The 70,481-nt window shown below is 51.8% G+C and overlaps 2 protein-coding genes across 2 annotated transcripts; both read right to left on the bottom strand.

The window, feature by feature from the left end:
* Positions 1-5,912: 5,912 nt before the first annotated feature.
* Positions 5,913-9,739, bottom strand: KLHDC7A (kelch domain containing 7A). The gene has a single exon (XM_030019222.1). The coding sequence runs from the start codon at positions 9,040-9,042 to the stop codon at positions 6,616-6,618; it is 2,427 nt and encodes an 808-aa protein (XP_029875082.1). The 5' UTR covers positions 9,043-9,739; the 3' UTR covers positions 5,913-6,615.
* A 4,524-nt stretch (positions 9,740-14,263) lies between these two features.
* On the bottom strand, positions 14,264-54,413 carry IGSF21 (immunoglobin superfamily member 21). The gene is made up of 10 exons (XM_030018799.1): positions 54,125-54,413; positions 32,417-32,529; positions 24,372-24,493; positions 20,098-20,216; positions 19,619-19,734; positions 18,896-19,343; positions 15,429-15,514; positions 15,007-15,199; positions 14,874-14,912; positions 14,264-14,536 (listed from the first exon to the last, which is right to left on the bottom strand). The coding sequence occupies exons 1-10, from the start codon at positions 54,213-54,215 to the stop codon at positions 14,463-14,465; spliced, it is 1,401 nt and encodes a 466-aa protein (XP_029874659.1). The 5' UTR covers positions 54,216-54,413; the 3' UTR covers positions 14,264-14,462.
* Positions 54,414-70,481: the final 16,068 nt, after the last annotated feature.

Below are 70,481 nucleotides of genomic sequence, written 5' to 3' on the forward strand. Positions count from 1 at the left end.
GTCACCTTCAAAATCCCTCACTGCAACTAAGCTGGGCTAAACCTGGCACTCGTGGCAACAGCAGCCTCGTCAGGGATCTGCTCAGGGTGGCTCCTGTGCGCTGTCTGGGGGGGTTGGTGGCTCTACAAAGGTGGAGGATGCAGCTCACTCTAGGCGTGTGAGGCTCTGAGACCGATCCGGTCTTGTGTCCAGGCTGCTTTTTCCTGGACCTGGTGCTGGGCATGGCCCTGGGCAGCTCCAATGACCTTTGCAAGCAAAGGGAGGTGGGGAAGGGACCTCAGCATCCCTGCAGCATTAAGGAGGGACCACAGTATCCCTGCAACATTAACTAGGGACTGCAGCATCCCCACAGAATTAACCAGGGACCACAGCATCCCCACAGCATTAACTAGGGACCGCAGCATCCCCGCAACATTAACTAGGGACTGCAGCATCCCCACAGAATTAACCAGGGACCACAGCATCCCCACAGCATTAACTAGGGACCGCAGCATCCCCGCAACATTAACTAGGGACTGCAGCATCTCCGCAGTGTTAACTAGGGACTGCAGCATCCCCACAGGATTAACCAAGCTGCCTTTTCTGAGCTGTTTTGGAGGGAGGCAGCCCCTTGCTTGGGCTTCTCTCGGCCACCCTGTCCCTGCATGGCTGATAGGCTTTGCTGCTCCCATCTGTCCTGGACCGCTCACAGGATGGATGTTCCTCACTCTTGGCTCTGATGGGTGAGAGCGGAACAAGGTTGGATGGGCTCACCGGCCGCCCACTCACGTGGCACGGTCTGCTCCGTATCCTCTTAGCCTGGCGAGGATGCTTCCAGCGTGATGCTGTCCTTTGGTTAGAGGCACCATAAATTAAGCAGAGGTTTAATGAAACAACAACAAGATGGGACAACAACTCTGAGATCCTGGACTAGAACGATGTAAGGGATAGGCTTCACCTCCGCTTGAGATGGGGCATTTTGTTGGGTGATCCCTTGGCCATGGAGAAATCAAGCATCCCATACTGCTGTGGTGCCCGCTGTCTCTTTGCTATCAGATCCAGGATGACCTGTGTGCTCCTTTCCACGATCTTCTGTGGGGCTTGGTGGGGTGCCTTGTTCCCCCCGTGATGGGTTAAGGAGCTCTCAGGGGGTGAGGGATGCTCTACTGGGCAGGGTTTGGGTGATGCACGTGCAGTGATCCATGGGAGGTGTGTTGCTGCTCGCCCCCTGAGCAGGTGCTGCAAGCTGGGACTGAACTAAATACTAAATTTAAATGTCACTATTTCTGGGGAAGGCAGGCAGACCTGGAACTGGCACAAACCCTGCACTGCCTTGCCAGCCTGCTCATTTTGGGGCAAAAAGGCAATTTCTGCCAAAAGCTGAGCCTGGCATTCAGGAGGTGTGAACTGAACAAATGATGTTGATTTGAAGCAACTTGAGCATTGCCTAAAATCCTCCCTTTCAGAAAACTGTGATGAACTAAAAGGTTATTTGCCCTGAGGGGAATTGAGGTTTTTTTGGGGTAGTGACCTGGCACGGAGTCTGTTGTCCCCAAACCACACGCTCACCCCCTCTCCATGCCCAGGGCGTGTTGTAGGAGAGCGATGAACCAAAATAGCTGATATAATAATAAATCTGGTTTTATTTAGCTAGATGGTAGCTTCTTGAGAGATAGCATCTCCCCAGGTTGCCTCGGGGTGAGGGGTTTCACCCCAGGGTTGGCACCTCTAAGGGACCTGGCAATAGTTTCAATAAGGTCCATGAAAGGCAGCTGAGAAGAGCCCAACTGCTGCCTTTTGCCTTGAAATCACTGCCCAGTGCCTTGTGGTTTTTGTTGAAAACCAGCTGAAAACCATAAACTCCCCTATCCCCCTTCCGCAGCTTGAGGAGTTTTCCCTTCTCCCCCTCTTTGGCTCTTCTGTAAATAAAAATGAGCTTTATTGATTTTATTTCAGTAACAGAGAAATAATTTGCCTTTGGCCAGAGCTTGCATGATGCTAAACTCCAGCCAGGAGTGTGGTTTGGGTTTTTTTTTCTCCTTTTATAGCGTTTCTGATCTGTGTTTATGATGCCAGCGCTGACACATCCTAAACTACAGCGTGGCTATAACCTCCGGAAAAAACTCCCGGCGGGATTGAAATAGTGGCTGGCAAATGTTCCCTCCTCGCTGGAGCTTGTGAATCAAAAACCATCAACGGTTTAAGCAAAGGCTTGTGCTGGGGAGGGAGAACTTATGCCGGAGTCGATGCATATTTTATCACCGCGCTTATTCACTCGCAGCCCTTCTCCCTTCGAATGCCGCACGGGTTTTAATTAAATAGTCATTGGCGAGGCTGTTATTCCAGCTTGGAAGGCCTCCAAATGGCCGTGTTTTTTCCCCAAAACGATCACAAGGGGATGTGCTCCCATCCCCCCCCGTCCTCGCCAGGGTTTGTTTTCTGCAAATACAGCTAATTACGTTTGTCTGGCCGGACGCCGGCTCTGCGATAGCATCTTTCATTAGCACTGACCTCTCCGTGCTCGCAAGGAGCTGGCTGACGTTAGCCGTGCCTTGCGGATGCCACCAAGAAACGTCACTTTGGCAGCGGGCAAGCAGGTCTGGGTCTTGCAAGCGATGGGGTGGTGTTGAGCCCTGGTTCGTTAGCGTCTGCTTTTAAATGAGGTTCTGCAGCTTGGGTGCAGCTCCCTGTCTACACAACTGGGTTGTTCCTGGTTGCAAACCAGAGCGGAGAAAGGCTGAGGTTGGTGCCTGCAGGATCTGCTCTGCCAAGGGCTTGCTGGTGGCCATGCATGGGTGGTCAGCTTGGATTAGGTGCAGGAGGGGTGAAGAAAGGAGTGGGAGAGGACAGGACATCTCTCCTTGGCTTTAAACATCTCATGGAGGCTCTCCTGATGGCAACACGACCCGTAGTAGCGTAGATGTTGCTGCAGGCAACTCTCCAGAGGGTCTAGGAGGAACCACAGCCAGGGGCTGAGAGGTGCCACCTCCCTCACCAGCACCTAGAGATGCTGTGGTGGATCTTTACCTTCCCCTGGCTTTAAATTCCCACTCGGCTCCTCAACCACCGACATAAGTTTGCTCCCGCTTGTCAGGAATGAGATACTTAATTTGTCAGTTCGCTACGCTTAATATTTCTTTCATGTATCGCATCGGTTTTAAATGCAAAACATGTCTGGATAAGCTCACTTTTTTGCTTTTTGGGTTTTTTTTTTCCACCCTGCTGTAGCTGACACATTGAAGGTAGCCGTGTTTAACTAATAAAAAAAGATTTTAAAATGCTGGTTTTGCATTTCTTTAATTGACTTCCCATTTCCATTCGCATGCAGCCTGGCACATTGCAAAGGAAAAAAGAGCGCCGAGCAAATAAGAAATGCGTCACTCCCTGTTTTTTTTACCATAATCAAAAATGTAAAAATTAAGAATCTGAATCAATGTACATTAAACTATGTAATTGCCTAAATAAACATGGCTGGGGTAGATAATGGGCCTTCCTGATTAGAAGAAAATACCGAATTTAGTGCAAAGGTTGTATTTGGTTGCAAAGCAGCACGGTTTAGCAGTTGCACCGTTCTTTTGGGAGAGAAACCAGGCAGGGGGGCTCAGAGGGCAGCGATGGGTCCAGGCGCTGGTGATGAAGGAGGTTGCTGCTGGAGAACATCCTTGGTGGCACCCTTGAGGGAATGACAGGGGTGGAAGGATTGCTAGTGGATGGTGGAAATTGGTTTTCCCAGCTCTCACGAGCCCGGTGGTGGATGTGTTTTCTCTTCCAGCACCCGGTCCTGGTGGTCCCTGACCCAGAGAGGGTCCTGGTTTGCAGTGATCGGCCTTGCAGCAAGGGAAGCAAAGGAAGGTCCCAAAAGCAGGACCCTCCAGGTAAACCCCCAGCCCGGCTGAGTTTATTGCGACCTCTAAGTATTTATCATTACTTGAACTTGCTTGGGGTGGTTTGTAGCTCCATGGGGCATGCTGTGGGAGTTTTATTAGGATGTACTGTGTGCCTCCCAACCCTTTTCCCTGTAAATTGTGGCAGCTTTGCCAACCCAATCAGTGAAAATAAATAATATCCTGATGTTGCAAGCTGCACTGAAACAGCTCGATGGTCTTACGGTTATCCTGAGAGCTGCAAGCCCACGGTTTGAAGCCGCAGCCCATCAGCAGAAACACAGAGGTGGGTGTCCGGCACAGTTGGAGATCAACGGCCGGCATCCCGTGGTGGTGGCAGGAGCTGGCTGGTGACACCGCCATTGCCACCACGCCTGCCAGCCCTCCAAAGGCTCCTCCCCTGTGCTGGTATCTGGGAGCAAAAAAAAAAATCATCCAGGTCTGAGTATCAGTTTGCATTTGTCCTTTCCCCTTTGCATTTCCTTAATCGCAGCCAAAAGTCATTTTGCCATCAACCACAGGATCGCTGCGTGCTTTTTGCTCCAAACCTGGTTGTCCTTCCCTGCAGAACAAGCAGTGCTCCGGCACGGGATGTCCCCAGTGTTTTTAATCTCCAAAATGCCTCCCCAGGCGAATCATGTTAATATTGGAGAGTGCAGGAGCGGGGGGAGAGCTGCCCACCCTCGGTCGTTGTTATTCATCGCTCACCGTCACACTGGGGAATTAGGAAAAACTGCTGGGTTTTGAGATTGCAGCCTGGCAGCAAGGAGTTAAGGGAAAGGTGAAATATTAAGCGGAAGCAAAGAGGCACTGTGAGAAGGGCAGGATCCCAGGAAAGCTTTTCTGGGCATGAAAAAAAAAGGCTGTCACCTGGAAGGGCTCCAGCTGCCCAGCTCCCACCCAGCCAGAGCGTCCTCTGCTCCCCAGCGCCCGGCCTGCCATGGCAGGGATGCCAAAGGGCATGAAGCCGGGATGCTGATGGGGACAAAAGGCTTTTGCAGGTTGCAAAGGGGCTGGGTTTTTCTGGTGGAGCAGCCGGTACCTGGGTTTTGCCAAGGGGGAAGTAAAGACGTGTTGCAGCATGTGTGAACCCATCTTATTGAGCCTGCTGCTCTGAGCGCCGGCTATTGAGGTAGCTAAATAACAAGGAGTTAAATAATAATGATAATAATGAGGTTTTTTGAGTCATAAGGTTTACCAGCCCAAGCATTCCAGCATAGAGAGGTGCTGCGATGCAGGAGGTTGCAGTCCTGGCACGTCGTCGGTGTGGTGCTCCTCCTGGGGTGGGAAGAGGTGGCCCCTGGATGGGTGAAAGAGGCTGGACCATGGCAGATTTTAGCACAGGGAGAGGGTGCATCACCCATCCTCCATCAGCAGAAGCAACGTGCTATGGCTAACAAGCAAACCTCAGAGATAGGGTTAATTAATGCAGCCTCCCAAGGTCTCCTAACATGGGTGAATGCCACTGACCTTTGTAGGAAGCCCTTGAAGACAGAAACACGAGGCCTCTAGGCAGTGACCGAGAGAAGTAATAAATACTTTTGGGAGCACTTTAAGAGAACATTAACCTGAGCTCTCCTAAACCACCATGAGCAGCAAGGCGTAAATGGTGATACTGTGGGCTGCTCCAGCATCATCTCTTATCGCCAAACACTTCAAGCGCATCCGTGACTTCATGCTCAGGACCTGCTGCCACCGAGGAGGCAGGTACGGGAGGGGTTTGTCCGTCTGGAAGCTGGTTTTGTCCGTCTGGGGCTGACAGATGATGGATGACAAGCCATTTGAGGGGAAGAAAATACAATTACCCAAAGTAGGCTTTTGGCAGGACACGGAGACAGCAGAGTGAGGTCGGTGAAACCTGCGGAAAGGGGATGAAAGCCTGGCTGCTCACATCCAAGGCCCTGGTTTGCTTTTGGTTGCCTCCTCAGAGACGTTGTTTGTGTAGTAATTAGCGATGTAAAACATGCATCGGCCTCTTTGTTCCCATTAGGCTTGGCTACGGCTTGAAATGATGCGCAACAGTAGCCTGTGGTTAATTTTACCAAATGTTCACTTTAATTTCATTTAAGACCAGCTGTCTATAAATCTATAGTGCCTATTTACATCGTATGCATATAAATTATATATATATAGATACAAAATTCTGTGCTGAGGAGAATGTAACAGATAACAAGGCACTGGTAGGAGCAATGCCCTCTGGCCCCCACCCTCCAACTCTGGGGTGATGTGTGCGGTCAAGCCTGAAGGCTCAATGTTGGCTTGATGCTGATGGGGCTGACCTTTGGGTGATACCTCCTTAGGGATCAAACCTCCCTGCTGTGTTCCTCCACCCTAAAATCCCCCACGTGTTGCATGTCCAGGTCAATATTAAACACCCGGTGTGTAAAGCAGCTACTTATCGGGCAGTGCACAGCTGGGAGCCTGCAGCGAGCCGTGGTTTATTTGCATCCAAGCAAGCACGCCTATGTTTAAATACCTCTAAGCAAACGAGTCCACCCAACTCTTGCTTTGCTCTTCCTTGTGTCCTCAAGGCTGGGTTTACAGGTAGTATTCAAGGACAGTTTGTCTCCTTCCTTACTTACAGGGACTGGGAGGATGCCTGCTTGATGGTGGGTGTGGATCACATTACCCTGGTAGTGTTGGTCCCATGCTATGTGGTTCAATGAGTGCTGGTGGCTTCTTCTACTGGCTTTCACCATTGTGTCACATCTGAGCCACCACCACTGCTGCGTAAGACCCCAGCACGGATCCCTCAAACCTGTGTTTGCGCCGTCCCTCCCTCTGGCAGCACCAGGACGGCTGGGAGGATGCTGCCGCGGGGTGATGGGAAGGGCTGAAGCTCCTTGGTCCCGAAGCGTGGTGAGATGTGGTCGGCCAAGAAGCGTATGTGGAAGCGCCGGCCAACACAGTGGACGAGGCTGCCCATCACGGCGCACTGGAAGCCGGATGGGTTGGGCATGGCGTAGGTGGCACACTCATACCATAGCTTGGCCTTGGCGCTGCAGCGGTAGACGCCGATGCCCATGCTGCGATGGAGGTCAAAGCGGTAGATGAAGCCGTTAGCGCTCACCATCTCAGCTGTCCTGTCCTTGCCACCGCCGGCCAGGGTGACCCTCCAGCTGTCCGAGCGGGCGGTGTAACGCAGCAGCATGTAGCGCAAGGTGCCCCCCGTCACATAGATCTCCCCATCACACACCGTGGCCGTGTGGGCCACAGCAAAGGTGTCATGGGGCAGGGGTGCGGTGAAGGTCCAGCGGTCCTGCCGGGGGTTGTAGCGCTCCACCGTGTAGAGGCACTCGCCACCAATGGCGTAAAGGTGGCCATCCAAGGCCACAAGCTTGCAGTGCGGCCGTGCTTGGTTCAGGGGGCAGATCTCCCTCCAGATGCTGGTCAGGGGATCGTAGCAGAAGACACGGTTGGAGGGTCTCTGCATCTGGCCTGTGCCCTCACAGCCGGCCACCACGAAGAGGTAGTTGAACATGCTGCACATGGCGCACCCCCGGGAGACCACCTCCGGTGGCACGCGGCAGAGGTGATGCCAGCAGTCCCCTCCGTCATCGTAGTAGCACAGGCGGCTGGTCTGGAGGCCAGGCTCCTGCACGTTGATGTCTGCCACAGCCATGTACATCTTCCCCTTCATCCTCTGCCGCAGGATGAGCTCCCGCTCACGGGCGTTGAGACGGCCGTAGATGGAGGGTGTCCTCAGTACTTGCAGGTAGTTGTCACTCATCACCTTGTAGGCGGCTTCCTGGAGGTGGCTGAGCTTCTGCGCCTTGGCTGTGCAGAGGACCTCATAGCAGTTCCCCAGGTCCAGGTGGGTGGGTGGTGGCATTTGGAAGAGGCCAGCACTGGCCACCAGCCCTGGCTGGGGATTTGCAGGTGGTGTGCCGGCTGGCACCGTGACCCCAAAACCCTCCATGGGCAGCTGGAGGCGGGGGCTGTCGGCAATCTGGAGGATGCTGTCCTTGCGGCCAGGCGATGGTGACTCAGGGGAGATCTCCAAGCTCTCCGTAGGTGGTGGAACTATGGAGGAGGTGGTGGGATCCTGTATTGCTGAGACTGGGTCTGGCTCCTGGGTTGCAAAGCTCTGCAGTTTTTCCTTGACCTGCTCTAAGCCGCAGTGCTGGGATGTTCCCAGAGGGATGTAGGGGAGGCACCTCTTCTTCGACACGGACTGGGAGATGGACTGGACGTAGTAGTCGTAGACTTTGCCTTTGAGGCCAGAGACCGGCTGCCTGGCCCCGTCCTTTGCCCGCTGCTCAGGGATGTAGTTCTCCTCCACCTGGATTTTTGCGACCGAGGAGAAAGAGTAGGAGGTGTCTGACCCTGCGCTGCTTGCTGTCATTTTTAGACCCAGGTCTGAGGTGACGCTGAGGGTCTGAACCATCCCCCAGCACCCCTTGGCCTCCCGGCTCACACCTCCAACAGCCAAATCCTGTTCCATGCTTTGGGCGCATCCATCACCTGCCATCTGGGCACTAGCGATCCCTGGGGAAAGCCCAGTGCTTGGTGCAAGCGTGCCCTCCTCCCTGTGGCTGCTCAGTGGTTCGGCTGCGTCTTCAGGGTCATAAGAGCTCGGCTCGCTTCCTGGCTCGCTTGCCAGATTACTTCCCGGCTCGGTTCCTGGCTCGCTTGCCAGCTCGCTTCCCGGCTCATTTCCTGGCTTGCTTCCCGGATCACTTTCCAGCTCAATTCCTGGCTCGTTTCCTGACTTACTTCCCATCTCACTTCCCAGCTCGCTTCCCAGCTCACTTCCCCTCCTGGCCGTCCCTGCTCTGCTGTGAGTCAGCCCTGGTGTAGAAGAAACCATCTCCTCTCCTTCCTCCTCCTCCTCCTCCTCACCCCTTGGCAGACTTCGATCCCCCTGAGGAGGCATGCGCCGTGTCCCACGGCCGCTTGCTTGTCCGCTCGCTTGTCCATCCCCGCCATCCCTCCTCACCTCCCCACTAAACACCCTCCTCCGTCGCAGACCTGTCGCACCGTCGCCATCCCCATCCCGGGCAGCGTTTTCCCTCTGCTCTCCTCCCGTGTCGGCCGGCGGGATTTTGCCCCCGGCAAGCGAGCGAGACTTATAAAACCTGTATGCCAAAGTCAGGAGGAGCAGAGCGGCGGCGGAGAGGACCAGCTTGCCGGCCAGCTGCATGTCGGACTGCCAGGGCAGGGTTACTCGCTGGGGCATTTTTCCATGCCGGGAATGCGGAGAAGCCGATTAATGATTGCCGAGCGAGCCCTAAGCGTGGAGCTGAAGGTTTGGGGCAAGGTGACTTTGAACGGGCAAAGCTGGCAGAAGGTTTCCGGACAAGCTTTGCATGTTTGGGATGGGCTGGGCTTCAGGGAAAAGGTGCAGCCCAGAGCTGGCAGCACAGAGCCGGCTTTATTAGCTTGGTAAACAGAGAGGCTCAGAGAAAGGCAAAAGGAAGCACAAAGGGAGGAAAAGTATCTCCTCCAAGCAGCCCGTTGGCATTACCTCCTTGTTTCTTTTGCTATTTAAAAGGGATCATGCAACGGAAGGGCAAAATAAGGTTTTTTTGTCCAGGAAAGGTCCTTCATCCCTGGGTGCAGGCACGGGGAAGGGAGGGAGAAGCAGCCCGGTGCCAGGCAGACCTTTGGTCTGACACCGAGCAGCTGCTCCGCGGCAGAGGCGGGTGACTAATTTGGTAGCCTTCGTTTGCGGCACGCTAGCTAATGAAGGGTGACGGGAAATAGTCCGAAAGCTTTTGGGGTCTCTTTGAGGCCAGCTTGGAAGTGGCAGGGGAATTAAAGAGCTGATGAAAAAGGAGCTGAGGGCATTGGGAGGGGGAAGAATCCAGTACCAAAGAGCAAATAAAGGCAGGAGTAAAACTGCAGCTGGTGGCCGCTGCATTCAGAGACCTGCATCTGTGCGCACGGGGAGAGGGGTGAACTAAGGAAAGTAAACAAAAGCATTGAGACCAGGAAAATATTTGGGATGGGAAGGGATGGGAGAGATGTGAGTTGTCATTTCGAAGTGATGCACTGCTGCGTGTGGGATGTCCGTGGGAATTGGAGTCACTGTGGGGAAACCGAGGCACGCAGGATGCCAGACAGTGTCACGCTTGCGTCTTTCTCCCTCTGGAAAGATGTCGGCGATGTGTCTGGTTCTGATCTGAATTTCAAAGATTTAGGGGGATTGTTGTCCCTGTTGTCCCCAAGGCAGCCAGGTCCCCACGCCTGGACCACAGGGAGGGGGGAAAAGGAGGGGGCCTGGGGAATGGCATCCCTCCACAACCGCCGCTAAGCGAGCTGAATTCAAAGGGATAAAATTAATTTCCTTTTCCCCGAGGGGAACGTCTCGCATGCTGAGAGATGCATAAAGAAATGAGGTCCTACGAGGCGGCAAAGAAACAGCCTAAACGTGGGTGGGGGTGGGTGGCTGCTCCTGTTTGTATGCAGGTCCTGATCTGGTGGGATTTGCCAGAGAAATGAACCCAGGTGATGCTAAAACAACTCCTTGAATGAGGTGTGGGTGTGATGGGTCCCAACTGCATGGGTCCTGGGTACGTGTGGTAGGAGGAGGTCTTGCCGTGGGCCTTTAATGGGTGGTGGGTGCTTGCGAGCTCACACCCAGTGTCCGCAGCCTCCCGAACCACCTCCTGTGCAGCGGCTGATCTTCACCAGCTGTTGCATGAGCTCAGGCACTGCCTTTTGTGATGGGGAGGAGCATCTGAACCTCCTTGGGGCACGTACCTCATCAACTGCAAGTGCCGAGATGTCCCCCTGCCAATGCTGAGGCACTGAATTTCACCTGATGGCTTCACATGGGGACTGTGGTGGTGCCGAAGGGGAGGGGGGTGGTTGTATATCTGTCACTAGACTTGCCAGGGACGCTGGTTAGGTGGAGGACAATGTGCTAAATAGCGTAATATTTATATATATATATAAATATATATATATATAAAAATGCTGGTCCCCATGCTGGCTTGGCAGTTGGGGACCCCTGTGCACAACCTTGCTGTGAACAGGGAGAGCCCACCAGTGTTTTTTAGGGGGATGTTCAGCAAGTTGTCACCTTGTATGGGTGCAGCGTGGGGAAATGCAGCAATGAAGAGGTTGGGGGAATGAGGATATTTAGATTAAGAGCTGGACTTTGGAGGAGGGCAAACACTGGTGTGATGCATCCCTTGGATGCATCTTGAGCTTGTGCCAGGGGCCAAAGCAGCACCAGTCAAAACCCACCCAGCCGCTCCCCTCCATCCTATTTGGCATGGGGACCCAAAATCTATTACTGGAGGGCTTGGTCTGGCCAAAACCTCGGCGAAAGGGGTATCCCTCCAGCCTGCAAACTCAGAGGGTCCTGAAGCCAAGGCTGGAGCTGGTGTACGCAGGGATGCGCATCAAGGCTGGGCACGTGTTTCGGGGCTCAGCTAATTGGCAAAGGGTCTGGCCACCCACGCACGGCTGTGACCCCCAGGTTTCTTCATTTCTCCCTGCCACAGTTTTTAATCTGCAAGTAGATCTGCAAAGATCCTTGCGTTTGTGAGCTGGGAAGTATGAATTATGTATGTGCTTGGTGGCCCTGTGAACCTGGCCACGGCAGTAACTGTGCCTGGTAATGAGGTGGGGGAGGAAGGGCAAGCACCTAGCAAAGTCCACCATCGGTCCCGCCGGCATTCCCAGCCCCGTCGAGCCGCAGCATCCCTGGCTTCGTGTCCCCCACCCTAATATCCCAAAGGGCTGGGGGCTTGGATGCGCCACATCCTTGAGAGATGCAGAGCTGGGCTGCCAAAACCCAGACTCTGGGTGCGTGCCAGGATGAGCGCGGTTCTCCTTGTCATCAGTGGGTTTTTACGGACCTTGGGAGGGCGAAACATGGAGCGCAGGGGGAGGCGAGGGCATTTTTGGCAGGCAGCATGCTCTACTTGCTGTTGCCTTCACAAATGGTAGGATGGAGGGACCAGAGCCTGACTGCCGAGCTTGAGCTGCGGGCGATGTTGTCGGGAAGGAGGATCCCTGTGGCAAAAATGCAGGTCTGACGTATAAATGTATATATTTATCTCTGCCTTACGGTAAGGAGGACGAGGGGCAGCGTAGGGGAGCAGGGGATGCGGCCGTGGCAGCTCCGAGCAGCAGCGACGTCTCGGCACTTGTGACTCTAATTGAATGTAATTGCCTCTTCCAAATTTTGCTAAAACCTTTTCAAAGTCCCCTGAAATTAGGGAACATCGATAACGCCGTTCCTTGGGGTTTTCAGCTGGCGTCATCCCTAAGAAGCACGATTAATTTTTTACAAGCTAATCATATCTCTTAGGCAGGTTGTCAGCCGCGGATCTGTCATCTCTCATCAATAATGAAACAACCTGAGCAGCTCTTCCCCCTCCAGCCTCCTGCATTATTCACTGCCAGGTCCTCAAACAACAGGGTGTGTGGTAGGGGGGACCCAGGGATTTAATTGATGTCTTTTGTAATTACCTGTAAGAAGGGGGATGGGGATGGGGAAACAGGGCTGGTAGGTGGTGGGTGAAGGATGAAAGGGGGCAGGAGGTAAAGGCAGGGTCCAGCGCGGCAGGGATGGTTTTCTTTGGATCACTGCTTTGGTGGGATGGCATCTCTTTGTGTCCCGGGGCTTGCGGGGACTTTGGGAAAGCTTGCAGGATCTCTGCCCAAAATGAGGAGAGACCCCCTGTGTCCCCTCACTCATCGCTTTGGCTGTGCTAGTGGTGAGAAAGTCCCAGCCTATCCCCTGATCCATCACCATGCCAGCATCCCTGGGGAAAGAGCTAAGCATCCTGAATGCACATGCTGGGGTGGATTTGGGATACAGGACCCACCGGTCCTCTCCCAGCCATTGGATGGAGAGGTCACATTGCTCCCAAGATGGCACCAAACAGAGCCGGATGATGGTGGCACTGCTGCTGTAATGTTCCTTGTTTCCACGGTTCCAGGCTAAAGCTGCCACATTTGCATTTAAATGGAGGTTTGGGCATCTGTAAATCCTCATTTTTCGAAGCGCCTAATGGTTGTTTAATCACGTTGGGATGAGGCCCCTGGAGCATCTCCAATCCAGCGAGGAGGGCGAGAAGCATCCACACCGTGGTGGGGGGCTCTCCTGCCTGCTCGGTAGCATGGGGGTAAACTGAGTCATGCAGATTTCCCTAAAAAATAAAGGTTACTCTAAGAAATGAAGGTTCCCTTCTTGCCCAGGGAGGTGCAATAGGCTGGAGCAGTGAAAGAGGTCAGGGAGGGAGCAGGGGTTTGGGTAGCTGGTCTGAAGGGATCCGGATACTCGGATACTGTTGCTTTGGGATGAAAGTGGAGCCGCTGATCCTCTTACATCCCAGCCAGCCCCAATCTGTCCCCCGTTTCTTCCAGCCCAAATTATAAAACCATGTGCTTTTGCATATAGGAAGAAACTCCTGAGCTGCTGCGTGTTTGTTCGTCTCCTTTGAGGCTGGGAAATTGCTTGCAGCAAGGTTGGCAACAGAGCATGGTAGGGACTGAATCTGCTTAATAATAATTAATCATAATAGTAATAATAATGCTTAGCACTCTTATGGGGCTTTGGAAAGATGAAGCGCCACACGGCTGCTGGCTAATCCTCTAGGATTAAGAGTTCCCGGAGGAAAAGGCAGGGGACTGCCCCGTCCTTGGGCTCCTCTCCCCCCTGCATCTGCTCCCCAGGGATCCTGGCCCGGGGCTGGATGCTCTCGGGGCACCACAGAGAGGGAAAGCAGCCAGGCAAACCTCCGGCATCCTCCAGCACTGGGCAGGATTGGGGCAAAACCACTTGTTTTTTTGCAAAGAGCCGTCCTGCAGCAGAATTAATGCCGTACCGGGATGTGCCCGATGGCATAGGGTACCATAGGAATGGCTAGGATCTGGCTACGCTGGACCGTTATCTGTTTCCATGGTGACAGCCAAGAGGGATGGGGAGGGTGGCACAGCCCAAACGTGGGTGCAGTGCTTTAAACTTGGCTGGTGCCTCCACGCCGGCACTGCCTGATGGGATGTGTGCTGCCCACTCATGTGTGAGCGCTGACATTTTGGGTTGGGAGCTGCCTGTCACTAAAGATTGACCGTCCAGCCCAGGACAAGTGTTATGCATGGTGCCTGTCTTCCAGCAAAGTCGATTTGCCCCGACTGAGGTCCGGATAAGGTCGGTGATCCGCGGCTTTCGGGCTCCCAGCGCCGCTGTCCGTGTGCATGCAATCTGAGTAGGGCTTGTCCCCGACATCCTTCATGCTGAGGACGTGTGTGGTCCTTACCCCAGGGAGCTGAGACCTGGAGCAGCTTGGTGCAGTGGGAATGATGTAAATGGATTTTTTCCAGGGGAAATCTGGTGCTTGCATCATAGACGACTCCCCCCTCCAAGATCTTGCAAAGCCTCTGGGTACCCCAAAACAGTGCTGAGTACCCCAGCACAAGGCAAAACATTAAGCACAGCCTTCTACCGGGGGAGATTTTTCTTTTTCCTTTTAATTAAATTGTCTGAGGAAGCCAAGACACAGACAGAAAGAGACTGAGACTGTAAATAGTATAGAAAAAAAAAAAAGAAAGAGAGCGAGAGAACCGATTGACAGAGGTATAAATGCCGGGTGGAGCCATACGGAGGAAGAGGAGGAGGAGGAAGAGGCAGGCGAAGCTTCACGTTAGCTCCAGGATCACTGTTAGGGTGAGCGCCAAAACTAGTCTGAAGCTGCGGTGGCCGGTAAGTGAACCTAGGCAGAAGGAGAAAAGTGATGGGGAGTTTAGGGAGCTGTGTCTCGCCGCTTGGGTTCAAAGCAGGACAGGGTCACCACCTTTTTTGGGGAGGATCCCCCTCCTGAACTTGCTACGGAGGTTGTGCGGGGTGGGCAGCAGGTCAGGGATGCTGTGGGGAGAATCCGCAGGGTCCCTTTTGGTGCAAGGACATCCCTGCTGCCAAGGGCAAGGGCTTGGGGCAATGCAAGGATTGATGCTTAAGGGCTTGGGGCAATGCAAGGAGAGATGTTCTCTGCACGGTCCTTCCCTCCCTGGGGGGTTTTGGGTTGAAATACTGGTGCCACCACCACTCACCATTGGAGTCCTCTGTTCCTCTGGGAATATTGGGGTTTTCTAATGGGAAAGAAATAGCAGAGATGGTTTTACTGGGGGGAGAGATCAGTAAGGATTTGTGGAGGGAGGGGTGACCCCCATGGTGCCGTCGTACCGAAAACGATGAGCCGGGTGTGAGTGTCGGTGGAGCCCAGGGGGTTCTGGGCGGTGCAGCGGTACATGGAGCCGTTGAGCTCAGCCGGCACCCGCTCCAGCACCAGCTCCTTGCCGTCGTGCTCGGCGCTGCCATCGAGGAGCCGGCTCCCCACCCGCGTCCAGGTGAAGAGGGGCTCGGGGAAGACTTCGTTCTGCAGGGAGATGGGGGGGCTGTGAGATGGGCATAGCGAGTGAGCAAACCCTGTCTCGCACCTGGAGCAAAGACAGGGTACAGCCAAAATGTCCAGGGGCGCACCAATGTAGGGACCGCGATGCAACCCAAGGCCACCAAGCCAACCCCATAAAGTGCTGGCAGAGACGCGAGGCTGTCCGTTGGCACGGCATCGCCCCATGGCGATGGGGGTGGATGGGGATGCTGACCTGGAAGCCCTGCACCAAGATCCGCACAGTGTCTCCGACGCGGGCTCTCGTCGGGGTCATCGTGATCTTCGGGCCCTTGGGAGCAACTGCAAGGGAAGGGAATGAGGAGGGATGTCAGTTGAACGAGGGGTTCCCGGTGCCAGTGGGTGCCCTTGGCTGGGTTTAATGATGATTTGATGAACGATCGTGGCGAGGGGGTGGCATGGCGTGTGCCAGCCTGGGGGGGGCTGATGGCTCCATGATTGATGGACAGGCTGATGGATGTCCAAATGACTGATAGACAGGTAGGCAAGGACCCTGCAGGCGGATGAACGGGAAGACTGTGAGATTGATAGATGACTGTAATGGAAGGCATTGGTGGTGAAGGACATATGTCCTAATCAAGGTGCTCTCTGCTCAGAAACAGGGGTCAAGAGGGATCAGGTCGGTCTGAAGCCATGGAGATGGGCACCTCAGAAAAGCACCCCCAGGACAAGGTGGCCTCGGTGAGTCATGCACAAGTGCTGTTAGCATGGGAGACAGCCACAAAGACTTGCTGGCACAAAATGCCAAGCAGAGCCCTGTAAAGAGGAGGGGACCCCTTTCCTCATGCCAGACTTGGGGTGCCCTTGCCCGGTGCATTGTGGGGACAAGCAGCAATGCAACCAACCATGGTGGGGTGACACCATGCTGGGTCTGTCCTTTGCTTCCAGCTGGGTTGGGGTTCTGTGGATATCCCTCCTGGGCCATGGGTGGAATGGGACAGCCCCAGGAGCTGTCTGGTCTTTGCGTGGAAGGTGCCTTTTGCAGACTCAGAGGGGAAAATGGGCAGGAGGGAGATTGTGCTTTGCCAAAAGTGGGTGTGTCATCTTTTGTATATTCAAGTGCCACCATGGATGGGACAGGCTGAGCCTGGACAGCACCCCTGCATGACACAAAGGGACAAACAGCCACCAGAAAGCACATTGGTCTGCGGTGATGGACGCTAGCCCTTGGAAAGGGCATCCACGCCCCAGGACGCTCTGCATGGACACGCACCAGAGACCACGGTTGTGCACCTCGACTGCTATATCCATGCGGGATCTGGCCCTCGGGTGCTGGAGCAGGAGTGATGGGCTGCAGGTGATTACACCATGCTATGGTCTGTACCTAAATATTTTCTGGTACTGAAGCAAGTGGTTTGTCTTGGTTTCAATATGGCTTTTATTGAGAGTGTATATATGTTATATAGATATATGGAGGGGGTTAATGGGACATGTACTGTAATGGTGCCAAAAAACTGGGTGTGGATGGTGGTGGTGGGACGCCCAGTGAGGTGCATAGGCTGGAGGCATCTTAGGGGATGAGGAGGGCTGTGGATTTGTGAGGGCAGCATGGAGTGAGCTTTGCCATTACAGGTATTGGAGCTACTGGGGGCCATCAAGGTCTTGGCCTCATTAGGAGCCCCAGAAGGTAGACACGTAAGCCTGATGAGCAACAGAAGGTGTGAAAATGCAAGACTTTTAGGTTATTTTTTGGCCAGTTGTATGCTGGGAGAGAGCTTTAATGCTCGGTAGGGAGGAACGGATAACGGAGGGCCTTCTATTAGCAAGAGAGCTGCTGCCCTCCTTGTTGACTGCCAACCTCCCGTTGACCTCCACATTGCTGCCAACCTCCCACTAATTGAGGTGGTTGATGAGCTGAAGAGACGGAGCACTAGCATTGAGAGGCTGGTGCACACCGAATCCCGCGCCAAAGACGGGTGGAAAGCCAACGAGGCAAAGCTCTCCAGGAGATGGTGCATCATTGCTGATGCAGCGAGCCAAGTGCCCTACTTGGCCAGGAGCAAAGCCCAGTCTTCTCCACCCAGCTCAAGGGGAGGAAGGCTAGAGCAGCCTGCCCAGGAGGATGCCCTGAAGCTGGGGCAGCCCCAGCAGAGAGCTCAGCCTCTTCTGATGGGGAACCAGGAGAAGGTAGGGGAGACCCAGCCTTACCTGGGGGTAAGTTGCCCAGTCAGGGTGGGATAATGTGTAGGGCAAAAGTGAGGGCCCCCCTCACTATCTAACCTGTTCACTGGCTCCCATGGCCATCTGGGGAGCTTCTGCTCTTCTAGGGTCCTGGGTATGGTGGGACTCAGCCCAGAGGCCCTGACTTCAATCCCACCACCCTATCAATCACAGCTGGGGCCTCGCCAGCCCCACAGTCTGCCCCTGTGCAGGGGCCAGCCTGGCCCCTCACCAGCAATCCCCATTGGGATGAGTTGGGGTCCATGGCACGTCCTCAGGTCTCCTGGGACTGGGTATAGATGGATGGAGGCTACATCACTGTGGGGTGAAATTGTCGTCCCCCCCGCCCCAACATGACCCCAGTCCAGAGGAGCTCCTCTGTCCCATCCCCTCCCAGAGTTACACCCCATAGGAGATAACACTAAGGGGCTACCACCTTCCCACCTGCCCTGCAGGCAACCAAGGCAAAGACGCACCAAACACCGGGTCCCCCAACATATCTCCCATCCCCAGCTCTAACACCTCCCTCCCTGCTCATCCCTACACCCAGCACAGTGCTGGCTTCCTCCCAAACCAGCCCCTCGTTGTCGCCCCTGCCCTGGTCCTATGCCTCCCCCCCTATAGACAAACACCCATCCCTTTCTCACTGAGGGGACTTCTCCCAGCACAGCCCCCCGCCAAAAAAAGTCCAGGGCTGCACCCACATTACCCTGCCACTGACATTGCTGCCTTGCTGTGATATCCCAGGAACCTCAATTCCCCTCTACCAGCCCCACACATCACCCCAAATCCCCACTGCCTGAGCCTACAGCCCCCTCCCAACCCCAGCCCTCTGTCAACCCAGCAAACCCACCCTATAGCATCCCCCATGGCTGGGGGGGGGGGGGGGGGGGCCTGCACCCCCTTCTACAGGGCCAGACCTCGCTCCCCTTTACGGGGCACCCTAAGGCTATGAGGACTTGGGGGACAGCAGCCCCACAGCCTCCTTCCTTACCTCCGCTATGCACAAGGCGTTCTGCACCCCATAGACCTCCATGGCACCCTCCCCACAAGCACCCCTATTCCTAGCACCCAGCCCCGGCTCACCCACCCCAAACTGCCCTTGCCCTCCTGCTCCTGCAGCCCCTCCTGCCCCACACAGCCCCTCCATGCTCTTCCTCCCCCCCCAACACCCAGCAAACCCCTTCTCTTGCCTGATGGCCCTGTGGCACCCTGCTTCAGCCCATGGGTGCCTGAAAACCCCCCAAAAGAAAAGCAAAAAAGTGCAAGAAGTGGAAAAAAAAAAGTGCAAAAAAAGAGTAAAAACTAGCAAAAAAATTGCAAAGAAAGCAAAAAAATTGCAAAAAAATGCAAAAAAAAAAATTGCCAAAAAAAGAGAGCAAAAAATACTTGCCAAAAAATGAAAAAAAAATCTGCAAGACATAGGCAAAAAGTGCAAAGTAAGCCAAGAACCGCTCCCCCCCCCCCCCCCCCCCCAAACCCGGCCGCGGTGGCTGTGCTTACCAAGCGTCACCTCGGACTGCATGGGCATGGAGAGCGCCGGGTGCTTCACCTCGCAGCTGAAAAGCGCCTCATTGTCGATTTGGGGGTTCAGGGTCCAGGTGAGGGTGGCCCGCGCCTCCACCGTCCCATCGCTGACGGGCGCGTGCGTGTGGCGGAAATAGTAGATGGGCTCCGCCACGTGCACCCATCGTGGGAATTCCCGGCTCACCACCGTTTCAGGGATGGTTTCGGTGACAGGACCCCGCTCGGCCGCCAGCCCCCGCGGGGGGTCCGCCGTGGCCAGGGGTCGCCCACCTCCCACCTCCCCTTCGGCCGCCAGTGATTTCGGCACCTTGGTGTCATCCAGGTCACGGTGAAGGAGGTTACGGGGTGCCCAGCTCCCGGTGCCGGCCGGCGGCTCCGGCAGCGGAGTGGCCTCGATGGGCTCCCCGTCCCGCTTGAAGTACACCTGCATGGGGACAAAAGGGACAGTGAGGCCAGTGGGGACAGCCACCACCCTAGACATCCCCAGCATCCCATCCCCGTGGGTAGCTTTGGATGGAGGAGCTCTTTCCTAAGGTCCCCACAGAAAGACGCTGCAGGGCAAGATTTGGGTAGCAGGCAGCTATTTCCTTTATTTTGCTTCCAAAAGCAGCACATATATGCTATATATTTTTTATATATATATATATTTATGTTGGCTTCATATGTATATATGAAAGATAAAACGCCCCGGGGGCTCACCAGCGGAGCGGGCTTGCCACCGGAGACCACACACACCAGGGTGAAGTTCTGTGCCTGGTAGCGGCTGAAGGGTGCCGGCGTGTCAGCAGCGAGCACCGAGATGGATGTCGGAGGAGCTGTCGGGGAGCAGAGCCAGGCATTAGCATGGCATCCTCGACACCCACCCATCTCCATCCTCGTCCCCATCCCTGTCTCTGTCCTCATCCCCATCCCCATCCCTGTCCCTGTCCCCATCCTCATCCCCATCTCCATTCTCATTCCCATCCTCATCCCCAACCCCATCTCCATCTCCACCCCTGTCCCCATCCTCATCCCCATCCCTGTCCCCATCCCCATACTCATCTCCCTCTCCACCCCTGTCCCCATCCTCATTCCCATCCCCGGGAATGGGAAAACGAGCCAAATCCCTGCTGTCCCCCCACCCTGAGACCCCGCAGCCCTTTCCCCACCAGTCCCACCCAGATGGGGTCTACACTCACCCATCACGTTAAGAAATATGTTCCCAGAGGCCAGGACCACTTTCTCCCGCGTGGCTCGGTCGTAAATCCCCACGTGACACTCGTAGGGACCGTTGTCCGAAATGCGAACCTCGGGGAGGCTGGGGAGGAGAGACAGGACTCATTACTTGTTCCCCTTCCATCCCAACCCTGTTTTCCCAGGGGATGCAGCGGTCGGCGTTCGGATATCACAGCATCGGATGGGGTTGCTTTTGCCAGCGACGGGGATCAATAAACTATTAATAACTGCAAAGGCTGCAGGAGAGAGCTGTGTAATGCGGTTTAGCAGCTGGAGTTTACCGGCACTGACAGCTCCTCAGGAGGGTAAGTAATTGCATTATCGAAAGGAGAAGCGTACGGGAGGTAAAGGCACCGCCGAGAGCAAAAACCCGCGAAGCATGGACATTAAATGCCTGTGAAACACCGATGTTAAAGGCTCGGCACCGGACGTTACAGGCTGCTTGGGCAATGCAACAGCTGTAGCAAAGCGTGGCGGATAAAAAGCATCAAAAGCCCAAACTCGAAGCAAACCCAGAGCATGCTTCAATTGATATATTATCTAGATTCTTTATATAGATATAAAAAAACCAGGAGAGGAAGAGATGTGCAAAAGGATCAGTGCTACTGGAGGTGGAAATGCTCGTGCCAGCTGCAAAGGAGCCACTTTGGTGACCGGCAGCATCCCACCCCACCGGCCGGCAGCTTTGCGTCTTGCTGGCCAGCAGCATCATCCCTCCTCACCGGCTGGCAGCATCATCCTGCCTCGACAGTTGGCAGCATCCCACCTCGCTGGCCAGCAGCATCCCACCTTGCCGGCTGGCAGCATCCCACATCGCCAGCCAGCAGCATCCCACCTCGTTGTCCGGCAGCATCCCACCTTGCCGGCCGACACCATCACCCCCACCTCACCGGCCGGCAGCATCCTGTCTTGCCGGTCGGCAGCATCATCCCGTCTCGACAGTTGGCAGCATCCCACCTTGCCGGCTGGCAGTACCCCACCTTGCTGGCCGGCAGCATCCCACCTCACCGTCCGGCAGCATCCCATCTTGCCGGCTGGCAGCATCCCACCTCACCAGCCGGCAGCATCCCACCACGGCAATAAGGATGGGGGCAATTCCTGCACGGAGCACCCGGCAAGCCACCACACCCCCCCCCCCCCCCCCCCCACCTTAAACCCCCCCACTTTTCTGGACAAACCCAGGCGTGCGCCTTGCAGGGCTTCCCCAGCTGGGGTGTGGGGGGGGGAAATCCTGCGCTGGTTTGCCGGATCCTTTTGGAAAGCCCCTGGCTGCCTTCCCACGCCTCCTCCTCGCTGTGTGAGCCCCCCGCCAGCACAAACAAGCCCCCGTCGAAGCGAACAGTCACTTGGCAGCTCCTTTTTATTGGCTACAACGCTTTCAACTAAGCCTCCACCATCTGTTCCAGCCTCTAACTACCCACGCACAGAGTGGGAAATCATCCACACCCTTTGTTAGCAGCACGCAGGAGCAGTTTCGGTCCCCGCCAAGCTGGGGACCCTCTCCATCTCAGCGGCTGCCCCTCGCTGCGAAGGAAAAGCCCTTTGGGTTTGCATGCGGATTTGGGTGTGAAATGGTCCTAACTGGGTCAGTTTGATGTTTCTGTGAGCAGTAGGGACCAGAAGGAGGGGACCCCCAGCCCTGCAAAGCCAAAATGCTGCCCGTCATGTCCTTTGCGTCCTCTAAGCATGCTGGAAATAAGGAAAAAAATTACATAGATATTCATAAAGCAGTGCCTTATTCGACGAGGGTGGGTTTTTAATCAGAGGATGGGAAAAAAATCCAGGGTTGGATATCTCCTGGCTTTGCTCTTCACATCTGAGCAGGCGGCGTTCAAAGCCGGTATGAAAAGAGGCAGCCCCGGCAGCCCTCTGCGCCGTGCAGATAAGAGCCGTGCCGCCTGGGATAACGCTCCGTGGGACGGCACCGACGTGACTGTGCCATTACAAAGATTTAAAAAAAAAAAAAAAAAAAAAAGGATGAAAATACGGAAGGGTAAAATGAAAGGGAGAGAAAATCTGAGTGGAAACGGCTGGGAAGTGACGGACCCATCACCAAACCCTTCCCGATGTTGCTCCTCTTCTTCACCAGAGCCCCAAATAAGGCAGGACCCCCCTCCAAAAAAAGGCATCAATCCAACGATTCCGAAAACAAGCTCTTTTCATACCCTCCGAGAAATACCTCCTTTCTCCCCAGGCATGTTGCTGTTTTCCTCTGAAAACAGCTGCGTGAAAAGACTTTTACCGCGAACATCCCCGGCTCCACGGACGATTTGCCGGCGCCGTGCCGACGATTACCGATGCTTTTAAGTGCTTGGTCCTAGGGCGGTGAAATTTTCTGCTTGCAAATTCTATTAGTTCTACAATATGTGGTGATAGGGAGAAAAACGGAGGGTTTTGAGCCAAAAAAAGCAGCTGCTTTGCCTCGCCGGGACGGTGCAATGTCCTTGTCCCTTGCTCAAGGGATGCTTGTGGTCGGGATGTCTCACTCCGTGCACAGGGGGATGTTTTATTCTGGTTTAATTCCCCAACTTTCCCGGTGCTCCCTGCTAGAGGTGAGCAACAGCCAAATTCAGTGCCGAGTGAAACCGCTGGGTTTATGGCAGGAAAGCAAGGCTGTTGAGTTAGGGAATGTGTAATCCGTTTGTGAAGTTGCCAAAACGTCCTCCAAACAATAATTAGTCGTGTCAGAAATTTGTACAACAACGGAGTGAGCGGCTGAGCGGAGCCCGTGCTACGTGGAGAAGCAAAACTTGAGAAGCAGAGCAGCCCCTGAGCATCTCCTGAACATCCCCCTGAGCAACCTCTGATCACCTCCTGAGCATCCTCTGAGCATCCCCTGACCCTCCTGAGCATCCTCTGAGCATCCTCTGAGCATCCCCTGACCCTCCTGAGCATCCTCTGAGCATCCTCTGAGCATCCCCTGACCCTTCTGAGCATCCTCTGAGCATCCTCTGAGCATCCCTCTGAGCAACCTCTGATCATCCCCTGAGCATCCCCTTGAGCATCCTCAGCATCTCCTGACCTTCCTGAGCATCATCTGAGCATCCTCTGAGCATCTTCTGAACATCCCCTGAGCACCCCCTCGAGAAACCTCTGAGCATCTCCTGAGCCTCCCCTGAGCAAGCCCTATGCACCCTCCTGAGCAACTCTTGAGCATCCTGAGGAACTCCTGAGCATCCCAGGCAACTGCTGACCCTACTGAGCATCCTCGGAGCATTCCACCACGCAATCTCTGAGCATCCCAAACATCTCCAGAGCCTCCCTGGAGGAGCAAGCTCTGTGCATCCTCCTGAGCAACCCTTGAGCATCCTCTGAGCAACCCTTGAGCAACCCCTGATCATCCCTCCAGCCCTGTTTTCCTGCTTCTTCTCCACTCTATATTCACATTTAATCCCATGCAGCCATCTAACATAATTGCTCTTGCTTATAATAAAAAATAGCTCTGACTGTAGCAGAAAAAAACAGCAAAAAACCCCCCAAAAATTCAAATTCCAAAGAATTAGAAAGAATTTCACCCTTGCACACATGCTCATACGATGGGGTGCCAAGCCCTTTCCAACCTGTACCCGGACATTTGCAGGTGCAAAGCGTCATATCACCTCGAGGAAACGACTGTATTTTCCTCACCATACACAGAATTTTTATTACCCCACACTGGGAAAAACGAGCTTTGAAATCCTATTAGCAAATTCTAATTTGAAAAGGAAACAAAGAAAAAAAAGTCTTGAAAAATAAATACTTCACACCAGCCTCTTTGCCTTGAATTAAGCCTCCCCCTGACATTTTTTTCAGGCTCCAGTTTTGTTTTTATAACACCAGCAATAAAGCAAGTGTGTAATTAGTAATAAAGCTGACACTCCTGCAAGTGATTTTGCACTTGGAAGAAAAGCAAAGACAAGCTTCCACACCGCCTGGTTTTTTTATATATTTTTTTTTTAATTTTTTTTTTCCCATGCCTTGCTTTTCTTTGCCCATTTTCACCCCAGAAATCTCCACTGATGTCACCTTTTCCCTAGGGACAAGCAGGACCTTAGGGACAGACCTCAGATATTTGGTGTCGGCACATTAAGGGACAATAATTTCTCTGCAATGCAATGAATCCCCACCGACAGCCAAAGAGGACACGCCGAGTGTCGCCATAATACCCTCAACTGCCCCAAAATGGGGAAAAAATTCCTAAAAATAGGCATTAAAAAGCAGCTGGCATGCCAAAGGAGGTGATATCGGGGTGACTTACCGCACGGTGGACTGGTAGACCAGATCCTCCCTCTTCCGATAATTTTCCATGTGTGAGAAATTGGTGGAGAACATGGCATCGAAGGTGAAGATCTTCTGCTTGATGGTGCCACCATCGGTGACCTGCAAAAAAAAAACCCCATATATGAGATGACCATGGTCACTTTTGCAAATGCACAAGCAGCTTTGTACCTGCTTTTTAATTTTAAAAGTATTTTTATTTTTAATATTTCTATTTGCTATCTTTTAATTTGCAATCTTTTTATTTGCAATATTTTAATTAAGATTTAAAACTATTATTTATTTATTATGACCCTGCTGAGATTAAGAGAAAAACCCGCGTGTTTCTGCCCAGTTTTTGTATCACCAACTCCTATGTCCAGCCGCTCGCTGGGGTTGTAATTTCTAAGTGGAAAAAGGCTCTTTTTAGGATTGGGGAGGACTTGTTTCTTCCCTGTGTCCCCCTGTGCCTTCAGATTTATCTCCCTCTCTTGTGAGGAGCAAAGTTTAGTACAAAATTAAGGAGGAAAAGGCAGAGGAAAGTAATGCAGAGGGGTGATGGGCATTTTGGGGCTAGAACAGCTCAGATCGATTCATCAAAGGGTTAGAATAGTTTTTTTTTTTAAAAGGCCAGGCACAGGAGAAGGGGATTTACCCCCCCCCCCAAACCAGCATCTCTAGGCAGGACACCCCACTCTTCTCACCCAGCACTTCTCTCCCCGCTTGGGCGAAACTCAACTTTCACTCCAAATTTTCTCTTTTCCTCCTTTTTTTTATGACAAAAAGGAAAGGGAAAAGGAAAAAAAAAAGCTGTCACTAAAACCACCTCTTCAAATTTATTCGCCGAGGCTGAGGCTTTTATTGCAAAGAAAATACATGCTGGCACGGACGCGGGATAAAGAACTGCAAGAAGAATTATTGGAGTTGTAAATCTCCGGCCTTGGGAATGAGGGGAAGTTTTCAAGGACGCGTTCGACTTTTCCCGACTTTTATTTACGCCCTGGGGTGGGTTTGGGAAGAAACCTTGCAGCTGCTCCCGGAACGAGAAGCTCTTCATGTATCATGTCCAAGGGTTTTCTTGGGATTATTTTGGGGGATGCAACAGAGCGGTTGCTGCAAGGAGGGATGCTCAGGGGAAAGGGATGGGGAGCGGTGGAGGTGATACCCATGGATGCAACCACAGGAGTTCCCCAGCACATCTGGACAGATGCGGGCGAAGCAGGAAAGCACCAAATTAGATCTGAGGATGGGAACGGGAAAATCGCAGCTCTAAGCATCTCGCGCGCTGCCGCTCGCCCCCCCACCCCCGGACCCGTCACATTCCCCTGAGGATGCACGGCAAGGGAAGATGCCGCAACCCGGTCGCATCCTCAGGGGATTACAGGCAGTTAATAAGCTCCTATGAAAAGGCGCATAGAAAATAGTCTCTCTCCAGGGATTAGACCTACTTTCAGCCTTTTATCTGTGCCCTGGGGTCAATTTTTTTGGAGAGGAGCTACATCTAAAGTTGCTGGTGAACCCACAGGGGTGCGGGAGCGGCCAAGCCCAACGTTTCTTGTATGGGAAAAAAAGGATGATAATTTGGCAGCATCCAACAGTGATTGCCCCAAATTATGTGCCCACACCAAGGAGTGGGAGGAAAAAGGGTGTGGGAGGAGAGGAAAAGGCATGTTTAAGGCACCAGAGCCAAGTTCAGGCCACCCGAGGCTGCCTGCTGCATTATTTATAAACCCCAGTAAAAATCTTATTCCTGACAAAAACCCGGTGATTGCCACTGCGTGGGGAGACATTAACCTCCTGCTCCTTCCCGCTGTCGCAGAGGCAGCCGCCCTCCTGCTTCTCCCCCCGTCGCTCTCACCTCGCCGGCGACCCCGCGGTTCGCTGTCCCCAAAATACGCTGGCACCATTAATATTGCTGGAGCCTCTCGCCGGGATGCTTGGCGAGTTAGATAAGCATCGGGGAGTGATGGATGGGGGACCAAGGGGAGGGGAGGGCTTTTGGAGGACAAAGTGGGTTGTAAAGGGACAGGAGGTCTCCGTAGCACCTTGGGACATGGGGCATCATGGTTCAGACTCCTTCAAGCACCCTCATCCTGGGGCTGAATTTACACCATTTCCTCCAAGGAAACGCAACAAGCACTTGCTACAGCAAGAGGGAAAATACCCTAAAGGGGCTGCGAGGGGTGACTGCAATGCTTAGCGTGCTTTGGGGGGCTAGCACTGGGGTTTGCAGCATCCCCAGACTGCGTCCAAGGCTGCGTTGCAGCCGCTGGGAGAAAGGCATCATGTTGGAAACCCCCTTTTTAAACTTTTTTTCTGCCTCTCTCCCCAGCTCGCTCGAGCATCTGCATTTAGCTCAGCTGGCTGAAATCCCTCCTCCCATCTGAGCTTGCTGGACTGCTCAGTCCTGCCTTGCTCAGAGCCACCCAAAACATCACCACCAGCAAATTTGGCTTCCCAAAAGACAGAGTAGTTGATTTATTTGTCCAAACCTGGATGGTTTGATCCCACAATGAGCACCACGACCCGTCTCCATCCCCTCAAACGGCAGCACCCATGCTGGTACTCCCCTCTCCAGCATCACTAAACCACATGCACAATCAAACCGGTATCACAAAAGGGTCACGCAATTTTGGGAGGCACAGCCCGGGCTCCCCGCTGCCTCCCCGGAGCCGGAGCGATGCCCTTGCCCAGCAGTAATAGAGAGTTCAATAAACTGTGCTGATCCTTGTGACCTTCTCTCCCCGCCTGAGCATGAGGAATTAAAAGAGTTCCCTATACTGACATTTAAATTATCATCTCTGAAGCGCCGAGACAACCCAGCCAGCGTGTAGATGAATGGCACGAGTCAGACCTCTCGCAGTTACTGGCCCAAGATCTCTCCATCAGCGGCTTTGCTCAGATTTTAGAGAATTTCTCTGCAGCCGTAAACCTCAAGATTTTTCCCTAAAGGGGAGCAGGTTTATAAATCACAGGCACAACCTGCTGTGAATTGAGTTGGCTTGAAAATTTGGAGGGGGCTGCAAATTTCTGGGAGATGCTTTCCATGAGCGAGAGGTAAAAAGTAGCATCCCGGTGCCTCCAGCCCTGCTCCTCCCGAGCATCCCCGAACCAGCATCCCCAAATTTGCCAAGGCTCTGGGCTTTCCTAGCAGCATCATACGGTGTAGGAAGGGCTCGCAACAGCCTCAGCACATCGGGTGCCCTTCGCTTGGCTCCTCCACCCCGTCTTCCCCCTCCCCTGGAGCCGATGCTGCTGCGAGCAATGACTTTATCACTGTCACCAGCAACATTTCCCGCTCGGAGCCACTGCGGGAGACGCCGGCCGGAGCTGTAACGTCTCATTTCTCCTAATGGGCAGTGGCAGAGGAAGCCCCCGCGGGGACTGTGCTTTGTCACCATCGATCAGGCAGCTCCGAGCGGCGCCAACATCTGTAATGCATCGGTCCCTACTTGCCATGGCCACAGGTTTTGGAGGCCCGGGGTCTTTGCTGGGCAGGGACCGGCCTGATGAGCCCCTCGATGGAGCAAAATGCTTTGCAATCCCCATGCACCGAGCTGGGGATGTTAGAAACAAGAGTTGTTGCACGAAGGATGGGGAGAACGGCTTGCAAATGGGATGAGGGGGTCTGCAGGGTCATGGTGTACATCCCCTTGCCTGCAAAGGCCACGTTGATGGGTGCTATGGAGAGAAGTGCTCATGCATGGGTGCTACGGAGAGCAATGCCCGTGCAGCGTGGGTGCTACAATAAGCAATACCTGTGCACCATAGGTGCTATGGAAAGAAATGCCCGTGTATGATGGGTGCTACAATGAGCTGTGCCTGTACACCATGGGTGCTACAGAAAGCAATACCCATGCACCATGGGTGTTATGGGGAGCAGTGCCTGCGTATGATCGGTGCTACAGAGAGCAATGCCTGTGCACTATGGGTGCTACAGTGAGCAATGCCCGTGCACCACGGGTGCTACGGAGAGCAATGCCTGCGTATCATGGGTGCTATGGAGAGCAATGCCTGTGCACCACGGGTGCTATGGACAGCAATGCCCGTGCAAGGGCGCTGTAGACAGCAATGCCAGCCCCGGCTCCGAGTTATTCTCCTTCTTGCTAATTAGACTGAGTGCCAAACTCTAATTAATCGAGGCAGAGCCACTCCCCCCTGGACCCGAGGGCTCCCCTCCATCCCTAGCTCTCACTGCCATACATCCCCAGGCCAAGCCCCTGGTCTCTGCCGGGCAGAGGGACGGCAAGCGTGGGAGCGCTGCTCTCCGCCGGGGAATCATGCCTGGCCCTCGCCTGCCACCAAAAATCTGCAAAACACTTTTTTGCAATTACCATCATCTCATCCGAGCCCCCGGCTGTGTGTACAGGCTGGCTGCTGCCGGCTGCCTGCGTCCCCCGCCACTGCCAGATGTCTGTACAGAGCCAGAACAGAGACTCAGAGGATTTTCCCTGCCTCTCCCGCTTCTGTATTATTTTTTTTAGAGCTCTGCACTGCTGCAAAAAGTAATTTTCTCCCTCCCCAGCCCTTGCTGCGGTGTGGCAGTGACCATACTAATCAGGTCTCGAGCACGACCCCCGAGACGCCTGCGATGGGAGCCAGCTAACAGCTTGACAGCTCCGTGTCTTCCCGGACTCATTACAAGCTCGTTTGCAAGGATGCCACCACCCTCGTCTCCTGCAAGGATTTTTGGGCACTTGCCTAACGTACAAGGGGTTTGGGCCCATGTTTGCACATGTTCTCAGGCAAATCACACCTTCTGGAGATGAATTTACCGTGGAGGGGGGCGGTCGGATATTAATTAACACCTCTGCAGATGGTGCATGTTCCTGTTTACGTGCTGAAAAAGCCCCTTTGTTCATCCCAGGTCTCCTCGAGTCTTCTGCATTTCAAGTGACCTGGAGTGGCGGCTCATGCCGAGAGGTTTCCTGACCCGAGAAAACATTGTCCCTTGCTGCCACCCCTGCTCGCCGTCCCTTGGCCATGGGTGTCCCACGGGAATTGCTGGAGAGAGGGTCTGGGTGGGGTGCCGGCTTGCAGCATGGTGCTTCTTGGGGGGGGTTTACCTGCCCTACCCGTGGTAAGAAGCCCCTTTACGCCTCGCAGCCTTCAGCCTCGGTGTGCACACCCCCCGACAGGTTATGTACCCACCCCGTGGGTTATGCAGGCACCCGACAGGTTATGCACCCACCCTGATGGGTTATACATGCTTTCAACAAGTTATGCATGCACAGCAATAGGTTACACGTGCATCCCATACCCCGATGGGTTATGCACGCACCCGACAAGTTATGCATGCGCCCTGATGGGTTATGCACACTCCTGATGAGTTATGCATGCATCCCGTGGGTTATGCACTCACCCTGATGCGTTATGCACACTCCTGATGAGTTATGCACGCACCCTGATGGGTTATGCACGCACCCTGACGGGTTATGTACACTCCTGATGAGTTATGCATGCATCCCATGGGTTATGCACGCACCCTGATGGGTTATGCATGCTCCCGACAGGTTATGTATGCTCCTGACAGGTTATGCACATACTTCGATGGGTTATGCATGCACCCTGATGGGTTATGCACACTCCTGACAAGTTATGCACGCACCTCAATGGGTTATGCACACACTCCATGGGTTATGCGTGCTCCTGACGGGTTATGCACGCTCCTGATGAGTTATGCACCCACTCCACGGGTTATGCACACTCCTGATGGGTTATGCACACTCCTGATGGGTTGTGCACACATCCTGACAGGTTATGTACGCAGCCCATGGGTTATGCATGCTCCCCAGTGGGTTAAGCACCTACTCCATGGTTTTGCACGCTCCTGACAGGTTAGGTATGCACGCCATGAGTCATGCATGCACCCCGATGGGTTATGCACGCTCCTGACAGGTTATGCACACACCCTGATGGGTTATGCACGCTCCCGATAAGTTACACACACACTCCATGGGTTATGCACCCACCCTGCACCCTGATGGGTTATGCACGCTCCCAATGAGTCATGCGTGTACCCCATGGGTTATGCACCCACTCCACGCTCTACGCCAAACTGCTGCCATTGAGTTTGCTGCCGCACACCCTCTCTTTTGCATTCTCCCCCAGCCCCCCCACCCCACAACCCAGTGTGTGCCCCCTGGAGCAGATCTGCATCCTTAAACTCAACAAGCTTGCTCTGCTCCCTGTAAAATAAAGCAAGGGAAACGGGAGCCCCAGCAAGTCCCCACACCACCCCGCTCTGCTGCTCCGGTGCCATGCACAAAGATGCTGTTAGGATGATTTACAAATGGTATTAACTTCGCAGCCCCAGCATCTCCACCCCTGCTTGCCTGAGACCATCCGTCACCTCCTGCACAGGCGACCTGCGACTGGGGGTTGGGGCAGCTGCAAAAGTCCGTGAGCGAGACAAGATGGGGGGGAAAATGGGGAAAACCCCCTAAAAACAGAAGGGAATTTGGGAAATCCTGAGATGCTCTATGAAAAACCCAACTTTCCGATTGTGGGAAGCTTCCTGGGAAAAGTGAAAAAGGGAAGGGGGGTAAAAAACCCAGAATAAGGGGATATTTCCTGTGATAAATATTAAAGCTGGGTTATTTTTTCCCCTCCCACTGTCTCCGTGGTTTCTTGGAGCGTAATTTGCTCGGCCACCCTGGCGCGTCACCCTCTCGCCGAGGGTTCCAGCATCCCTCTGCGCAGGGGGGATTATGCAAATCCAGCCCCAGCTCGCGAGAAAGTGGGTTAATCCAATATTACCGAGTGGAAAACGGAGGGAAAAACCTGGTGGAGGTGGCAGCGCCAGCGGAAGGAGCACTGTGCAAAAAGCCTCCTCCCCAAAATAAGGGGGAGACGAAGCCAATTGCAAGCTACAATTTAGGTTCGAGACAGTTTTTGGTTTATACTTTGATATTTCTCTGCTTGCATCCCCTACACACCTAAATACACATATTTATAGCAAACAACAGCCAGGACTCAATGGAAATACTCCTGTGCATGCACCACACTCCAGCAACTGAATGTATATCAGTCCAGAGAGCACCTTTTCCTATTTATAAATCTGCCTGGATGCAAAGAAGAGCTTTAAGGCAGAGGTGCTCCTTGTTCTGGGAGCAGAAACAGGACAGTAAAGCCAAGAAAAAATATCTTACAGCAAAGGGCGGCCACTTCATCCGAGGCCACTGGCCCAATTACCTCTTTCTTTGCCTCTTCCGTGAGCAAACGCGCAAGCAAAGAGCTGAGTTTTTTCCCCATCCTGGAAAACTTCTAAGTTTCTCTGCTCAAACCACTATGGGGGTTTTCTTTGTGTTTGGCAGCTTATCCTGAAATTCCCCAGAGAAAGCCAGAAATACTGCTCTGGACTGTTATATCTGAGGCTGGATCCAGGCTCGGTGCAGATGGGAAGGATGTTGGTAGGGGGGAAAGCTACAGGCTCCAAATCCCCTCTCCCCAAATAAAACTAGATGCTGTAAGTCTTGCTTTGCTCCAGATCAGCATCCCACATCCATGAGTATTTTGGGGACAGGAGCGGGAAGGGGAAAGATTTTGGGCAGAGGCTTGAAGACCCCAATGTGAAGAGCCCAGCACTACTCCCCAGGCCCTGAACACCCTCAATTTTACATAAGTTCCCATGTAGCATGAAAACCACCCTCTTTTTTGCATCATTTCATAGCCAGCAGGCAAATCCTCTTTGCACAGCAGTGCTGACCTGAGCCCCCAGCTCCCGAACCCTCGTGCAAAGCCCCCAGCACCAAACCAAGCCTGCCAACCCCAAATCCAGCTGGAAAACATAACAAAACACCTGGAGAAAGCCTCACGGAGCCCTCAGGATGATTGCAAAGCCATTTTACATCTCTTCCCCCACCCCAGTTTTCAAAGGCCAGCCCGCCTGCCTGCTTCACCAAATCGATATGCCCATCAGCAAGAGCACCGTCTGCCTTTCTCTCCGCCATCCAGCTTTGACCTTCTGTTGTACAGGAGCAAACCAGCCAGGTGGCTTCATGTCCCCATCCCCAAGGACAGGGAAGAGGCACCGGTGCCACTTACCCGGTACCAGACGATCTCCCGCATCTTCCCATCTGTCTTGAAGTTGCATTTCAGGGTGACGGCATCTCCCACCACCACGGGTGGCAGCGGCTCAATGCTGACTGTCAGGTAGGCTGGAAAAGTTAAAAAAACGAGAAGAAGAGACGTGAGCTGCCAGGGAAGGATGGGGCAGGGAGTTAAAGTACTGTTCTCAGATGGTTTTGTGGTATTAATAGCTCTGCCGTGGGGAGCAAATGCTGCTGGCTGCATCCCACATAGGGATAATGCATGGGCAAGGCCATCAGTGTGGCATCTTGCCCCCTTGCAGCGATGAATTTTGGCTGCTTCCAATGCACCAAAAAAGGAAAAACTGGGGAAAATCCTTCCTGACCTTATTTACCAGCTTATGGCACCAAAATGCAAGGACCGACCATTTCACTGCTCCTCTCCCCAGCTTTGCAAAACTGCCTACATTTGCCCAAATAAACCCTGGGCACTCAGATTTTAAGGCTCACCTTGGTCCACGCAAAAACCCTTGATCCCACCGGCCACCTTTCCTACCTGCAAACTCAAGCCCATCCTTCCTATGAAGATATTGGCTTTGACTTTGTCTACAACCCACATTGGTTATCTCCCCACTGCAGACCAAGTTTCTCTGCCCCACGCTTGCTTTAAAGCCCTCTAAATTACTCATTTCTTATGGGAACGGGTCCAACAGATTAATCAGAGGATGTGCAAAGCCCAGCCTATGGTTTTACAGCCCAGCCTTGGCCAACAGCCTGCTTCTACCCCATCTCCCCCATAGCTGGATGCAGGATTTGTCCTGTAGCAGAGGGAAAATCAGAGCATGGGCGGTTCCGTCTGGCTGTTTTCTCCCCATTTCCCCTCGATTTGCTGCAAAACTATTGCAGGAGCACGGAGCAGCCAGGGTCAGAAGGGCAGGCAATTGCATTTCTATTTTATTTTCCTCTATTTCCTCTGGCTGCTGGAAGATGTCAGATTGACAGCCTGCTAGATCCAAGCCTTTCTTTAGCATCCTTGCCCTGACCGCACCCGTTTGACACTGTTTCCAACCAGGGCATCCCAAAACAGCCCTTAACGCACTGCAAAAGTATTTTTTTTTTTTTTAATTACTGCTTGCATCAGGTGGAAAAGCAATGCTGAAAAACTCCAGAGCGCCTGGGAAAGAGGAGCAGGTTTGGAAATGGGGCTGCAGAAACTGAGAGTCCTTTGCAGAAGATCCCCCCAAAGAGGGGAAGGTGATTTTATATGTCCCACAGCCAGTGATTCGAGGCTCGCACCACTTGTAAAACAAGTTACCGGTGTTTTTGCAATAAATCTCAACCACGACCTGTGGGAGAGCACGCTGCACGCACACGTGCCTGCTGCAACAGCAAGGCAGCATGGCCCGGCATATTGAGCACGGGGCTCTAAAATTCAAGAAACCCTCTTTGCGCTGCTTTTTGGGGGGGCTGCAAAAGCAGATTTGCTGCTGCAATCAGCTGGATGCAAGGAAATTTGGAAAAAAGTGGATCTTTTTTGGATGGGGGTGAGTACTGGAGAGTGCTTTGCAGCATTGCGCAGCAGGTGCCTGGGAGACAGCAGCACCGAGCAGGGACGGGGGCTCAATTAAGGGCTGTTTTCGGCCCTAAAATGGTGCACAGCAAAATGGGTTTTAATATTGCATCTTTGCAACCCCAGCCCGATGCCTCTCTCCTTGCTGATGGCGACCCAAATCCTTGCCAGCAGCCGTACTTGTTTGGGGCCGGCTTCTTTCCAGCCTCTCTCCTCGCCTGGACAGGGTTTATTTTAGCACGCTAAAGCGGGGATTAATTCCTTGCGGCTGCCAACGCAGCACGCGGTCCCCTCAGATTTCGGGCTTTGCAGATGTAGAGAGACGGCAATGGGAGAGGAAGGAGGAGGAGGAGGAGGGATGCGAGGAAGGTCAGGCGAGGTCTCGCAGCCAGTGCCCCGATTCCCCCCGCTTTGCTCTTGACATTTCCAAAAGCAAGATGAGCAACAGGCACAAAAGCAAAGGGAGGGGGATGAGCAAATGTTTTGCAGCACGGTGGCATCTGCCCAAAGGAAATCAGGGACGGATTCGCGCTGGGAACGGAGGCTCCACACGAGCGGAAAAGCTCTGCCTCTTCATCAACCAGCATTGGGAGCCTCTGGGTGAGATTACATTCCCCTCCTGCCCCCGGCGCGGATCAACGGGGTGATTAAATAAAGCCAGCGGCAGAACGGACGGGTGGCAAAGACGAGTTAAGATTGCATTTTCCCTCGTGCCCGCGAATTATTGAGATACAGGGGTTCCTGGCTCGTAACTGCAGCATCTCCAGATGGTTTTCCATCCCTCTTGCCATGGCATTGCTTTTCAGACCCTGTGCATGGCGATGGGAAGCTGGAGCATCCCCATCCCAGTCCAGCCAGGTGTTTTGGTGGTGCTTAGACCATCTGGTGATGGTTGGTGGCTTTTTAAATAAAAAATGGCCAAGCTTGGGGTGGGCCCAGCCACTCCCCTCCGCTCATGTGCAGTAAATGCATTGGCCCAAGCATTTCCCCGAGCAAATCCCCCTGCAAACACATCCCCAACCTGCAACTTCTAGATGGCTCAAAAAAAGCCAAAATGGGCGCTTTTTTCTTTTTTTTTTTTTTTTTCCCTCTGCTCCCTTTACATGCTGCAAAACCACTTGGAGATGGCAATGGGGCTGCAGCCCACCAGCTCCCACCTCTACACCCAATAATTCAGGCTCGGCTGTGCTGGGAGGACAGCTGCTCCTTAAAAATACTGGAGTGTAACCACAGGATGCTCCTGCACTTCTCCTGAGCAGATCCTGCATGGCAAACCCAAAGCTTTGGAGCTCCGTGATTTATTGCACCGGTGCCAGGGGGTGGGATGGGGACCACGCAGAGACCTGATGCCGGAGCCCCAGCAATGCCTCGAAGGGGAGGGAAGGCAAAAACCCACCCACTGGAAGAGCATCAGCTGCCTGAATTCAGAGCAAAATCACCCCAGAAGATGGGGAAAAGAAGGAGGGAAAGAGCACGAGCGAGAGCAGAGAGAAACAGATGCATGGTCCCCGGAGGAGCCAGCCCCCAAAATGCTAAGGATGTGTGTAGGGGAGGGGGAAAAGCAGGGAAAATAAAGCCAGGCGCTGAAAAATAAAGCAGGAATCCAGATGGAGCCGTCCAAAACCCACTGTTTTGCTGTGGCTGACGTGCGCGTCTCATCCCTCGTCCCTCCCTTCCCTTTGCTTTCCGACAGCGGAGGATAGCAAAGTGTCACCGGTCCTCAAAATCCCTGGTTTGGTCCCTTTTTTTGATTTACTGGGGAGAAGAAACCAGCGGTGACGGGTATTACTGAATTTTAAGGACTATTAAAACAGGGCTGAGCATCAGATTTGCACCTCCAAAGGAGGAGCTGAGCCCAACCTAACATCTCCATCATCCTCCGCGTTATCAGCATCCCAAAGGCAGCTCTGAACCCCAAGGCTCCTCTCCTTCCCCTTTGCTCTTTTTAAATAAGACATATTTCATAGCAAAAGCTGTGCCGGGCCACCCTCTGATTAGATTCTCACCTATGGAAATTCAGCCTTCTGATTAGATCGCATCCCTGGGGAGAAATGAGTATTTTTGCTAGCGAGCGGTGGGAATTCTTGTGACATCCAGATTAAGGGGAAAAAAAAACAAAGGGAGGGGGAAGGGAGAGATAAATGAAATGTCCTTTTAAATCAGGAGTGACACATTAATAAAAGGAGCACATTGTAACATGTTCAGCGCTTTCAATTACAAAATAGCTGCGAGGGAGGAGGCAGGTTTCACCCTGGCCATGCAAGCGGAGGATGCAGCCGGATGCTTCCACCGAGACGCTGGCAGAAAGCCCCATGTCTGCCCCGTTCGAGCATCCCATCGGGGAGTTTTGCAAGCGAGAGCAGCCAGTCACCTCATGGAAATCTCTCGGGATGCAGCACGTGTGGCTGAATCCCCCAAAATAGGCTGAGTTCCCCCCTGTCCTGTTGAGGAGGGGGAGTGAGAGAGCGGCTGGGTGGGCAGCTGGCAGCCACCCAAGGGCAACCCACCACAGCACCCTTTAAAACCTCGGGGCGATGGAGCCTTTCGGCATGTCCCAGCACTGCAAAGCAACCCCTCCGCCTCTTCCCCACGTGCCTGATATTTTTTAACCTACATCTAAATTAAATATTAATTTATTAATATCGACAGGCACTCCCCTTCCCTGATTTCTCACCTCCCTGCGCTTCCCAAAAAGCTAACCTCAAACCAATGATAGACTTTACCCCTTCGGGACATGTCCCCAGGGTTCAACTTGTTCCCATCCTTGCATTTAGAGGTGGTCATTTGGAGCAGCAATAGCATTTCCAGGAATCGGAGCGGAGCGATGCCGTGGGACGGAGCTGGAGGAGAGGACACGTGGGGATGCAGCTGCCCCATCTGCCCCCGCCGTGTCCCCCTCATCCTTCAGGTGCTGACACGGCCCCGTCAGCGGAGGCGAAGGGAGAGATAATATTAACACATCATCATTTTCATCAGGCTGTGATTAGCAGGGCTCATACATAATTCACACCAATTCCTCCACCGCTTTCCGGCACTCACTTTTGCAAGCCGGGTGAGGATGGTATTTTGGGGTGCAAATACAAGGAGGGAGGGGGGAAAAGGGACCAGGACCCCCTAATCAGCGTGGGGCTGATTTTCACCATTTTTCTAGGATTTAAGGCATTTGCTGCTTGAGGAGGCACTTTGTCCCTCGCAAGGGAGCTGGCTGGGATGCTGAAGGATTGCAAATCACCCCCCAAAAAAGCAGGGAGTGATCCTGCTCCCCATTCTCAACGCGAGGAAGATGATGGCTGGTACAAGGGGAAGTGCAAGGGTTCATGGCCGTGCGTGAAGCCCCAGAGACAGGGATGTCACCTGCCACATGCCGGGGCTGAGGAGCATTAAGCAAAGGCGCTTTGACTTGCAGCACTTTGCAACATCTTGTTCATTAAAGATTAAACACCAGCAGTTGCTCCCGTTCCTGTGAGCACAGCAAATACCTTCTCCCTCCCTTCTCAGCTCCGGCGATGCCTTATTTATGATATTCCAGGACAATTTACAATTATAATGTATTGCTGCCTCTCCTTGCTAACCCAGGAGGGCTGCAAGGGGCAAGAACCAGCAAAGGATTCGCATCTGTCCCAATCCAGAGTGGCCAAATTTTGCTGAATCTTGAGCTTTTCCTCCTAGAAAGCTGCTGCACTGAATTTTTTCTTTTTTTTTTAAATGGAGGAATAAGTGTTTTAACACAGGTTTAACAACAGAGTGGAATGGGATGTGACAGCTGGACTCAGCATCGCGCTTCCAAAGGAGATGGTCCTTTTGCAAAGGAAAAAATGGTTTGGGGGGAGCCTGTTTGTGTTTCTAAAGGCATGAACTGCTTGAGTTTTCTTGAATTTTCAGCTTTTCCTTCAAGAAAACCAAAAGCCAAGTGCCAGCAGGGCTGAGCGTCCCCAAACCCACTGCTGCCCACCCAAAAATTGTGCTGGCTTTTGCCAAATGGGGCTGTTTCATGAAATAAAACCATGAAACTCGGCATCACCCACGACGAGCAAGAGCCCTGCTGGCAGAGAGCAAATTGTATTAATACTGTGTAAATAGGATATTAACAGACAGACCAAACAATTAAGAGCCGGTAATTAAAATTCATCTTCCTTCACACCGCGGTGTATTAAAGTACAAACATTTAATTAGATGCCTCTTACCTCACCCATTTGCATAAGTGGGAGGAAGCACTTTGCAGCTGTACCTCTAATTATTCTTTATGGGGGTTGCTGGACCAAACCAGCCCCTAAATCCTTAGGTATTGCACAGACACAGAGAAGATGTATAGAATATATAGGGAGAATGTATAGAATATGCTTTGGTCCATTTTTCTCTAACTAAATAGGATGCAATAGGCGCATTGAACCTGACAGACCCTATGGATGTGTCTTGTTAGCTCTTTGTAATGTAAATCAATAATTTTAATCAATGCATTGATTGAGCGTGGCCGTTTTGGCCTTTCAACCCCTTTTAAATCAAGATTAACTGAGAAAACCACTTCATGGGGCTGCTGGGGACAGACAGACCCTAAGGGATCTGCTTCAATTAGGATTTCATGATCAAAATGTGTCAAAACTACAAAACGATGAGCGTTTACTGGTCAAATTTCATCACCATGTCCTAATCGAAAGTTTTTTATAAGGCAAATGTATAATGCAAAAACCAAACCCAACTCTCAACGATTTCAATGCTGGTGCCAAAATCCAGTTGAGGCGGGACTTTTGAACACTGTCCACAGCTTTTCTTTTTTCCCTAAATCCTGAATTTCTCCTGGAAAAAATATCCTAGCCAAAAAGAAAAAGAAATAACGCCTGATTTTGTGTAATGCCATGGTACCCAACATCACTTGCGTGAAGCCTTCTTAGCATCACGGAGAGCATTTTCAACACTGCGCAATCACGTAAGGGCTTCCGAAAGAGTTATGTCAATATATCTTAAGAAAAATCAATTTTTAGACCAGTTTTGTCCTCATTATGAACACTACAGTCATTTTTATGTTCTTAAGGGCAGAGATTGGCTCTTATGTACCAGCACCTATAGCTAAGCCCTGGTATGGTACAGCAATACCATAGGCTGCAGAGAAACAAAAAGCAAGGCTCAAAAAGGATCATGCTGGGCTACAAACATGTTAAAAATGCTTTGGCTCAGTGGGGTTTTCATGCACATCAGCGCAACCTCAGCACTGTAAATGACCTCAGACAAAGAAAGGGAGAGTTTTGGCCACTTTGGGCATGCAAATGCAATGGGCGATTTGGGTCGTGGGAGCCTTGAGATGCTGCGGTGTCTCCTTCTCTCTCTCCAATGCCCATCTCCTGCCTCTTCTCCATCTCCTTCCAGCATTTCCACCTTTCCCTCTCCCATTTCCTTCTACCACTGCTCAAGCACCAGCTTTAGCCATCACCAAGTACCAGCTAATAAAATAGATGTAAACACCAGGTTTTTTACAAGCTCATCACCACCTTTGGTGCATGTCTCCCGACAAACAAATCTGTGGCAGATAGAGCCATCCATATCAGCTACGCGGCTTGGGCACGGACTGAAACAAAACCCACTTTAACGTCTTCATCGTGCCTTTTCTAAGCGAAGGCTCATCGGCAAGGCTGTTCCAGCTCACCGGAGCACGAGATGAGAAAGCCCGTTTCTAGCTCAGCTTCTTTTACTCGCGGTGCCAAGTTAGCGCTTGTACTACATCTCCGTCAAGGCGTTTGCCCGAAATCCTCGGGAAATCAGTTGTTCCAGCAAAAAGATGGAAGTTTTGAGGCAAAACGGCCAGCACAAGCCCGTGCCCTGCTACAAACACCTGGGATGACCTTGGATGCATCATTTGGATGCCCAGTGAATCACTCAACCTAAAAATCAGGCTATTTCCCAGAGACAAACTCAGAGATGCAATGCTGGTGGCGTAAATCCTGAAGTCACGAAGCCAAGGGACACATCCTGCCTACTCCAAGAAATGTGAGCCACCATGAAGCCAAACCCACCAACTACAAAACAGGAGATGGTGGAGAAGTGCCGGTTTGGGGGTAAATGCAAGAAAAAGGAGGTTTGGAGGGAAGCAACAGGCACTGGACAACTGGGAGCAGTAGGATTTGGGGGTTACCTTACTGGGATGAATGAGAAAGATCCTTCATTTGGGTAATATTTCAACACCCCCTAGGCTGAAGACTGACGTTACCCCTAGATGGGCATTTCTCTACATGTACATACATGGAGAAAGACCAGAGACCCAATCAAAACCAACAGCCACTTGGGAAACACCCACCCAGCCCTAAAACTCCATAAATCAACCCCCCAAAAGAGTAGTCAACATGAAGAAGATGGGTCTCACCACCCCACGCAGATTATCAGCAGGGTTGTGCTTGCTGCATTGATAAGCCTTCTTGATATACTGTATTATATTAGCTGCTACCAGACCCACCCTGCACAGGCTGCGAAGCCATGTACATAAATTATAGACTGAATATTTATCTCCCGCCGCCGCACAGACGTGAAGTATGTTTAGCAGCATTTACTCCAGTGTAGTAAAGTTTTATTTATAATTTCTCCCCCCCACACTGCTGGTACGCTCAGCTCATCGCCGTAAAGCCAACAGCTTACGATGCACACCTCCAACTCCTAACGATGCTGGGGGGGGGGCGGGGGAAGGAGTATATTTTACTACCGCATCTTCACACTACTGATATTGCCATTAAAATATAATGCTTTAGCGCAGCGCTGAAGCACCCGGCTGCGGTTTATAGCTGCTAAAATTGGTGGCCGTGACCTGTGATGGGTCGTTGGGTTTTGGTTTTTGGAAGGGGAGGATGTTTGTCATCATTACGTTGCTCATCGATCTTGTTCCTTTATCCCCATTTACAGGTTATTTAAGGATTTGGCCATCCTGCATGCTTTTGGGGGTTTTCAGAGTCCTAAATGATGTCTTGTCCCAGGAGAAGAGGGAAACCGAGTCTGGCAGAGCCAAATTCCCCCCAAAACCCAGTGGCATCACTGAGTCGGAGCAATGGCTTTGCCAGCACCTCTTGGCCTCTCCCCAGCTGTGCAAGCAGCAGCAGATGCCAAAATGAAGCCCAAAACACCTCTGGGTCAACCGGGGCCTCAGATGCCCCATTTTTAAAATGGAGATCGTGCTCTTCATTTGCATGTATGCATATATGCAAATAGGGTCTGATTGCCTGCAGCGCAGCCTGCCATTTGCGGTGTTTGAAAAACCCCGTACCAGCTATTTAAGGCAGAGTCCTCTAAACCAATTGCACCCCAATTTTATTCCCATCCCATGAGCTAAAGCCAACAGATTTTGGCAGAACAAGGTGCAACGGGTGGGAGATGCCACCCATCCCCGTGCATGCTGCATTGCACTGGCTCTAAGCACTCATCCCTCCCCTGTCGCCCCAAATTTTCCTTTCTCCAATTAAGCAAACCCAGTTCCTGCAGGATTTCTCACTCTCCTGCAGGTTTCCTCCATGAGAGTTGGGTTTTCCATAAAGCTTTCCACCCAAAACTGCTGCCACCCCCCCCAGCCTCAACTGCAGAGCAATAATTCCCTCCTGCATGCCACTTCTGCTAATAACTCCCAGGAGAGATTTGCTTTCCCCTTTTTCTAGTAGTGCCTCAATGCAGGTCCTAATTAACCTCAAGACCTGCTAAAAAAACCCTATTCTTTCTTATTTTACCCCATTATCGCTTTACCAGCTCTCCCCCATGCTGCACTATGGACCACTCCTCCAAGCGCAGTAATTGCATGTATTTCCACAGAGACTTGCAGCGGGGTCTTGTCTTTCCCCAGCAAATCCTGAGCTCGCCAGAGGACGAATTTTCCTACAATCCCACTTTTGCAGAGCAGGAGCGATGACCGGCCACCGAATTCAATGCAATGCCTCCGGGATGGTGCAGCATCCCTCCCAAAAACCTTGCATAGGAGCACGGTGCCTCCTCAACACCTGCGCCTGATGTGGGTTAATGCTCAGGGCCAGGATGCCCAGGTACCCTTGCAACCTTAGCAGCCTCCCTGGGCTTGCGCGTGCAAAAAATCCACACCCCCTCTGCTTTTTCATTATTTTTAATCAAGCAGCATCACGGCAAGGGTGGTGGGATCTGCTAATCTCCACTTGCTGCACAGCAAAACCCTCCCCAAGCAGATGCGGAGTTTAATCCGGAATTAAGTGTGGCAGGAGAAGGAGATACCGTATCATAATCCTGCGTTGTGAAGGACTGGAAATGTTATTCCCCCCCCCCACCCCCAGCAAATATCCAGACCCCCTTTTCAAGGAGCAGGCTCATCTTTCTGTCTCAACACAGAAGAGATTCCTCATCAGCCAGATCCCTTCTGGCATCTCTCCCCACGCTGGCATCAGGAAGATGCAACATCTGGATGCTGGCCCCAAGCATGGGGGATTACAGAAAACCTCACCTGGGATCAAGGGTCTCGTCTCCAGTCAGCGCCAAAAGTACCGCCCAGCAAAAAAAAAACATCCCGGAGATGCAATTCAGGAGTAAAAAAGCAAATTATTTATACCCAGTCCGGTTTGTTAGAGCCCCAAACTCAAGTTGATGGATTAGATACAGATGTTGAAACTTGGGAAAAAAAGATGCTGAGCCCCTGGCAGAGCCCCATCCACTTCTTGGGTGAACTCAGGAGGGATCTGCTGGCAGCAGCCGATGGCTTTGCCGCTGCTTCGCCCTCCATCGGGGTGAGGATTACGCCACCGGCAGCTAATTATTTGAAACCACATCTTGTGGTGTTAATCTAGGCTGGAACATAATCCCAGCCAGGGCTAATTAGCGGAGCTGAAAGCAGCAGGGAGCTGCTCGAAGGATGTCTTTTGGAATGAATCCCACTCTGTGCCTCAGTTTCCCCACTTGCAAGGGAGAAAGCAAGACCCTTTACAAACCCATCTGAGATCCAGCAAAAATCCCATCCCAGAGTAATGCTACTTCTCCGAAAAATAAGCACGGTTTTGAATTTTCCCATCTGAAACCCCACAATCCTCCCTAAACCTTCTCTTCTTCCAGATTTAGCGGGAAATACATAGGTTTGGGGTGGGCAGAAGGGGGAAAAATAATTAATTTCACTGAAAAACGAGGATAAGGATTTAGGTTTAGATGCTGCTGTTGGGTTTCCCACCAAGTTAAGAGTTCCAGCGAGGTGTCGGCGGGGTTTTGCTGTGCCAAGGTGGCCAAGGTGGCCCAGGAGAAGTAGGCGACCATGACCCAGATGATGAATTTGCTTTTTTAGTTCTCTATTTGCAGGAAATCCAATTATCCCATATTTTTGATTGGTGACAAACGAGGTAGCCATTGATTCTCCCCCTCCCTCCCCAGGTGTCTGCTGTGAGCAATCTCTGCCCGCACCATCGATTCCTGCACCGTGTAACTGGAAAGGGATTATTATTATTAATTTTTTTTTTTCCCCTTTTTCTTTCTGAACAACTTCTTCAAAGACACAACCTCGGGCAGAGGAAGGGGGAAAACAAAGCCTGGTGCCAGGCAGAGGTGCCAAGTGCTACAAAATCCACTTTTTTTTTGCAATTTAGGGAGGGACGCACAGCTTTTTACCCCAAAAATGACCTCGGGGGAGGCTGAGGCAGCCAGATCGGCACTGTCATTAGCCGAGTTCGGTGCTAAAAAGCAGCCAAAGCCCCCCTGCTCCTTTCCTCCGCTGCTGCAAAACCCTCTGTGCCCCCACGGGGTGTGCTCTGGAGGCAGCTGGTGTCTTCTCCTGGTTGTATATGGGTGTAGGGGAGGGAGGGAGGGAGGGATGGAGAGAGGGATGGATGGTGGGATGGAAGGAGTGACAGAGGGAGGGATGGAGGACTGAAGAAAGGGAGGGATAGAAGAATAGATGGTGGGATGGAGGGATGCAGGGAGGCATAGACGGAGAGAGAGAGAGGGATGGTGGAATAGAGGGAGGGATGTAGGGAGCAACAGAGGTATGGGTGGAGGGAAGGATGGAGGAATGAAGGGTGGGATGGAGGGACAGACAGACTGACAGCTGGGTTGATAGAACAGATACCCACATACCTTACAAGACATCTGACACCACCTACAGGGGCTTCCAGCTCTGGGCTTTGGCACTGGTCCAGAGACACCTCTCCCAGGCACCAATTTGGCCGAGGCGAGGGGCGGCTGCATCCCAACCTCACCGTCATCCCCTGGCACGGGCTTTTTACCCTTTCCCTCGGTACTTCCCCCCGACTCAGCCTCCCTCCACTGCCTTTTCTCCTCCATCTCCACTGCTCCTCTCGCCGTTACAAAGCAGGATTGCTAATTTGAAGCTACCCTCTTCTCCCCGATTTATGCTCCGTGATTAATAATCCCTTTGCTCTCCCAGTAATGCCGCGCCACTAATAAGATTAAAAAATATCTCCCTCTTACAGCACCGATTCATAACGCTGATTTACCGTTACTTCGCCACTCTCACGGAGAGGATGCACACGACTGTTACCTTAATCCCTATCCATCTCCGCACCGTTGAGAAATAACTGCTAATGAATACCTTTCTGTCTCCCAACTGCTTCCAGATATGCCCGGCTATCAATATTTGTCTGGCTTTTTGCCGCTGATCTCGAAGGCTGATACAGCAACCTCCTAGCCCTGCTCACTACTTTACCTCTGCAGAGGGGATGTTGGCATTTTTGGGGGTCTTTCCCCCCAGAACGGTGACATCCCGGAGGTCCTCCCACCCCAGGCTTGATCGCCCTGAGCTGGAGCAAAGCAGAAAGATGGGGGGAGGCTTTTCTGAGCATCTTTTCACAGGCATGTGCTCATCTCCATCCATGACTCAAATCCTTCCATGGGGTGACATCTCCCCATGACTCCACTTTACCGCATTCATCCCTATTCCTGCATCCATCAGCTATTTCTGCAGCATGACTCCACATCCCCAAACCCATTTGGATACGGAGCATCCTTAGATAAACCAAAGAGTCATATTTTTTACCCTGTTGCATATTCTCCTCCTCTGTCAGGAGACCCTGGACCGGCCCTTACAGCCAACCCAAGCAGTCGGATGCTTTGGGAACAGCAGCGACGGCAGCAAGAGCTTGGGAAGGAGGGAAAAAAAAAAACAACCAGCAGAGCCTCTGATCTGATGAATGTGGCAGGGGAGGCCGATGCTCTGCTTTTAATAAAACATAACGAAGCGTAGGATCATAAAATATTTCCTTTAATTCAGTGCTCCCGCGAGGGTGGGTAATAGAGGCTGGGTAATGCGGTAGGCTTTCCTCACAGCTTGCTGGGGGGGCAGAGCACTGCTGGGGTTGTTAAACAGTCCATTTGCAAGCCTGTAAGTGCTGTCCTTCCTGCCCCCATCCCATTTTGGGGGGCAGAAAGAGGGGGGGCCGTGCACACTGCCATAGAGCCAAAGCACATCCCTCCTGCTGCGCGTTATGGGGGGTCCCCAGCTCGCAGAGCCGCATCACTTCAGCCCACTGGGACGGGATTTCTGGGGTGGAAAAAGGTCAAAAAGCAAATCAAGGAGGGATGTTCAACTCCCATCCTCACCTTCAGTGAGCACACGGGTGTCTGAGCACATGCATGTTGCGTATATATAAAAATATATATATACACACATACATCTCCGAGGCGGTGTGGCACAAGTGATTAACATTCCCACGTTAAAAATCTCTCTGCATCTGCTTTGTCCTACACCCGGCACTAAATATAGCCATTCAATATGCTCTCTCCCTTCACCAGAGAGATAACATTGTTTAAATAAGCCCTTTCAATTTTAAAAAGTCGAGTTGTTTTCTCACGGCGGGGAGCTTTTAGCAGCTCAGGAGGCGGAGGAGGGTGGTCCATGCAAACACACACAGAGGCACGAGCACCCCTAACATCCACGTGCCCCAATCCTGCCCCCTCCAAATCATTTCCCACCATGAAGTTGCCCAGATGTGTTTTCCCACTCCAAAAAAAAAATTAAAGACACATTTCTAGGAGCAGAAGGGTTTAATTTGGAAACCAGGCTTGCCTGTGCTTCCTCGAGCATCACTCTGCTCCCACGCCGCTGCTATAATTACAGCGGCGTAAATTCACTCTCCGTCAGGAGGAAACCCAACTATCTCCAGCCAGTTTGCATACATCAACTGCCTGCAAAGAACTTCCTTAGAGAACCAAAAAAAAAAAAAAAAAAAAAAAAATGCTGTAATAACGCAACAAGACACAAATATAGCTTAAAAAGAACCACCTCAGCCAGCACTTATGGAAAATATCTCATTATCAAGTTGTAAGGGGAAGATAGTCCGAGCGAAGACGAAGCGCTGGAGGTTTTTCTCCATGAATGATGGTCTGTCTGGAAGCCAAACCAGCGGCATTATCACCCAGCCTTATTCTTGCTGGCGATACATCTTTTGCAGCCTTTCTGGAGCAAAATCTACCCATCACATGGTGCTTCTCCATCAGCAGATCTAGTCTGTTATTCATCTTACATGGAAAAAACTGCACTCCCCAGCAGCTTGCTGTATATATTTTGGGGTGCCGGGCAAGGCGAAGTTGCCCAAACCCTCCCACCTTGCTCTGAGTCACCACGTCCTTCTGCAATACAATTTGGCAGGTATATCTTTAGGAGAAAAGAAAGAAAATCAGCCAAATTCAACCACCAGCTCGTGGGATGTTCTCAGTGCTGCAAGTGGGGCATGGGGGTGGGATGGCAAAGCCTGGGCATGTGGTCCCCCCTCTTCTAATAGCTTATGCAGAAGCTAAATCTGCAGGGAACGGGGTTTTTCTGGGCTTAAAAATACAAGAAAGATGCTTGATGGAGCGGAAAACATATCTCAGTTCATGGTACATCAAGGGACTGCCTGGATTCAGGCTGGAAATCTTCCTAAGCACAACTTAGAGCCAAGCTTTGAACCCTGCTCTCTGGAGGTGCAAAGCTGGCATGGAAACCTAAATCACTTGGTCATCAAAATCCCCTCCCAGACCATTTCCAACCAAACCAAGGAATTTTTTTTTTTGCAGAAGGAAAGATGCAGCCAACAGCCAACTTGTCATGAAGAAGGTGCTCATCCCCATGAGAAGGCTTGCTGGGGTACAGGGAGCTCGGCTCGCCCACATCCCCGCCACCTCAAAATTGGGGTGACTCTGGTGCTTTTGGTGATACCTGCTGAGCTGGAGCCTTTTTCTCCCCCTCCTGCTGTTACGGCCCATTTCAGCCCAGCTGCGAGGAGCCAGAAGCTCCCAAAGCCATCTCTCGGTGCCCGTGACGATAACTGCCAGCCGAAATCACCCCTTTCATCATCTTCCTCTTTTCAAGCATTATCAGCACCAAGGGCAAAACACACCTTGGGGACCAGCCGGGTGTCCTCCCCAGCACAAGCACCATCAAAAGCAACGTTGCTACCAGCAAATCCAGGGTTATCCATGAAACCTATCCCCAAAAAGAGCATTTCCACAGATGGCAGTCCACCTAGGAGCAAACCCAAGTGCCACCCACCATGTCCCCCCTGCATTCCACCCATCGCTTTGCTCCCTTGGGGAGAACCAACCCCCCATCACGGAGCATCTCTGCATCACTCCAGCCATTGGATCCCAGGGGATCCATTGCTGCAGCTCCCTTTGCAAAGAAACAAATAGGTATAAACACACGTGCAAAGAAGGTGCATCCCAACGGATGGTTCTCCAGCTCCCGTTTTCCTTGTCCTGGCCAGATAGGATGCAGCATCAGGATTTATCTACAAGCACAGGGAGGCGGAGCGGGGCTGGAATAACCGCTGCTAATCCCCTTTGCCCTCCCCTCTGAAGTATATTGTTGAAGGCATTATATAAATGGGAAATTATGGAGAGGTTTGGGCAGGAGACGAACTAAATCCCTGCCTCTCCTGCTCTGTTTTGCAATGCCTCCGAGACACCCAGTCTTCCAGCCAAGAAGGATTTTGCACACAGAGATGTGCTCCCAGCACCAGAAGAGACGAAATGTGTGGTCTGGAGGCTGGAAAGGGCTCGGCGATACCACGTTTCCACCTCCACAGCCCCTTTCCATTGGGTTGTAACATCCCTCCGCTGGGAAATGTGTTTTTTCCTGATGTTCCCCAAACCTCCTTGGAGTCGAGGACTAAATCCCTGCAAAGCTAGCAGCCAAAATCCCCCTGAGGTGGTCTCCAGAAGGCAGGGCTTTGCTGTGGATTTGGTCCAGCGCTGGAAAAAACCTCCTTCCCTGTTTCAAACCTCCCTCGCTGGGGCTGTCAGGACCCTATTAATGATAGTTTTGCTTCTAGCTAATACAAGCACTAATTGCATTTCAAAGTATCGGCTCCAGCACTGGCTTCTGCTGCAAACACACGTGTACCCCAGGTTATCAAACCCTGCAAGATCGCAGGGATGCAGCAAGGAGGGTCACCCCAAAAGGGCTTGAGCTCACCCCACTAGACAAAGATATCAGGGAGGGCTCTGACACAGTGTTTAGGGGTATGACCCCCATTTCTCAGCCAGCTGAGAGTGGAAACAAGCAGGGCACGCACCTTCTCTGGTCCAAATGGCTTTGCAGACCCTAAAAACCTACTTTTTTATAGTAACTCCATAGAGGGAACCACAGCGGTGGGTTGTTGTCCCTGCACTTTGCTATGAGCCCGCCTGCCCTTGGCACTCACGGTGAATCCAGTCCCAAAAGCGCTGAAAACAAGCCCGTGATTGACAGTTTATTTTAGGAAGGAGAGGGGAAAAGTGGGAAAGAGATAATGCTGGGGAGAGATAATGTGAGCGCCAGTCATTAGTTAAAAACAAGCCCATCAGTACTCCAAGTGCCTCAGCAGAAAGCAAACAAAAGGGCAAAGAGAGCAGCTTGGCAAGGGAACAAAACCAGCCACATCAGCTGCATCCTCCCCGCTCCGCTCTTCGCAGCGGGATTTACGAGTCGGGAAGTTTGCAAGACGAGCGCCGCACCTCCTGCCTTCAAAAAATAGGGGGTTGGGGTCTCCTTCCCTTGCTTTTCCTCTTTGCCAATGTCTGAGCAAAGAGCCTGACTTGGTGTCACCGAAATCAAGGTTTTCTCTTTGAAAATAGGGGAAAAAACCCAAAGCACTGAGGAAATCCCATCACTGGCGGGTCCCAAACAGGGTGATGCTCTGTCCTCCCTGTACGCGGTCCCAGGCAGGTCCTGGCATCTCCATCTTTGCCGGGGTGAGGTTTCGGCTCCATCCCTACCTCCCTGGAAGGCTTTTCCCTCAGCAAGTGCTGCAGGAGCCTTAGCATGATCCTGGCCCCTGTCAGCCTCATTCCCAAGTCATTAGCACATCTGGATCAAATAAAACCTGCTCTTATCCCAAAACCGTGGAGAGCTTTTCGTCAGCAGATCTTAAAGCACTTGGCAAAAGGAGCAAGGTGAGAGCCGCAAGCGTTCCCAGTCAAGGATTTTCTCACAAAAAAGACCATTTCTGCAAGGCCAACCAGGAAAAAAAGGCAGGTGGGGCAGGTGAAGCCCTGCAACGTCTCCTCAGGAAGGGGAGGCTTGTGAGAACGTGGTTAACGTCATGTCTGGAGGCTCCATAAAAACCCATCGATGCAGGAGCCGAGCTGCATTTCCGTGTCGCTCAAGCCTGGATGCAACGCCAGGGTAGACCTTGCCTGGAAGTGCTTGGAGGTATCAGAGAGGCCACGGGGCATATACAAGGGCTGTGATGTATTTAGCATATAGTAGGTAGCACCTTGCATTTAGCACCTTGCATACAGCATGTAGCACACTGCATATAGCAGGGGCTGCTTCGCTCAAGGCTCTTAGAAGCAAATCCAGGACCTGTAACACAAGTCCTCATTTCAGAAGAGGGGAACGACATCCCCAACCGGAACCCTACAGCATCCCTAAGCTTTTTTGGGGGCGTGCTAATAATAACAAGGGATTACGTGTTGCAGCAAGGGAATTTGGGGGGTAAATACCCCCAAACTGAGCTCTGACATATGGGGGAGCTTCGGAAATGCTCAGGGACAGCCAGGGACCAGCCATGATTTAACGCATGAGGGTTTCTGCGGAGAAATAAAGCCTGGAATCTGCACCCCGAAGATGCTTATTAGCTTGGAAAGGTACAAGGCGAGGGGAAGATCCTTGTCTGCGTTAAAGCTTTTTTTAAAGAGCTCTGGATTCAAACTGGCAGCTCTAAACTGCTACAAAACGCAGCTGGTGGGAAGAGAAAAATTGGGCTAATTGGGGAAGGGCAATTAGCACGGTTAGGAGGATTTTCAGAAGGGGCTTCAGCCGCCTGCATGGCCTGGATTTACCCGGAGAGCAAAGCAGGGGCTTCACAGAAATGCAGAATTCATGGAAATAGTAGGAAAGGATTAAAAAAAAGAGGTGACCCTAAGCTGAATGCAAGATTTGCAAGGGAAAAGCATGAGTAGAAAAGAATGGAGGGAGCGCGGGATGGCTTTCCAGGTCAGTGCCGTGCATTCACAGGTGAATTAGAGCAGGTTTTGCTCCCACGTGGCGCAGAGGATGCTCCTCCTTTCCCCTCGTCCCCCACCTCCAGCATGCAAACTCCCACCAAACCCCTCTTTTCTTTAAATGAGCTCAGCAGAGATGCGAGCAGGTGGCTCCCATCACCCCGGCAAAAAGCCGTATGTTGTTATTTTCCTACGGAAAGGAGAAAAAGGAGCTTTTCGAGGCTTGCAAAGAGGAGCTGCCACGGGGGTTGCTGGCAAGCTGGGAAAATCCCTGTGAGGAAAAGCCTTGGGGGCTCCCTGGGAATGGAGAGGGGGGAGAAATGCAGCTTGCTGATAAAAATGATAACTGTAAAGGGATTTTTCCAAGCTGTTTTTTGGCTTGGAGAAGTGACATGGGGATATCCCTAAAGGGCAGGTCCCTGCAAAGCCCGGTCCCATCAAACCTGCCGTTTTGGGGCAAAGCCCAGAAAACCCATAAGCAGCTTCAAATAAGGAGCTACACTTGAATTTTCCCCCTTTTTTCCCATCGGAGGAGGTGCTGGGGAGGGAATACAGAAGCTAAAGCAAAGCGCTCAGATAAGGACCATAGAAATATCTCGCCGAGATCAAAACTCGACATATTTAGCCCTCCCTTTCATGTTTGCAAAACACAGCTCTGATTTTACACGGCTGTAAAACAAACCCCGATGAACATTTTATGGGAACATATTTCAGGCGACAAGCTGAGCGCTGGCTAATCAGCCAGCCCTGATTTTGGCGATGCCAAAAAGCCGTCACCCTGCTTGCAGATGGGGCTTCCCAGCTTTCCAAAACCTGGGGGGGGCCCTGGGGCTACAGCTCCATCATTATCCGTGGTCTAGCCGCTCACCTCCTCCGCATGCCCTCATTTTTTCATCTTGACAGCTCCTTAACCCACTTAGCCCTGCCCTAGGCTGCTTTTTCTGGCCAAGGTAAGAGATTGAGCTCTTTATAAGGAAAAAAGCTGTATTACAAGGCGTGATGCTTCCCAGAGGGATGTATAACACATCGGGAAAGATCCAGCCGACCTACCGCGCAGTGAGGAAGTAAGCGGTTTCGTTCGGGTAAATAAAAGGGCTTTTCATTACGAGGTGATGGATGGAAAACCCCAAAATGCTCCCACGAAGGCACAGATGTTTTGCAGGATGAGAAGTGCTTCTGATGGATTCCCTGTGTTCTTCTCCGTGCCAGCAGCAGGACCTTGCTGCTCCTCCTGGATGCGGCAGTGATGGGGGTAGCTGCCCGCCGAGCCGGCACCGTGCGATATATAAGGTGACAATAAAAATAGGCAAGATTCCCCCCCAAATGGCTTTGGAGACGTATGGCCAGATGCCAAAGGCGAACGCACTTGTAGGGAAGAGCAGTGGGAGTTTGCATGTTGGGCACGTGCCCCCCTGCATCTTCCCAGGCGACGTGGCTGGATCCTGCTCGAAACCTCAGGAGAGAAGCGCCAGGATGGGAAGGGGATGGAACTCTGCGGGCACGTCCTCCCTTGCCGCCACAACGCCGGCAGCTCCAGCCAAGGATGCCGTCAGCCACGGAAAAGCCATCTGCCCACCGAATTTCGGGAGCAGTGCTCGGCCTCCACAGCCTCATGCTGCCCAGAGCAAAGGGAGGCATCAGGGCAGGCGCACCCACCTCAAAAGCAGGCTTTTTGCAATGAATTTTAGCTGTTTGCTGAAAAAGCAGGGCGTAAACTGGCTTTTTTGGGACAGTATTTCTCTGCCGAGGGCTAGGAGATACTTAAAGCAGCTGATCCTCAGGATATGGGAAAGCAGCAATGTCCCAGCGTGGTTTTAAGAGCCAAAATCCAGCTCATGGATGTCTAAACCCAAGCGCTGCCCATCGAACCTGCCCACCAGACCCTACCGAACGCCGGGATCCTCCTCCCGCATCGCTTTATAACCCACAAACCCTCCCCGGGGCCACCAGCTTCCTCTAGACCCACTGCAAAACAACTTTGACCTCTCCCCCCCCCCCCCCCCCGAATACACATTTCAAACAAAGATTTATCCATACCCGCTCGCCCGCTCTCACAAATCAGCCACAGAAGCCCAATCGCCCAATTTGCAGTGATAAAAAATAGGAGAAAGGGAGGAAAAATGATCCACGCGCCAGTGACGGACAGCTTGCCGCTGGGGAAAAGCCGGGGGGACGCGTTGTTCCTTGAAAATTATCTCCCCGCGACCTTAAAACCGTGGCGGAGGTGGAGAGGAGATCCAGGTGGAAGGCGGAACTGGATTTGGCACAAGTTTCCCCCACCCTGAGCCACGTAGGTTTTATTATTGACCGCGTGTTTGGCAGCACGATGCCGGTGGGATGCTCGGGATGCACGGAGCAAACCGGGGAAGGGGTAAAAAAGCAGCAGCCGCAGCCCGGCAGCACATAAAACCCATCAGGGAGATAGCAAAAGAGGGATGCAGGAGATGCACGATGCCTTCCCAACCCTGATTCAGCCAAATTCAAGCCAGGCTCTGGTTAAGCTCAGTGGTCCGTGGTCCCCCAAGGGATGATTTTGGAGCTGCTCGCGATGCTGGGAAAGAATCGACTCCTTTGTGTCAACCTCTCCCCGCTCAACCCCGCAGAACACGGCCGTCGCTCCCCCTCCCCGCGCCCTGCAGCAGCTGACGGCGGCTTTCCGGAGAGGAAAAAGTACATTATAAATTAAAAAAAAAAAAAAAAAGGAGATATCGAGCAAGCTCTGCTCGTCCCTGCATCGCCCAGTGCTCGGCAAAGCCTCTCAGCCTCCGGAGAGCAGCCGGGTCTCGCTGTACTCATTAAAGAGCGGCCACCTGAGACCCCACAGCGGGTGATTTGAGGGGGGGGGGGGGAACGGACGCGTGGGGAAAAGGGGGAAAGAAAAGGGAGATTGCCTTCAAATGCACAAGAAATTAAATTGCACGGCTCCCCCCCAGCCTCCGGGACACGAAGAGGGGAAAGTTTCCTGCCCCGTCAATTTTCATTTCCTGGGAGCCCCACTTTGGGGGGTTGGGGGGGGATTTTATTAGAACCTCTGCAGAGCAAAGCGGGGAGTCAAGATGTTAATTTAGGAGCTCAGCCAGCTGCAACCCCCCCCGGGATGGCAGGAATTTGGGGGGCTGCTTCTCCCTCCTGGGTACCCCTCCCTCCCATCTGTAGCGTTTGGGGCACCCCCTGCATGCCCAAAGGGCAGGATGGGCTGGGGTGCCCCTGAATGCTGCGACCCCCCCCAGAAAGCTGTAGGTCATGGGGGTCCCCAGGGCACAGACCCCCCCTGTACGGAGCGAGTGGAGCCAGGGCTGGGATTTGCAGCCGGAGCCCCTCTACGGAGCAGCAGGGAAGGGGGATACAGGTCCCCCCGCAGTGATGCTGGCTCAGGGGTGAAGGATGAGCAACCCCCCCCCCCCCATTTTCTCACCCTGGCCCCCAGCACCAGCACCCAATTACCGAGTCCAAAGCAGGTGCTTTATTAACGACTCTCTTATTAATGGCTGCCCCATTACCGGGTCCAACACCAGTACCCTATTAATGGTTGAAAACCAGTTCCCCGTTCGGGGGGGGGGGGTGTCCCATTCAAACAGGGTGCCTACCCCCTACCCTCCGGACCCCCCCCCCCATCACCCCCCAAAGCCTCGGAAAGGGGGTGCGGAGCCCAGAACCGCCGCATGCTTCCCGGGGTGCGAGTGGGCACCCCCCATTATTTCAGCAGCTGGGGTGGGGGTGTCCCCTGTCCCCGGGGGGGGGGGGGGGGGGGAAGATGACACTCACCCAGTACCAGGTCGAGGAGGTCCCAGAGCAGCAGGCAGAGGAGCAGGGGGCTCATCGTCCGCATGATGCCCGCGGGGGGGGGCAGCCCCATGGGGCTCACCGGTGCCCCTACCCGGAGGGGCAGGCGGGCATCACGGCGACTTTGAGGGGGCGGGGGGGGCTGGAAGGAAAGGCTCAGCCCGGTTCCGTATCCCACCCCCCCCCCCCCCCCCCAAAAAAAAAAAAAAAAAAGCTCCTCGTTCCGCACCCGCCGCGCTGCCGCCTTAAGCCGATTTATTGCAGCGGGAGCGGAGTGAGCTGGCGGCTGCCCGCCCCCCCCCCCCCCGGTCGTTTCAGCCCCCCCCCCCCCCCCCCAATCCCGGCGGCTGAGCCCGCCCCGGTCCGGCCCCCGGGAGGTGCTGGAGGGGGCGGGAGCAGCTGTACGGGGCTGCGGGAGGGAGTGCGCTGTATAGGGGGGGGGGGGGATGCAGGAGGGGGTGCAGGATGGAGAAGGGGGTGTACGGGGAGGGGAGGGGGGGGCAGGATGGGTTGCGCGGTATAGGGGGGGCGTGGTGTATTGGGGGGGTGACGGGGCGCGGGAGGAGGGGGGCACTGTATGGGGGTGCGGGAGGAGGTGGGCGGTGTGTGTGTGGGGGGGTGCAGGAAGGGGTGCGAGAGGTTTTGGAGGGTGCAGGAGGGGGAGAGCGGTTTTTGGGGGGTGCACAGGAAGGGGGGGGGGGCAGGGGGGCACGGTCCGGGGCGGGGGGGGGGGCATAGGAAGGGTGCTGGGTGCAGGCAGGGGGGCAGGGTGCAGGAGGGAGAGGGATGCAGGCAGGGATGTGGGGTGCAGGCAGGGAGAGGGATGCAGGCAGGGATGTGGGGTGCAGGAGGGGGAGGGATGCAGGTAGGGATGTGGGGTGCAGGCAGGGAGAGGGATGCAGGCAGGGATGTGGGGTGCAGGCAGGGAGAGGGATGCAGGTAGGGATGTGGGGTGCAGGAGGGGGAGGGATGCAGGCAGGGATGTGGGGTGCAGGCAGGATGGAGAGGGATGCAGGTAGGGATGTGGGGTGCAGGAGGGGGAGGGATGCAGGCAGGGATGTGGGGTGCAGGCAGGAGGGGAAGGGATGCAGGCAGGGATGTGGGGTGCAGGAGGGGGAGGGATGCAGGCAGGGATGTGGGGTGCAGGCAAGAGGGGGAGGGATGCAGGCAGGGATGTGGGGTACAGGCAGGAGGGAAAGGGATGCAGGCAGGGATGTGGGGCGCAGGAGGGGGAGGGATGCAGGCGCAGGGAGCCAGAGGAAACTGGGACAGCAGTTTCCATCTCACCCCACTTCCTTCAGCAATCCCCCTCTCCCTGCAGCCCCCAGCAGCAGGATCCAGCCCCAGAGCCGTTCGGTTCCCCCCAAAATCACACGCCAGCCGGGGATGCATATCCCTCCATGGCCCTGCTTCACAGATGACCTTGTTTTCCCCCAACTCCCCAGATTTAATTAGTTCCCGGACATAGGGGAAGATGCGAATATTATTTAGGAAGAGCCCGGGTAGGGAGCGGGATGGCCTGGGGCTTGCAGACAGCCATGGCTGAAGAAGAGATTAGGGGGCTGGAGGAAGATTTTCCTCGAGGTTGGAGGCCTCTTTCTGTTGCTATTCCACCTTAGAAGAAGCATTTCCCCAAAACACACCTCTTCTTGCAAAATCAACTTTTTTGCAATTGCTTTTGATTTTTTTCCGGTCCTGTGTGGTCACCCTGTCTCCCCAATGCCTTTTCTTACAGCCCTCAAGCCCAGCTTAACCCTACCGCTTCCCAAAATCACACGAACGCCCCTCATGTCCAGCAGCACAAAGCCAGCCCCATGTAAAAAAACCAAAACAGCATCCTCTTTTGGGGCTTATATTTGCAAAAAAAGCAGCAGGGCAAAAGGATTCCCTGGGATGTGATGGGGATGGGGAACAGCTCCTGTACTGAGACTTCGGCACAACCAGTGCCACCAGTCTGATGAAAACCAGTGGGTTACAGCTCGTTTCTTAAATAACCACCCTGAAAGCAATCAGGCTCTGCGTAGATCAGCGCAAAAAAAAATAAATTAAATAAAATCAATCAACTGCTGAAATTCCTTTGAGCGAGCTGGATTTTATCTCCCTTCTCCCTCTGCCTTTCATCCGCTGGGAAAAGGCACAGTTCGTTCTTGCATGGAGATGTCTGGAAATCACATCTCTCTTTATTTGATCATGGATTTGATAGACCCCCCCTGAGAGACATCGCCTTTTCTTTACTCTCCTGGGAATATAATTGACAGGGGTATGAAGAACCGGCGCTCGCGGGGCCGTATCCCAGCAAACCCAGCGGACCCTAAAAAAGCTTCAGCCTAACTAGCCGGCCCCGAGGTAAAACTGAGTTCAGCCAAGCCAAGCGCGCTGCTGTTGTTTTAAAGCCGGTCTGCTGGGTTAACAGCCCGCGCTCGACCCAAATGGTGCTGTCAGCTTCTGTAAGTGCCGCTGCTCCGAGATGCCTCCGCTGAGATGTGGTTTTTTCCTTTTCTTGCTTTGGCGTGCTGAGTTGCAAACCCCCGGCTCCATCACTCACCATCCCCTTTTTCACTCCCAACCTAAGCAAGCTGGAATATTACTATTTTGCTTTGGAGGTGCACAGAGCAATTTTTTTCCACTCTCGGATGCAGTAACCCGTAGGTAAGGTGCATAAAGAGGTGAAGATTTTAGGCTGGGAAGTGGAGAAGGGTTGTCCAGAGAAGAAGGAGGTTTAATAGCTGCGCTCTGAGATATCTCCTGCAAAATAAAAATTAAAATAATTAAAAAAAAAAATCCCATGCCTTTTCAACCTGAATTTTAGCCCCTCGCAGCTCCGGTTTTGCCATTTAGCTACGCAACCTTCCCCCAGAGCAAAAGGGATGACCCGGTGGGAGAAGCATAAACTAAATATCCCGAAACATTTAGAGCAGGACTTGTTTTCCCATGGCAAAGCGTCTTTGGCAGCCTCCAGATTTAGTATTTGAGCGCAGGGAAACGCAGAGAGAAGCACGCAGGCCATCAGCCGGATCCCAGGACATTGAAGGAGACAGTAAGTGATGTAAATTGTTGGATAAAAATATTGCCGTTTGTATTGGGTGTCTGGCTTGGTTGGGTTTCGCCTGGGTTTTAATTTCGTGTGAATACAGCGGCTGGTAAAAGCTACTCGGTTGACAGCCCCAGGGGCTTCAGTCCCCTGGAAAGGCATGAAATGAGCCGAGCCGATGGGGAGTGATGCTCCTTTCCTGGCTAAATGAAGCCATCCAGACTGTGAGGTGGGTTATTCCATACTTTTTTAATAAATAAGGGTTTTCCCACAGTCGCACCCCATTGCCAAAGGCTGGACCCGCTTCCTCCAGGCATCACGCCCTAAAAAGTAATCACTATTTTGGGATGGAGCTGTCGTCCTCCTGTCCTTCCCATCCTCGGGAGGGACGGATCAGGCTGGAAAACTAGGTCCAAAGCCTCATCCCCGACATCCTTTGGGAGCAGCTTAAATCCAGGGCAGAGCATTGCAGGCGAGTCTCCTCCATCTGTCCTCAGTGACCCTGATTTGGCACAAAAAAAGGCTCCAAAAGGTAAAATTTCTCAGCCCCTCTCTCCTGACCCTTCCAGAAGAAGCCCGAGTACTAATTAGCCGAGTAATAACGTGGCGACGATGTGATTCCTCATTAGCTTTTGAGAGATTCCCAGCTACATGACTGATATGCATCTACAAGAAAATTAACTTGGGCACGAGGGCTCCATAATCAAGATTAATGAGGAAACAGGGAAAGAGCAGCACGTGGCTCCCCCCTGCCCTTCGCTGAGCACTTCCCAAAATGGGGCGAATCCCAAACTGGGGGGATGCTTCTCAGCAAAGCGAGTTGGTGGAGAAAGTCCCCATTAAGCCTGGAATAACCCAAATTTTCCCTGTAAGCGGGAAATCTCTGTGTAACGCATTCAGGTTCTCAACTAGTCCCTAATGCCTGGCTCCTGCACCACCCCTAGTGCTGGAAAATGTTTGCTCAAAGCTGAAATAAGAAGTTAACTTGTGCAATACAGGGTGACACAGAGAGCGCTCATCTCTGGTCCTCCATCTGCAAAACACCATTGCTTATGAGCTAAAGCGACATCGATTCAGCCCAAGAGCATCGACATCCCTTGGCGACCCAGCGCCCGGTCTTGGCCACATCCTGCGGTCCTATTGCAAAACTGTCGGAGGGAGAGGAGATATTTCCCATGTTGCCTGGAAAGCAAAACCTCTCCTTCTCCCATCCGCTTTCCTGTTGTCGAAGCCGTTGCACGAGGCGTAATTAGCCACGGATCATTCCCATTAGCTTTATCCTTGGCTAATTACCCCATGGGAAAACATACCCCTCTGCAATGTTCCCAAATCCCCGTTCACCCCTCTTTGCATCCCTCCATGGCTTGAAACCTGGGGCAAAATTAAATCAAGTCACAGGTGCCCAACTTCAAATAATCCACTTTTCTCCTCGCAAGCAGCTTTCCATCAAAAATAGAAACACCAGCAGTAAAAAGCAAAAAAGCCATCATCGTGGGATGACCCAACATGCCTCATTTAACCCAAAACATTTTCCTACTCCGTAGTAGCCTGAGGTCTGGCTTTTCCCACCCACAACATCCATTCTTCTACAATAAAACCCCATTGTAAAATGAAAGAACCGTGTTTCCAAAACGCAGCTTTTCTGGCATTCCTGCCAGAAGTTTTTCTTAGCAAAGCAGCTGGAGCCAAAGCGCTGTTTCGCTCGTTAAAAAATCTCATGTTATTTATTTTTAGCGTATCATTGAGTGCTGAATGCCCTCGACCGAGCCTGCTCCGGCCAGGTAATGTGCAGCATCCAAGCCCTGTAATGCAGGAGGGAATTAAAGCAATTTTTTCAACGCTCTTCTCCTCTTTTGACAAGCCGAGCAGTGGAAAACCACGAGGAGCAAAAGAGCATCATCTTGTTAGCAAGGGGCTTTTCATAGCATGCACGCTGTAATTAATAAACTATAATTAATATGCTCTGGCATTGACACAGAAGGGCAGGAACAAACCCCAGAGCCCCTGAACCCACAGCCTAAATGTGCATAAATGTGCTTTTATTCTCAAATCTCTCAAAATGAAGGTATTTTTCGACCCAGCCTCTTGCTTCAGCTCCACCACTCATTGACTAATTCCTAGGGCTGGTGTTTGGGGCCATAATTATTCCATTATTATTTATAATAATAATTATAAATCCATGCTGGTGGCTAACACATTTAAAAAGTCCTTATTTCATTCATCTAGGCACCAAAATAGGATCCTATAGCTAAATATATGGTCACACGAGAGGGAGAAACATCCCTTCTGTATGGGCAAAATTCAGAATATAAGTCCCCATATGTTCAGCCTTGTCCTTTCTCCAAGACCGTAAGTCAATTTTAAGGCTGGATTTGCTGTTTTGCACCAAAATGAAGATGTGGGGGAGTGAAAAAAACCTTATTTTTTAAAAACACTGCAGTATTTCATGCCTGTAAGTCACTCAGGGAGGGGTTTGGGGCTTGAATGTCATGTTTTTAGAAAAATGGGGAGTATTTTGAAAGGATTAGCGTGGCCTTTCTCTCCCTCTCCACAAAGGGAGAGTTTCAGTTTTTCAGCTGAAAAGAACATTTTGTTACAGAAATCCCTTCACTTCTGCCTTAAAAAGAACCAAAATTGAAACATTTCAGCTGCCTTTGAGACCAAACTTCTCAGCTGCTCACATTTTCCCCCCAAACTCACAATTTGCCAGAAACTTTAATATTTTCTTTCCATCCTAGAATAACCCTTCTCCCCCAAATTTGGCCCCAAAATTATTTGCTGTGTTTGGGGGCTGTGCTTTGCCCAGTGTACCCAATGCTCCAAGTTGGAAGGGAAAAAAAATTGCTTTAACACCAAGCACCACCTGAAATATTTTGCTTTTTTAATAGGATGCTCATCGCCAAAACACCTCGATCAGCTCACAACCCTAAATTCCCTCCAAACACCTCCAAAGCACATCTCCCATCGCTAAATGAATCCTCCTAGGAGCTATATAAATATAAAAGTGCACATGCACAGATATATATATACACATATAAGACGTTCGAGAGGACGTCTTCGCAGCTGTATAAATAGGCTGATGACAGCCACGGGATGGATATAAATAAGATTAAAAGTTGCAGGCACCCTTTCCCTGGCATTTTTTCCACCTCCATCCCCACACATCTTTCAGAGGGGACAGAAAATATCGTTCTCCAGCCTCCCCCAAGCCCCATTTTTGCACTAGACCGATGCTGTTTGCACACAGATGGGTTAAACAGCCTCGAAACCTGCTCAGGACCAGCCTCATGGCTTTTATTTTGCTTAGGCTGCTGGGGATTACATCCATTCTCATCCTCACCAAACTAATTGCCACCAAACAATGCCAGAGACAGACAAAAATGCTCCTTTTTTCCCCTTTTCCCCCAATAATCGCAGTTCCAAAAAACCCCAATCAGGGCCCCTCAGCCTTGAAAATGGGTTAAAAAAAATATTAAGCAACAATTTTAGGATCTTTTTCTGATGCTGGCAGCCATGCCGAACGCTCGTTTCAGCTTTTTCCCTCTGTGGGATGGGTAGAAAAAAAGAAAATCACTATAAAAATGAGCAAGTGGAGAAATCAGGCCAGCGAGTGGCCATCGACCACCTCCTACATCGTCCCTCCACGGCTGGGATGAGGGGACAGGGGACCACACCGTGGGGTGATCCCCAAAACCCTACTGGCTTTTGGTGCATCTCAACCCTACAGCGGCCAACGGCTGGGGCACGGCACAGATGTCACTGTGGCTTGGCCATCCCGTTGGCTCCATCCCTCTTTCAGCCCTTGCAAATTTGGGGCAAGCCCTCTCTCAGCACAAGCTGGGTTTCCCTTGCAGTGACCAAACCCAGAGCAACACCGTCTGCTCCGTCAACAGGTTGCAAGAAAACCACCCCAAAAGCTCACAGTTTTGCAAGAAGAGCTGGCATGCACCCCTTCCAGTGGACAAATAATGGGAGGTTTGCAATGGAGCATCCCCCTGGCAAATGAATAGCAGGGGGTTTGCAACGCAGCATCACCTTGGCGAACAAATAACAGGGGGGTTGCAATGGAGCATCCCTCCTTGAACAACTAACGGGGAGTTTGAAACGGAGCATCCCCCCGTTGAACAAATGATGGGGTGTTTGCAAAGGAGCATTACCTCGGTGAACAAATAACGGGGGGTTTGCAAGGAGCGCCCCCAGCAAACAAATAATGGGGCGGTTGCAATGGAGCATCCCCCCAGCAAACAAGTAACGGGGGGTTTGCAAAGGAGCATCCCTCTGTTGAACAAATAATGGGGGGTTTGCAAAGGAGCATCACCTCAATGAACAAATAACGGGGGGGTTGCAGTGGAGCATCACCTTGACAAAGAAATAACGGGGAGTTTGCAATGGAGCATCCTCTCAGCAAACAAATAACAGGGGGTTTGCAACAGAGCATCCCTCCGTTGAACAAATAATGGGGGGCTTGCAATGGGGCATCACCTCGGTGAACAAATAATGGGGGGTTTGCAATGGAGCATCCCCCCAGTGAACAACTAACGTGGTGTTCACCAGCAATATCTGACACAAGGAGTGAGGAGAGGGAGGGAATACCCCCCTGAGCCAAGCTCGTCGCCGTCTTTAGCGACTGGAACAAATCCGAAGTGTCGACCGAGACCGTGTTAAGCATTCAGGGAGACAAATGCCAGGCTTGGGAATAAAGATCGGCTGCTCCCGTTTATTTCCATAAGGCAATAATAACCCGCGCCTTCGCTTTATGAAGTCGAATTTGTTACGGCGGATGAGCTGTAAAAAATTGTGGAGTTGGCGGGGGGTGGGGGGTGGGAGAAAAAAATAGAGGCTATAAATAAATTTGTAATTTTAACATGCATTACCATGTAATTGAGAGTGTAAAGGATGGAGCTGGTGCTGGGTTGGAGCTACCTACAGCCTCCCATGGGGTTTTTTGGCCGAGCTACGAGCCTCTGGGGATGGATCCTGTTCGAGTCTGATGGTGGTTTTGGCAGGGCATGGAGAAGCCCAGAAAAGAGCAGGAAAAGGGATAAATAATATTTCCTGGTTGCAACAAGGCACAGTGAGTGATTAGCAAGAAAGAAGAGCCAAACAGTCGAGCCTCAAAGCTCCTGCACTGATGAGGAAGGTGGATTTGGGATTTAAACATAAATATCTATAATGTGGGGGCTGAGGAATAATTGCAAATTTATCCTTGATATGCATTAAGGGCTCCAGGGGAGCAGTCTGCACTCAGATGGGTGCCGGGGGATTGATTTCTGCTTGGGAAGAAGGGCTTGAAGTGATGGCATGGGGCTGTTGGGGATAAAACGGGACCAGGACATAGATGCAGCATCCTTTGGGATGAAGGCATCGCAGGGAGGAGGGACAGTGGGTCCCAAGCGTTTGCAAAACCCCAGCCTGGTTCTGCAGAGCTGGCATTTGGCAGCTGTTAAACAAAAATAAATCTGCTCGTCTCAATGGTCAGGGCCACTTTCAGGGGGGAAATTTTTGGTGCACAGCCAGAAAAACCCAGCACTGAACCTCAAGCAGCAATAGAAGACAGACACCCACAGACAGAGGGACAACCGTCTTTTAAAAGCAGAGAGCAGCTCCCCCCCAGCTCAGGGCTGCTGCACATGGCCATAAAGCACTGGGATTTTAATATATTTTGCTAAAATATATTTCAGGATCATCTCCCCCATTGCGGCTTTGCTTACACGGCCACACTTTGGGGCGGCTCGCTTTGCAAACGGGGCGAGCGGCGACTTGGGGAGCACATGGACCTCCCTCCCTCCACACTGTCCACCTTCCTACTACTTATTTTTATCCAGTATTTTATAGAGCCTTTTTCCCTTCGGGTAGCAATGATGCCAGGGTCAGCAGAACCCAGCCCCGCTACCATCTCGGGCACGGAGATCTCTGTTATTTATTTACCAATGCCCATCGTTATCGCTCGATTGCAAAAGGCTGTCAGGTCTTTTTTGTGTCTGGTGCCTTGCTCATCCATGCCTGAGCTTGCTTGTATTTCAGGAGACTGATCCGGGACTTATCCAACACAGGTTGGGAGTTGATGGGATGTTAATAGGACAACATATATATTTTTTTGCATGGAAATATCACTTAATAAAAGGACTAAGTCTTGGGGAATAAGGTGGGTTCGTACCCTGAGTGGTGTTTCCTCCCCAAACGGGGACTGAGGAGGGATGCTGATGGCAGCGGGAGCCTTTCCAGCTCTGCCTACGTCCCCTTTCGACCTCAGATCCTCCGCGGATGCCCTAAACCTTGGGAAAAGATAAGCCTGGGAAGGCAGAGCTCACCGGGACCTAGCCAAATGAGATGAGACAGGTCCCCTCCAGCCCTCACCAATCTCCCTGGCATGGCAGGAGCGGGGGGGGGGGGGGGGGCTGGCTCCTACCTCCCCCCTCCCCGTTTCCCTGCCAGTAGCAAGGCAAATACATCCCCGATACATTCGCAGAGGGATTTCCACGGCGGAGGGGCTCATCTCAAGGCAATCCTGGCTGGCACTGGGGCGAGCGGCTTTTCAACACTTCTCATTGCCCAATTCCACGGGAGCAAACAGCAGCCGACGTCTGTTTAAACAGAGATGCCGTCGGGTGCATCGCCTGGCTGTTTACACTCCTGCAAAAGCAATATCACCCAAGCCTCTCTCAGCTGTCATCTCGTTTCACATCTCATCCTTGCCTTCTAAATTCTCTTTGCATCCCCTACTACGAAGTTTGCTTCCCTTTTCAGTACACCTCCTAGCACCCATAACCTGAAGGGATTGCCCCAGTCACCCAGGCTAACCTTTCCCAGGGGGAAAATTGCATTTTTTCCAACAAATTCACTGCGATTCCTATGCACCTCTGCTCCAAGTCACCCTCCATATTAAAACCACTGGGACAGACCTACACCAGCTGCATCGTCCAGATCTTTCTCCTGCTCACTCGCTTCCAGCATCCCTATACCTGCTTCGCTTCCACGCAGCTTTACCTCCCCAGCCCATAAATCTGCAGGTCTGAAGCAACTATAAATTTTTTACCTACTGTCAAGGGAGCTCTTACAATGTCTGTATCACCTTGGGCACATAAGATGTTTCGTGGAGCGGGAAACATCCATCCATCTCAGAAGAAAGCGTGTGTTTTCTGCTCTAGATGCTGACTTTAAGCACTGTCCATCACCCAGCAAGAAATATAGATAACAGGCAACACACGCCAATGCAAACAGGTGAAATTCGGGCACCGGGGAAATTTTCAGCCAAGTTTTCCATTTATTTCCACACATTTCAGTTCTGTTTCCAAAGGTGTAAATGGGATTTGCTTGTTTGCATGCTTTTCCCCCACCAGCAGCAATGTATTTGCTTTCTGCCTTGGAAGAAAGGTGGATTATACAAGCTCTCCCTTGCATAATCTCTCCAAGCAGCTGGGTAAGCAAGCACTATTGCAAGCAGGAGAGCAAAAAAGCCCTCAGTTTTGACCCAAGTTGAAGACTTGTAGGTCAATTCCTCGACATCCAGATAAGCAAGACAAGCCCATGATGGGGCTTGTAGCATCGCTTTAGTGCATGCCTTCCCAGTTGTGAGGGATAGGGAAAGGATGTTTTTTGGCTCAAAAGCCTCAAGACAGGGGTTTTGAGACGACTGACCGAGCTGGCCCCAAATTTCAGATTTTGGGCGCAAGGAGGGATAAGAAGCAGTCACACAAGATGGGTTTCCTTAGGGGAAATGGATTAAAACAAGTCGTCGAACAATCCTGCTTGGGACCTGCTAAATACCTCCTGGGATGGCTCATTGCTTACTGAGACCGAAGCAAAAATGAAAATAAAAGTAAGCTTTTTGGGGCAAGCCCAAGGGGACTCAGTGGTTCATTGCTGCCGCACCAGAATATAGGAATTGCTGCCAAATTTGGGAAAAAAAAAAACCCAACAAACCATCCTCCCACCCCGGGGGCTGCCCATTGCCTTTGCCCGCGGCAGATGCAAAAGCAGCCGGAGGATGAGCTCAGATGGAAAGCATCCGTGTGGCAGGCGTCAAAAATTCAGCGAGATGAATCACGCTCTGATCTCCAAGAGCATCTCGTCACCGCAGGTGCTCTCCTTCTTCATTAAGGCCATGTTAAGCAACGCATTTTGAGCACAGCACAGGTCTTTTGAGCTTAAAAACATGACCCCGAGTGCTTTCTGCACCACCCATCTACACCTGCTCCGACTCCAGACGACTCCTTTGGGAGCACCGGGGATGGTTTCACTGCTCAAGGTTTAGTGAAAAGGGGGAAATTAGGGAGAAAAAGCAAGATCCTTACTCCTCGAGCACCCCTGCCTATTTTACCTTCAATATTTTTTAACATAGTCCTCTGTGGTGGGTTTCCCCCTCCTCCCATCACTGCTTCACCTCCCAGCATCGCGGGCGAGATGTAGCAATGCGGCTTGTGTATCCTACTAAAAGATATTTAATAAATATGCAAATCACTCCCCGCATCTCCTCGGGCAGGTGAGGTGCGTGAATAGGCTGTAGTTAAGTATTAAATCCATCCACCGCCAAGTACCTGGAGAAGAGCAGAATAAACCAGAGCTGAAGTTTGCATGGAAACAGGGTAAAGGAATGCATCTGACGGCAGCAGGGAAGCTTTGCTCATTGAAAAACAAATCCAATACACCGTACTATAGCACCCACCGGTCCAGATTTAAGTGAGCTGGAAGAAAAAACAGCTAAAACCACAGCACATAGTCTCATTATGGATCAGACGCATGAAAATTTCCTTTTATCAAGTCACGTTTTCCCCATTGGGTTTTTGTAGTATTTCTCAGTCCCTGACTCCTCTTCCAGGACCACCAGCGCCCAATTTCTCATCTTTACCCTATTCTGTATTTCCCAGGCCCGTAATACACTTCCTACCAGGCTCTTGGATAAATAAGTCCAATCTTCACGATCGCTCTTCAGAGACGAGTTTTGCCAAGGCAGGCAGACTTTATAAATGCTTCCCCCAAGGAATAAATCACTATTTTTCCCCCAGGCTAGCCAAAACAAATACAACACTGAGCAAACCTCACGATTGGAACAGGCAGGCAAGAACATGTCAGTGTCTTATCACTCCATGCTCTTGAGCACACTGTGGTTTTCCCCTGTTTCTCACCCCAAAACTCCCAGACCCAAGGAAAGTTGTCATCCATGTAGATGGCAGGAATAGGAATGCAGCTCAGATTTGAAGCCAGACCATCAATTTACAGGGTTATCCCATACAATGTTAAAACCAGTTACCATGCTCGGTATTTTTGCCCTCTAAATCACTAGATTTGGACAAGGGTTGTAAGAAAACACTTCCACCAATGCCACGTGAATGCTGGACTTTCTAGCCTGTGAACTTTGCAAGCGTGATCCAAACGCCTTTTTATTCCCCCTTTCTTTGAAAGCACCAAGCTTTTCCCTTGCCAGCTACCTGCCTCCATGCAAAACCCTGCCAGATGGGCCGTTGCTGCCTGCAGCCAGCTCCTGCCCATCCCTGCCGGCGCTGGAGAGCAGACCCATGTGGCCTTGCTCCTGCCTATAGGAGCTTCTGATCCTATAGGAGCAAACCCTAAAAAAACCCCCACCAAATCCTCTAGAAAATCGTAGAGGCAGCGATGCTTTGTACAGGGATGGAAACATGTCCATGCATTGGGGCTAGCAGTGATTTGGGAGAAGCCACATTCTGCATCACATGGGGTGAGGACCCTAAAAATGACCTCAAAAAAGAGCCAGACCTTTCAAGAGAGAAAGAACGACGCTGTCAAGACAGGAGGTGTTTGGTCAATTGGATGCACAACTCAGCATCAGCTCAAGTTGTGCTGCTGGCAGCCAAATATTGCAAGTGAAAATGTATAAAGCTGACCTTAAATGATGCAAAAGAGCAGCCAGGGCCCGTGCATCTCCCCCACCAACTGGAGGAACAAGCAGTATTTTTTTTTTTTTTTTTTTTCAGAGCAAAAGAAAAAAATTATTTTTCATAAAAATTGTTTCCAAAAAAAATGTAATGAATAATGATTTTGGCTCTGCTTCGAGGTTTCGCTCCTCCACTGGCCCTGGTGAAATGGGAGCAGGAGCACCATATTCCCCGGCGCTTTTGAGCAAACCCAGCAATAATAAATCAAAGCCAACCACTGCAACCTCCCATGAAGCAATGAGAAGGCAGAAGGGAAAGAGCACGACCCAGCTCACACAGGGAAAAAGCCAAGAGGGGATAGGAGCCAGTTGTTTTGCTTGAGCTCGAAGCGATAGCCAAGAGAGAATTCTGCTTTTTAAGGTTTTTTCGAGCCTTTCAGAGGAGACCTTGCCCTCCTCGAGCAGTTTTACAGCAAGCATCATGCTCAGCACCTATCTCAATTCCGGGCACATCCACAACCCTGCCCAGCACACGACTATTTTCTTTGGAGACCCGACCTTGGTCTGTAATGGGCAGTTTTACGAGGAGGAAAAGCACCTTGAGGAATTTGCAGAAAACTGACTTTTAGCAAGGAGGTATCTCACTTTCCTTTTGCTTTCTCTATTTATGAGCTCTTTGGAGATTTGGCTAGACATCTGCTCGCAAAGGGGCAGCTCTTTGGGATGTTGCAACATGATGGCGAACAAAGAGTCACCGGCAACATCTGACCCAGATCCTTTCTCCTCCTTTACACCAGCAACGTGATCCCTTCAAAATAAACCTTCTGTCAAGAGGATTTCCAGCTAAAGAAGTAGCGGGGGGGGAAATGTAACTATGGCTGAAAGAGGTGAGGATGAAAGATGGAGCAAAAAGCAAGAGAGAAGCAGTTGAATTTTAATGATATTTATTTTATTTAAAAGGGGGAAGAAAAAAACCCAAACCCAAAACCTTGGGCATTTGCATCAAAGTGCCTGGCTGTAACACTGCCAGAAGGCGGTTGGAAAAAGGCCACGAAAGGAGCTGCCCCTTTGCATTTCGGTTCCGTGCATGAGTTACGGTGCGATTCCTGAGGACGCTGGGCTTATCGCTCCCGATAAGCCTCTTTTTATAGGTCTGGCAGCGAGATGCGAGAAAGCAGTAATTAAATTTTCACGCAGAAGAAGGTTTCTGCTTTGCACCCGTGTTGGGAGAAGTCAGCATAAAATGTCAGGGTGGGCCAACAACAGGGGGATTGCGATTGTATTCAGGGCAAGGCAATAATACTAGAAAAACGTAACACTTTTCAGCTCAAAAGGCAAGTGCAAACCTGGGAGCACCTTCCCCCCCCCCCAATATTAATCCAACTGCCACCTTTTTACCCACTAAACATCCACAGACAGCCTGAGAAGTTCACAAGTGGTGCAAACTCAACCTATATATGCCAAGCGGAGAGACTTGTAGCTAGGTAGTAAAGCCAATGCATGCCTGGAAATTGGCTTGGAGATGTGGGTAGACCCAAAATGACCGTGCAAATGGGTCTGTTTAAGATTTCCAACCCCTCTAGAGAAGCTACATGGGCAAGCAATGGGACATGGTGGCCTAGATGCTTCAAGAAAGCTCTCCCTGTAGTCAACCCACCAAAGCCACTACTTGAATGAGCCTCCACCAATAAGTGACACTGCCAAATTTCGTGGGTGACCTCCACTGAGTTACTGTCATGGTTGGTCCAGGTCCAGCCACCCCACGTCCCAGGGGAAACGTCTTTCCCCAAGGCATGAGATGAAAAAGAGTTTGCCAAACACAGCAAGTCCAAAACGAGAAGAGCAGCATCTCCTCTCGGGATGAAACCCAACCCTGACAAACGCCCATTAGTTCCAAAGAGATGAAAAGCTGGGGACAAAAAGGGGTAATAAGCTATTTTTAGGTGGAAGATGCCATGTGATGCCCTACTTAGGCATGTGCTTCATCAGCCAGAGGAAAGGACTTGACTCGTGTCTGTTTTATGAGGTCTTTTTCTCCATTCTGCTGAGTGCTTGGCTGTCTCGAAGCTCCAGACTTCCAGTCGTTAGACGCAGTTATCTCTATGCAATTTAATTAAAGTCTAGTGTTTAATGACACAATGTGCTGCTAATTATTTTTCACTCGTTGTCAGGAGGCTTTTTTTTTTAGTGGTTGCAAAGCAAAATTTAATTACGGCAAAGAAAACACGGGGGTACTATCTTGAGGGTTTTTGGAAACAAAGAGCCTTGGGTGGGCAAGTGGAGCATCCAGCTCTGCTCAATGAGGACTAAGAAAAAGAAATGTTGTCTGGGGCAAAGCACCACCACATAGAAACAAGAAATGGGGACCCGAGGGACACCCCTGGCTTGGTCCACTCTTACTTGGCCAACGCTGTCATGGAGAGCCATGAAAAAGCCAGCATGTGGATGCATCCTAAATTTCTGTGTCATCTTGGAGACATGGTCTATGGAGGTGCCATACCAAGGGAGCAAGCAGGAGTTTTGGGGTAAGGTAGACCCTACGGGACGCAAGCAGTTTGGGTAACCCCAACTCATAGCATGAAAACAGGAGACAGATGGAGTTTGTTCATTCAGGACGGGGCTCCTTGGATCAACACAGTAAAATACTGACTTATCGCCTTAAAATAGCTTCCCACACAGCAAGTCAAGTCCCTCTTTCAAGCTGTCATTTCTGGGGGGACAATCTGTTTGCATCTCAATCCATTTCTTCTTTCAAACCAAATTATTCCCCCGTTGGAGCCTTCATCGTTCGTAGGCTACCAAACACGTTCACTGGCAATTTTAGCACTCTGCAGTTTTGCCTCGTCAGCAGAAGAGGGATTTGGGAATCCTGTTTTCCCCTCCCTGCCTCCAAGCTTTTGTCTGCTGGGAGATTTCCCCTCTTTAAGCCTCAGTTTCCCTGTAAAGTCGAGATAATGACGCACATTTATTTTGCAAATTGCTTTGATCTCTACTGTTGAAGGGTGTTCTGCAAGACTTAATTACATGTGTCACCACCAGCCTTTGCTGCACACATTAAAGTCTCTTAAGCTGCCTAGTAATGCAGAGGAGATCTGTGCAGAGAGAATTAAATGTGCAATATGCTCATCCGAGAGCAGAGTTTTGCAGTTTTGAAGAGGGCTGGTGAAGTTTCGCAGCTGATAAGTAGCTTTGAGAAACTCCCCGCCATTTTTGCATATATTATTATGGTTTTTCCCTTCGATATTAAAATATATCTGTTCGGCACCGCACTTAAGAGTTGGCAGTGGGTCTAGAAGCAAGAGTTTCTTTTAGCAAAACACAGGCAGATCCCATTTTGCTGCAAATAAGTCCAACTTTTGAAAGTTAAACCCCCACTGGAAGTTGTTATTTTCTTGAGATCTTTGAAACGCCTACATGCTCAAATGGCACAAGCGGCACATGGTGACACCCAATAATTA

This window comes from Aquila chrysaetos, chromosome 6 (assembly GCF_900496995.4).
Source record: "Aquila chrysaetos chrysaetos chromosome 6, bAquChr1.4, whole genome shotgun sequence".
In the NCBI taxonomy this organism is placed as follows: Eukaryota; Metazoa; Chordata; class Aves; order Accipitriformes; family Accipitridae; genus Aquila; species Aquila chrysaetos.

What these genes read in the sequence shown, in the direction of transcription:
- KLHDC7A (XM_030019222.1), bottom strand. Translation starts at nt 9,042, where the DNA reads ATGCCCCAGCGAGTAACCCTGCCCTGGCAGTCCGACATGCAGCTGGCC.
- IGSF21 (XM_030018799.1), bottom strand. Translation starts at nt 54,215, where the DNA reads ATGGGGCTGCCCCCCCCCGCGGGCATCATGCGGACGATGAGCCCCCTG. An exon ending in GTCTACCAGTCCACCGTGCG is followed by an intron (nt 20,217 to 24,371) that starts GTAAGTCACCCC and finishes TCTCCTCCCCAG; the next exon opens with CCTCCCCGAGGTTCGCATTT. An exon ending in CACCCGGCTCATCGTTTTCG is followed by an intron (nt 14,913 to 15,006) that starts GTACGACGGCAC and finishes CTTTCCCATTAG; the next exon opens with AAAACCCCAATATTCCCAGA.